At 48.2% G+C, this 53,365-nt stretch overlaps 2 protein-coding genes across 3 annotated transcripts; one reads left to right on the top strand and one right to left on the bottom strand.

Moving 5' to 3' along the window:
• The first annotated feature begins 11,113 nt into the window (after positions 1–11,113).
• Positions 11,114–38,768, top strand: hint3 (histidine triad nucleotide binding protein 3). Of its 2 annotated transcripts, none has more exons than XM_085997201.1 (5): positions 11,114–11,620; positions 32,281–32,398; positions 33,193–33,262; positions 36,992–37,118; positions 38,227–38,768. In XM_085997201.1, exons 1-5 carry the CDS (start codon positions 11,168–11,170, stop codon positions 38,287–38,289), a joined length of 831 nt encoding a protein of 276 aa, XP_085853327.1. In that variant the 5' UTR covers positions 11,114–11,167; the 3' UTR covers positions 38,290–38,768. The 2 variants fall into 2 exon arrangements, with proteins under 2 accessions (XP_085853327.1, XP_085853328.1); XM_085997202.1 differs by lacking the exon at positions 11,114–11,620 and adding an exon at positions 11,647–14,740.
• LOC147112693 (actin-binding Rho-activating protein) lies at positions 38,666–46,324 on the bottom strand. The gene has a single exon (XM_085997203.1). The coding sequence runs from the start codon at positions 46,018–46,020 to the stop codon at positions 45,553–45,555; it is 468 nt and encodes a 155-aa protein (XP_085853329.1). The 5' UTR covers positions 46,021–46,324; the 3' UTR covers positions 38,666–45,552.
• Between the last annotated feature and the right edge of the window lie 7,041 nt (positions 46,325–53,365).

The raw sequence follows: 53,365 nt of genomic DNA, 5'->3' as shown, positions 1-53,365 counted from the left end.
CAGGAGCAGGTGAGACGCGGCGTCTCTGTTCCGCGCTCGGCGGGGGGGCGCGGGGCTCGGCTGCCGGCCGTCTCTTAGAGCCGCGATCGGGCTCGGGCGGGGGGGGGCGGGGCTCGGCCGCCGGCCGTCTCTCAGAGCCGCAATTGGCCTTGGCCGGGGGGGGGGGGCGTGGCCTCGGCCGCCGGCCGTCTCTCAGAGCCGCAATCGGGCTCGGCCGGGGGGGGGCGGGGCTCGGCCGCCAGCCGTCTCTCAGAGCCGCAATCAGCCTCGGCCGGGGGGGGGGGGCGGGGGCTCGGCCGCCAGCCGTCTCTCTGAGCGGCAATCGGGCTCGGCCGGGGGGGGGGGGGGGGGCGGGGCTCGGCCGGCCGGCCGTCTCTCAGAGCCGCAATCGGGGCCTCGGCCGCCGGCCGTCTCTAAGAGCCGCAATCGGGCTCGGCCGGGGGGGCGCGGGGGCTCGGAGAGCGGGGGCTCTCGGCCGGGGGGGGCGGGGCTCGGAGAGCGGGGCTCTCGGCCGGGGGGGGGCGGGGCTCGGAGAGCGGGGCTCTCGGGCCTGGGCCCCCCTCGCCCCTTCCCCCCCTCTTCCCCCCCTCCCCGCCCCCCCCTTCTTGCCCCCCGCCCCCCCCCTTCTCCCCCCCCGCCCCTTCCCCCCTCCCTTCCCCCCCCGCCCCTTCCCTTCGCCCCCTCCCTTCCCCCCTCCGCCCCTTCCCCCAGCCCCTTCCCGCCTTCCCCCCCCCCTCCCTTCCCCCCGCCCTTTCCCCCCCTCCCCTTCCCCCCGCCCTCCCCCTTCCCCCCTCCCCCCTTCCCTTCCCCCCGCCCTCCCTTCCCCCCCGCCCCCCCACCCTCCCTTCCCCCCCTGCCCTCCCTTCCCCCCGCCCCCCTCTACCCCCGCCCTCCCTTCCCCCCCGCCCCCCCCGCCCTCCCTCCCCCCACCCCCCCCCAGTCGCTCTCTCTCTCTCTCTCTTCCAACAACAACATGCCCTCAAAAAAGCCTCGGCACTGCCGGGCACTTCAGCTAGTCTATATCTATATATATAAATCGGTCGATCTGTCTGTCTGTCTGTCATTCTGTCTGTCATCGCCTGTGCGTCTGTCGGGCTATGCGCTCGAAAGTTACAGGGCGTACCTACGCGCGCGTTACCTCCAAAGAAAGCTTACGCTTCCGAGACGGTTTTAAGCGTATTTACGTTTCGGCCAGGCTAAAATCGCGCCCCGCCCGTAGCCCAAAAACCTTCAACATTCCGCTCATTGGCATCTCATTATCCGCTCATTAGCGACAGAGTGACCTCGAGCTCGACCAATCGTACGCTGGGTTGCTGGCGTGTGCCGCCGGGTCAATCGGTGCGTGTGTGGCCGGGCCTTATCGTTCTGAACCGAGGTGAGTAGCCGCCATCTTGCTTCCATTCTTTTTCCTGCTTTCTGCGTCTTTCTTTTCAAATATACATTTCCAGCAAAATAAAATTCAATTTATTAAATTCTTTTAAAATAAATCATTCATTTGTAAATATTTTATCTAACCTGAACATTCTTTTTCCTACCTTTGCCCGTTTTTTTCTTAGGCTCAAAGCCTGCGCCTTTCTTGCCCAGCCAGGCCCGAGCTAGGTGATTGCGCTTCTGCTAAGCTCCTCACCCACCCCCCACACCCCCGCCGTGTCACGTTACCCAGGGCAACGGCGTCAGCCACGAGGGTCAGGGTGCGCGCGCAGCAGGAGCAGGTGAGACGCGGCATCTCTGTTCCGCGCTCGGGCGGTGGGGGGCAGGGCTCGGCTGCCGGCCGTCTCTCAGAGCCGCAATCGGGCTCGGCGGTGGGGGGGGTGGGGCTCGGCCGCCGGCCGTCTCTCAGAGCCGCAATCGGCCTCGGCCGGGGGTGCGTGGCTCGGCCGCCCGGCCGTCTCTCAGAGCCGCAATCGGGCTCGGCCGGGGGGGGGGCGGGGCTCGGCCGCCGGCCATCTCTCAGAGCCGCAATCGGCCTCGGCCGGGGGGGGCGGGGCTCGGCCGCCGGCCGTCTCTCAGAGCCGCAATCGGGCTCGGCCGCCGGCCGTCTCTCAGAGCCGCAATCGGCCTCGGCCGGGGGGGGGGCGGGGCTCGGCCGCCGGCCGTCTCTCAGAGCCGCAATCGGGCTCGGCCGCCGGCCGTCTCTCAGAGCCGCAATCGGGCTCGGCCGGGGGGGGCGCGGGGCTTGGAGAGCGGGGCTCTCGGCGGGGGGGGCGGGGCTCGGAGAGCGGGGCTCTCGGCCGGGGGGGCGGGGCTCGGAGAGCGGGGCTCTCGGCCTGGGCCCCCCCCGCCCCTTCCCCCCCCACCCCCTTCCCCTTCCCGCCCCCCCTTCTTGCCCCCCCGCCCCCCCTTCTCGCCCCCCCTTCTCCCCCCCGCCCCTTTCCCCGCCCCTTCCCTTCCCCCCTCCCTTCCCCCCCGCCCTTCCCCCCGCCTCCCCCCCTTCCCCCCCGCCCCTTCCCCCCCTCCCTTCCCCCCCTTCCCCTTCTCCCCGCCCTCCCCTTCCCCCCCGCCCTCCCTTCCCCCCGCCCTCCCTCCCTTCCCCTCCCGCTCTCTTCCCCCACCCGCTCTCTCTTCCCCCCACCCGCTCTCTCTCTTCCCCCCAGTCACTCTCTCTCTACCCCCCAGTCGCTCTCTCTCTTCCCCCCCAGTCGCGCTCTCTCTCTCTCTCTTCTCCCCGCCCCCCCCCCCACCAGTCGCGCGCTCTCTCTCTCTCTCTCTCTTTCTCTCTCTTCCAACAACAACATGCCCTCGAAAAAGCCTCGGCACCGCCGGGCACTCCAGCTAGTATATATATATACAGAATAGAGGGGATAGAGACATGGAAAGATTTGCAAAAGTGGAAAAGCGTGCAAAGAAATAGAGAACCCAACAAGAGAATGTACGAGAGGCATAGGGGGTGGATTTTCTCACTGGAGGTGAGTTTTGGCTTGGGTGTGTCTGAAACTCGCCTCCGCAGATAGTTTTCAAAAAATGGAGATTTTCCCATGATTGGCCACTTGATTTCAGAGGTGTGGGATGCCTTGCTCAATTAGTGTTTTGGGACTGAAACTCGCCTCTGTTGACAGCACTTTTCCAGTCTGATTTATGGCTTCTTGCTCCCTTGGCTCGCTCCACAGCATTTCTGCTTCTCCTGCACCACCTCCAACATCTTTTGAGATTTGTATATCCAATTCCAAGGCTCTCAGATGAGGCACTGCAAATGTTGTTTGATGGGGTGAGAACTAGCATGGAGGTGCTCTTCCACTCATCTCGGAGGAAGAGGCCTGCCAAAGAAACCAAGGCTGTGTGGATACAGCTGACAAGGGGTATAAGCTGCAGATCTGTGTGTAGATTGGGAGACTGTTCTGTGTATTGATGAAATGCCATCCCTGTTGGAAAGCATTAACATGATTTTGATGCCAAAATGTTGGCGTTATCCTTAGGCAGCTCCACATTGCAGGCAACGCCACACTTGCGTTGTCAGGTTGGTGGCCTGAATGAAAGGAGGCCAGAGAGTCATGTCCATTGTCAATGAAGTCCTAGCATGGAGCCAAAGACATGTGCCAACTGGCCAACCTATACAAATCTGGCCATACGTTCATCCCTTGCATCCCTGGCAGTCATGTGCTTGTGTGCTGCCACTGCCGCTGGTCGATACACCGGCGCTCTGACCTCCTCCTGCTCCCCCTCCTCCTGCTGCTCCTCCTCCTGCTGCTCCTCCTCCTCCTCCTCCTCCTGCTCCTCCTCCTCCAGATCCTCCTCAGCTTCCTCCTCCTCCTCCTCCTCATCTGAGGTCCAAGGTGAAAGGAAATGAATGTTTCCCATTCTGCTTGCAGATGCCTCCTCTGGGGAAGCGCTCATTGTAAGCGGGGCGAGGGTCTTCACAGGAGGTCCCACAGTTGATGGAGTCAAGCTGTAGCACCTCCAACTTCGGAAGGCCTTCTAAAAGTGCTCAGAGACCTTTTAAAACCAGGTCTGGCACCTGCAAGTAATCCTTGCTGCAGTAAACGAAGCACGCCGAAATGATGGGAAATTCACGAGGGCCTCTCAAAATAGGCTTAGAGAAGTCCTTAACAAGCATTTGCAGATGTTAATTAACGCAATGGCCAGCTGGAGGCGGGAGCGTTTCCCGACCTCCAAAACCGGCACTGGCAAAATCCCACGGAGGCGGGTTGGAGTCGGGTTTCGAACCCGACTTCATTGATTCTAATTTTCCCGCCTTTCCCGACTCCAAACCCGCCTCCTCCGGCATCAGAAAATCGCCCCCATGGAGTGTGAAAGGGAAATTTAAAGAACGGAAGACAATCAGGTGGAAGGGGGACATGAAACAATACTAGAATGGAAGACAAGTAAAGAGAAAGTTACAGGAAGAAAGGGGCACCAAATTTCCCCACATTTTGTGTTCATGAGCAACACCACAGGAGTTCAAGGAAGAAAGTAAGACTTGTATTTATATAGCACCTTTCACGACCTCAAGATAAGAACATAAGAAGTAGGAGCAGGAGTAGGCCATAAGGCCCCTCAGGCCTGCTCCGCCATTCAATAGGATCATGGCTGATCCGAATCTAGACTCACGTCCACTTCCCTGCCCTCTCCCCGTAACCCCTAATTCCCTTATCTGCTGGGAAACTGTCTATCTCCATTTTAAATTTATTTAATGTTGCAGCTTCCGCAGCTCTCTGGGGTAGCAAATTCCATAGATATACTACCCTCTGAGTGAAGAAGTTTCTCCTCATCTCAAGTTTTGAAAGGGCAGCCCCTTATTCTAAGATTATGCCCCCTAGTTCTAGTCTCACCCATCAGTGGAAACATCCTCACCGCATCCACCCGATCAAGCCCCCTCACAATCTTATATGTTTCGATAAGATCGCCTCTCATTCTTCTGAACTCCAATGAGTAGAGTCCCAACCTACTCAACCTTTCCTCATACGTCAACCCCCTCATCTCCGGAATCAACCGAGTGAACCTTCTCTGAACCGCCTCGAGAGCAAGTATATCTTTTCTTAAATATGGAAACCAAAACTGCACGCAGTATTCCAGGTGTGGCCTCACCAATACCCTGTATAACTGCAGCAAGACTTCCCTGTTTTTATACTCCATCCCCCTCGCAATAAAAGCCAAGATTCCATTGGCTTTCCTGATCACCTGCTGCACCTGCATACTAATTTTTTGTGTTTCATGCACCAGGACTCCCAGATCCCTTTGTACTGTAGCACTTTGCAGTTTCTGTCCATTTAGATAATAACTTGCTCTTTGATTTTTTCTGCCAAAGTGCATAACCTCACACTTTCCAACATTATATTGCATCTGCCAAATCTCTGCCCACTCACTTAGCCTGTCTATGTCCTTTTGCGGGTTTTTTATGTCCTCCTCACTCACTGCTTTCCCTCCCATCTTTGTATCGTCGGCAAACTTGGATATGTTGCACTCGGTCCCTTCCTCCAAATCGTTAATATAGATTGTAAAGAGTTGGGGTCCCAGCACTGACCCCTGCGGAACACCACTAGTTACTGATTGCCAGCCCGAGAATGAACCATTTATCCCAACTCTTTCTTTTCTGTTAGATAGCCAATCTTCCACCCATGCCAGTATATTACCCCCAATCCCGTGATTTCTTATCTTGATCAGTAATCTTTTGTGTGGAACCTTGTCAAATGCCTTTTGGAAGTCCAAATACACTACATCCACTGGTTCCCCTTTATCCACCCTGTATGTTACATCCTCAAAGAATTCGAGCAAATTTGTCAAACATGACTTCCCCTTCATAAAACCATGCTGACTCTGTCCTATTAAATTATGTTTATCCAAATGCTCTGTTACTGTTTCCTTAATAATGGACTCCAACATTTTGCCAACCACAGATGTTAGGCTAACTGGTCTATAGTTTCCAGCTTTTTGTCTACTTCCCTTCTTAAATAAGGGTGTTACATTAGCAGTTTTCCAATCTGCCGGGACCTTTCCTGAGTCCAGGGAATTCTGGAAAATAATCACCAATGCATCCACAATCCCTACCGCCACTTCTCTCAAGATCCTAGGATGTAGGCCATCAGGTCCGGGGGATTTATCCGCCTTAATTCCCATTATTTTACTGAGTACCATCTCCTTAGTGATTTTAATCGTGTTTAGCTCCTCCCCCCCCCCCATTGCCCCCTGTTTGTCCAGTGTTGGGATATTTTTAGTGTCCTCTACTGTAAAGACTGATACAAAATATTTGTTCAGTGTCTTTGCCATCTCCATGTTCCCCACCACTAGTTTCCCGGTCCCATCCTCTAAGGGACCAATGTTCACTTTAGCCACCCTTTTTCTTTTTATATAGCTGTAGAAACTCTTGCTATCTGTTTTTATATTTTTTGCTAGTTTACTTTCATAATCTATCTTCCCTTTGTTAATTAATCTTTTAGTTATTGTTTGCTGGCTTTTAAATGCTTCCCAATCTGCTATCCTCCCACTAGATTTGGCTACTTTATATGCCCTTGTTTTCAGTCGGATACTATCCTTTATTACTTTACTAAGCCACGGATGGCTGTCTTTTCTTTTATTCCCCTTTTTCCTCAGTGGAATATATTTATCTTGAAAGATGTGAAATATCTCCTTGAATGTAGACCACTGCTCTTGTACCATCTTACACTTTAATCTGTTTTCCCAGTCCATTTTAGTCAATTCTACTCTCATACCTTCATAGTCTCCTTTATTTAAGCTCAGTACGCTGGTTTGAGATCCAACTCTCTCATGCTCAAACTGAATTTGGAATTCAACCATATTATGGTCACTCATTCCAAGGGGATCCTTTACTAGGACATTTTTTATTAATCCTGTCTCATTACACAGGACCAGATCTAAGATTGCCTGCCCCCTGGTTGGTTCAGTTACATACTGCTCAAGGAACCCGTCCCTAATACACTCTATGAACTCTTCCTCAAGGCTGCCATGCCCAATTTGATTAGCCCAGTCAATATGAAAGTTAAAATCCCCCATGATTATAGCTGTTCCCTTATTACAAGCCCCAACTATTTCCCGATTTATACTCCGACCAACAGAGTTGCAACTGTTAGGAGGCCTATAGACTATGCCCACAAGTGACTTTTTCCCCTTATTATTCCTTATCTCCACCCAAACTATTTCACTATCCTGATCCTTTGACCCAATATCATTTCTGACTATTGCAGTGATTCCATCCTTGATTAACATAGCAACCCCACCTCCCTTTCCTTCCTGTCTGTCCTTCCTAATTGTCAAATACCCTTGTATGTTTAGTTCCCAGTCATGATTATCTTGCAGCCATGTTTCCGTAATGGCCACCAGATCATACCCATGTGTAGTTATTTGTACCGTCAACTCGTCAATTTTGTTACGAATGCTGCGTGCATTCAGATAAAGAACTTTCAAATATGTTTTCTGACAATTTATTCCTGCTTTTACCCCTTTTACTACTTTACCTTTATCATATACATCCTGTCCCTTCCTGACACGCTCTGGTTTTTAATTCCCCCACTGCTACCTTGCTCTATTGCCTTCTCCGCTGTCATTTTTATTTTTCGCTCTCTTACAACCTCCCCCCCACTAATTAGTTTAAAGCCCTCTCTACAGCCCTAGTTATTCGATTCGCCAGGACTCTAGTCCCAGCATTGGCCAAGTGACGTCCGTCCCAACAGAACAGCTCTCTCCTGTCCCAGTACTGATGCCAGTGTCCCAGGAAGCAAAACCCATTTCTCCCACACCAGTCTTTGAGCCACGCATTTAACTCTCTAATTTTATTTACCCTAGCCAAATTTGCATGTGGTTCAGGTAGTAATCCAGAGATTATTACCCTTGTGGTTCTGCTTTTTAATTTGGCCCCTAGCTGCTCAAACTCCCTCAGCAGAACCTCCTTCCTTGTCCTATCTATGTCGTTGGTACCAACATGGACCACGACAACTGGATCCTCCCCCTCCCACTCTAAGTTTCTCTCCAGCCCAGAGGAGATGTCCTTAACCCTGGCACCGGGCAGGCAACACGGCCTTCGGGACTCTCGCTCTCGGCTGCAAAGAACACTATCTATCCCCCTAACGATACTATCCCCTACCGCTACAACATTTCTTTTATCTCCCCCCACTTGAATGGCCCCCCGCTCCACGGTGCTGTGGCCGGGTTGCTCATCCCCCCCGCAGACCCCGTTCCCATCCTCACAGGGAGTAAGAGCCTCAAGCCTGTTGGACAAGGGCTGCGGCTCCTCCAACACTACCTCCTGGATCCCCGTACCTGCCTCACTTCTAGTCACACCATCCTGACCCTGGCCACGGACTACATCTGAATTAATTAATCTAATTGGTGTGACTACCTCCTGATACACAGAGTCCAGGTCACTCTCCCCCTCCCTGATGTGTCTCAGTGTTTGAAGCTCGGACTCCAGCTCTTCAACACGGAGCCGGAATTCCTCGAGCAGCCAACACTTACTGCAAATGTGATCACCGTGAGCATCAATGGTGTCCACCAGCTCCCACATATTGCAGCAGCAACACATCACCTGATCTCCCATTCTATGTAATTAATTAAATTTATTAATATTCTTAAATACCCTCTGCCCCGATTCTAGATGATGAATATCGCACCTTAGAAACTATAAACCACAGAGTTTAAGCTTAAAAAGAGAGAAATACTCACCAACCAATCACTTACCCGCTTTCTGGTGACGTCACACTTGGATTACTTTTTACCTCTCTCCTTCCCTCTGAGTTCCAAGATTGGAGATTGGCCTTACCTGGGTCTCGGGAGCCTTTATACAGCCGCTCAGCCCGCGATTCCCGCCGATTCTCGCACTGAGGCCTTACCTGGGTCTCAGGAGCCTTTATACAGCCGCTCAGCCCGCGATTCCCGCCGATTCGCGCACTGAGGCCTTACCTGGTCTCTGGGGCCTTTATACAGCCGCTCAGCCCGCGATTCCCACCGATTCTCGCACTGAGGCCTTACCTGGGTCTTGGGAGCCTTTATAGAGCTGCTCAGCCCGCGATTCCCACTGATTCTCGCACTGAGGCCTTACCTGGGTCTTGGGAGCCTTTATAGAGCCGCTCAGCCCGCGATTCCCACTGATTCTCGCACTGAGGCCTTACCTGGGTCTTGGGAGCCTTTATAGAGCCGCTCAGCCCGCGATTCCCACTGATTCTCGCACTGAGGCCTTACCTGGGTCTCGGGAGCCTTTATACAGCCGCTCAGCCCGCGATTCCCGCCGATTCTCGCACTGAGCTTTACAACCAATGAAGTACTTTTGAAGGTTAAGGGGTGATCTGATTGAAGTTTTCAGGATATTAAGGGGAATAGATAGGGTAGATAGAGAGAAGCTATTTCTGCTGGTTGTGGATTCTAGGACTAGGGGGCATAGTCTAAAAATTAAGAGCCAGACCTTTCAGGAGTGAAATTAGGAAACACTTCTACACACAAAGGGTGGTAGAAGTTTGGAACTCTCTTCTGCAAATGGCAATTGATGCTAGATCAATTGTTAACTTTAAATCGGAGATTGATAGCTTTTTGTTAACCAAAGGTATTAAGGGATATGGGCCAGAGGCAGGTATATGGAGTTAGATCGCAGATCAGCCATGATCTCATTGACTGGCGGAGCAGGCTCGAGGGGCTGAATGGCCTACTCCTGTTCCTAAGTGTAGAAAGTGCGGCAGCCAATTTGCACACAGCAAAGTCCCACAAACAGCAATGTGATAATGACCAGGTAATTTGTTTTTAGATGTTGGTTGATGGATAAATATTGGCCAGGAAACCGCAGAGATCACGCCTGCTCTTCTGCGAAATGGTGCTGAAGTAGCCAAATTACTATTATACCTTAGTTTGTATGTTAGCCATAGGCATAATTTAGTTTTAATGTTAGAATATGTATAATACAGCACCAATGTACAAGGTGGAGATAATGGGTTAAACGATATAGAGGTCTGTATTTCCTTTATTCAGCTAATGGTTTAAACATGATTAAATGACTTCAAGGCTGAGAGATTAAACTGCAGAAGGAAGATTAGGGAGGAGTTGGTTGTCCAGGCGAGGCAACACATATGCAGGTAACGCACCTAAGAACTGGCTGATAGTAAATCACAACAACAGGGCTCCAGTCTTCAAAGTCTAATTAGGATGTGCTTGCTTTGCAGAGGGTAACCCGAGACGAGGCCGAATGCCTGGGCCTCGCACCCTTTAACGAAGTCTGCTATCTTAAGAAAACATTCAACAAGCAAAACCAGCTGGCTATGGGCAAAATGGCTGGTTGTAAAGTAATAAAGATGAGGCCCATAGTCAGGAGGTGACAGGACTAACTGATAACAGAAATGTGGGATTGTAAGCGCAAGAAGATGAAATGTCATGGTTTATAATTGCCACTTAGCTATAACTCTGTATATGCTGATAAGCTTTATCCCCGCCCCTAGGGAGGGGAGTTTGATTTTTGTATAACTGTGATTGTTGCTAGGGAATCGGTGGAGTCGGATCTGAGAAGGGTCTCAGAAGGTTCTCCCCAGGCCTGTGAATAAAGACCGTTTTGAACCATCCTTCACTCGAAGTCTGTCATCTGTACCAAAGCTAAGCGTCGACTTTGTATATCACTTAGTCCGCTCTGAGGGGGAAAGGGTTAAGTGTCGACCTAAACATAACAGCAGGTCCACTTTTCAGGTTACAACAGGTGCCATGGGATCTTCTACGTCTACCTGAGAGCAATGTTCCCTCTAATTTTTTTTTTCATGTGTGGTCCCTTTAAATTTGCTGCGTAGCCGCTGTGTGCGGTATCGTTTCCAGTGGCAACAGCTGGTGAGCAGCCTGCGCGGAACCTCCTGATCGATGCGAGGCCGCGCACCATAGGGGCGACGTTGCCCCAGCGGGCATAACGTCTCATCCGAAAGACCGCACCTCCGACAGTGCAGCTCTCCCTCAGCACTGCACCGAGTGACAGCCGAGGTTTCTGCACTCAGATCTCTGGAGTGGGACTTGAACCCACGACCTTCTGACTCATAGTCGAGAGCAATGTGTTGTGATTATAGTTTTTAACTGCATGTGTTATTGAAGTTATAGTTTTACAAAAAAAATACTATAAGCACTGTCTGATAGAAAGCGCTATAGGGCAGATTTTGACTTTGTGCGATAGTGTAAAACAGGTGATAGCGAATCAGCAGCCCGTTTTACATTTCACCCGATTTTTATTTCCATGGAAGTCTCTGGGTGTGATTGGTGATCGATGCGCTCTGAGTGTGATTGGTATGGTGATCGATGCTCTCTGGGTGTGATTGGTACGGTTGGCATGGCGGCGCTGGTAATTGGAGAGTCCGAGGCCCCGGGGCAATACACAGCCGTGGATGAGGCGGTGGTCCCGGGCCCGGGGAGAGCAGAGCCCGAGTCGGAGAGCCCGGCCCCGGGGAGAGCAGAGCCCGAGTCGGAGAGCCCGGGCCCGGGGGGAGCAGAGCCCGAGTCGGAGAGCCCGGCCCCGGGGAGAGCAGAGCCCGAGTCGGAGAGCCCGGGCCCGGGGGGAGCAGAGCCCGAGACGGAGAGCCCGGGCCCGGGGGGAGCAGAGCCCGAGTCGGAGAGCCCGGCCCCGGGGGCGGCGATTGCGGAGTTCGAGGGCGGGATCGACAAGAAATGCATCTTCTGTAAAATCGTGAACAAAGAGGAGCCGGTGGAGCTGCTGCACTGGGTGAGGGGCCGGGCCGGGCTGTGTGAATCACAGAATCATAGAAATTTACAGCACAGGAAGAGGCCATTTGGCCCATTGTGTCCGCGCCGGCCGACAAAGAGCCATGGGAGCTGCCATGATGCTTTCATCCTGTGATAGTCCAAGCTCCCTGACATCTTCCGACCTGCAAGCAGACTTGTGGAGTGGCTGTTGGGAGACAAGGAATACCCACTTAGAAATGGAATCATAGAAGTTTATGGCACAGAAGGAGGCCATTCGGCCCATCGTTTCTGTGCCAACTATCCAGCCTAATCCCACTTTCCAGCTCTTGGTCCGTAGCCTTGGATGTTACAGCATGGATATGCACTTGACGTGCTGCAACCTAAGTACTTTTTAAATGTGATGAGTGTCTCTGCCTCTACCACCCTTTCAGACAGTGAGTTCCAGACCCCCAATGCCCTCTGGGTGAAACAAGTTCTCCTCTACTCCCCTCTAATCCTTTACTTTAAATCTATGCCCCCTGGTTATTGACCTCTTTGCTAAAGAAAATAGATCCTTCTTATCCACTCTATCTAGGCCCCTCATAATTTTAAACACCTCAATTAAGTCTGGCTTCCTCTGTTCCAAAGAAAACAACTGCAGCCTATCCAATCTTTCCTCATTGCTAAAATTCTCCAGTCCTGGCAACATCCTAGTAAATCTCCTCTGTAGCCTCTCTAGTGCAATCACATCTTTCCTGTAATGTGGTGATCAGAACTGTACGCAGTATTCTAGCTGTGGCCTAGTGTTTTATACAGTTCAAGCATAACCTCCCTGGCTCTTATATTCTATGCCTCCACTAATAAAGGCAAGTATCCCATATGCCTTCTTAACCACCTTATCTACTTGTCCTGCTACCTTCAGGGACCTGTGGACATGCACTCCAAGGTCCCTCTGTTCCACTACACTTCTCGGTTTCCTACCATTTATTGTGTATTCCCTTGCCTTGTTAGCCCTCCCCAAATGCAATACCTCACACTTCTCCAGATTGAATTCCATTTGCCACTGTTCTGCCCACCTGACCAGTTCATTGATATATTCCTGCAGTCTACAGCTTTCTTCATTATCAACCACACAGCTGATTTTAGTATCATCTGCAAACTTCTTAATCATACCCCCTACATTCAAGTCTAAATCATTGATATATATACCATAAAAAGCAAGGGACCTAGTACTGAGCCCTGCGGAACCCTACAGGAAACAGCCTTCCAGTCACAAAAACACCCATCAACCATTACCCTTTGCTTCCTGCCTCTGAGCCAATTTTGGATCCAACTTGCCACTTTGCCCTGGATCCCATGGGCTCTCACTTTCGTGACCAGTCTGCCATGTGGGACCTTATCAGAAGCCTTGCTAAAATCCATATACACTACATCAAACGCACTGTCCTCATCGACCCTCCTTGTTACCTCCTCAAAAAATTCAATCAAGTTAGTCAGACATGACCTTCCCTGAACAAATCTATGCTGACTGTCCTTGATTAATCCATGTCTTTTTAAATGAAGATTTATCCTCTGTCTCAAAACTTTTTCCAATAATTTTCCCACACCGAGGTTAGGCTGACTGGTCTGTAATTACTCGGTCTATCCCTTTCTCCCTTTTTAAACAAAGGTACAGTGTTAGCAGTCCTCTGGCACCATACCTATAGCCAGAGAGGATTGGAAAATGATGGTCAGAGCCTCTGCTATTTCCTCTTTTGCTTCTCTTAACAGCCTGGGATACATTTCATCCGGGCCTGGGGATTTATCCACTTTCAAAGCTGCTAAGCCCCTTAATACTTCCCCTCTCACTATGTTTATTTAATCTAATATTTCACACTCCTCCTCCCTGATTGCAATGTCTACATCGCCCCTCTCTTTTGTAAAAACAGACGCAAAGTATTCATTAAGAGCCATACCCATGTCTTCTGCCTCCACACACACATTGGCCCCGATTTTCGGGCAGCTGTCGGGCGGCTTTTCATGCGGCCGTGGTCCAAAAATCGCGGAAAAAGCAGGTCGGGACCTTCCCCCGCCCCGTCCGACTTTCGGACCGCCGTTTCCACGCGCCCCGCTTCAGTCCCGCCCGCCGCTGGCGGGACTGCTCGTCGGCACACTAATCACCAATGATCACCTTGTTAAGGACGATTTTCCCGTGCCGTTGTGACTTTGGGGCTTTCCCCACCTGAAACCCGCCTGCGGGGAACCCCGCCGATGAGAGCTGGCATGAAAACAGCTGGCTTGCTTGCAGCAGCAGGTCGCTGAGGGCTGAAGATATTTAAAGAGGCAGCATTTGCAGGCTGCAGGACCTTGTTGATCAAGGCTTGGGGGAACTATTTGAAGCCTTAGGAGCAGCTGCAGAAAGTTGGAGCCTCACACACTTCAGTGTGAGCTCCTGGGAAGCCCCTCTCACCACCCTAACTCAGGACCTCCTCAACCGAGGCATCTGCTAGAAGCATGGGAGGCCTTTGGCACCTTCCCTTCCTGGCATTAGAGGATCTTCAACAGCAGAGGTGGCAGCAGCAGAACCAGGAACAGCAGGATGATTACCAGGAGCACCAGGCTGCTGCTCACTCACCTGAAGCTGCACAAGCCAGAAGGGGCCAGCGCTTGGAAGTGGCTTGAGAGCACCTTGCTGCACTTTAGGGGGCCAGTGGGACCCGTTTCTGCACTGGCAGTCCTACTCAGAAGGACTTCCATGAAGATCTGGTTTCTCTGTTCAACAGATGGCCAACGCTCCTCAAGAGATGTCATTCTCTTATGAGCACTCACCATGTTTTCCGTATGCTGGCAAGTTATCTCCTCCATGGAGGTTGCCAACCTTTCCATGGTGCTGCGTTCATGCACCAATGACTCTACAAAGGCTCTGCTCATGGTCGCTATGGACTCCTCCATTCGCTCCACACTCGCAGCGACCCTGGAGACAAAACCTGCCAGAGACTCCTGCATCTGTGCATGGAGATCCATCACCTCTTCTCTTGCAGATGGACCCAGAGGCAGAGGGTCGAGATGCAGCGCAGCTGAGCTGAGCTGGCAGAGCCCTGCGCCCTCCGACGAGGACTCTCCACTGCTGTCCCTGTCTCCAGAATCTGCTGAGGCTCACTTGTCAGCTGTGAAACACCAGGTGACAACACTACTCTATGTCCCAAAGGTCCCCCCGAGGTGTGAGTGTCTGCGCTACATAAGAACATAAGAAATAGGAGCAGGAGTAGGCCAATCGGCCCCTCGAGCCTGCTCCGCCATTCAATAAGATCATGGCTGATCTGATCCTAACCGCCAATCTACTATCACAGAACCATCTCCTGAATCTAACAGAATTAGACACATGAAATAGGAGCAGGATCAGGCTACACGGCCCCCGGGCCTGCTCCGCTACCCACAGGGCCATGACCGATCCGAACCTAGACTCATGTCCACATTCCTGCCCACTCCCCGTAACCCTTAATTCCCTTTACTTCTAGGAAACTGTCTATTTCTGTTTTAAATTTATGTAATGATGTAGCTTCTACAGCTTTTTGGGGCAGCATATTCCATGAACCTACCACCCTCTGAGTGAAGTAGTTCCTCCTCATCTCAGTTTTGAAAGAGCAGCCCCTTATTCTAAGACTATGCCCCCTAGTTCTAGTTTCACCCATCATCGGGAACATCCTCCCCGCATCCACCCAATCCAACCCCTTCACAATCTTATATGTTTCAATAAGATCGCCTCTCATTCTTCTGAACTCCAATGAGTAGAGTCCCAATCTACTCAACCTCTCCTCATATGTCCATCCCCTCATCCCCGGGATTAACCGAGTGAACCTTCTTTGTACTGACTCGAGAGCAAGTATGTCTTTTCTTAAGTATGGACACCAAAACTGTACGCAGTATTCCAGGTGCGGTCTCACCAATACCTTGTACAACTGAAGCAATACCTCCCTATTTTTATATTTTATCCCCCTAGCAATGAAAGCCAACATTCCATTGGCCTCCTTAATCACTTGCTGCACCTGCATACTAACCTTTTGAGTTTCGTGCACCAGGACCCCCAGATCCCTTTGTACTTCAGTACTTTCCAGTTTCTTGCCATTAAGATAATAACTTGCTCTACGATTTTTCCTGCCAAAGTGCATAACCTCACACTTTCCAGTATTGTATTCCATCTGCCAAATCTCTGCCCACTTACTTAGCCTGTCGATGTCCCCTTGCAGGTTTTTTATGTCCTCCTCACTCACTACTTTCCCTCCCATCTTAGTATCATCTGCAAACTTTGATATGTTACACTCGGTCCCCTCCTCCAAATCGTTAATACAGATTGTAAAGAGTTGGGGACCCAGCACTGACCCCTGCGGAACACCACTAGTTACTGATTGCCAGTCTGAGAATGAACCATTTATCCCAACTCTCTGCCTTCTGTTAGATAGCCAATCCTCTATCCATGCCAGAATATTACCCCCAATCCTGTGATTTTTTTATCTTAAGCAATAATCTTTTGTGTGGCACCCTGTCAAATGCCTTTTGGAAGTCTAAATACACTACGTCCACTGGTTGCCCTTTATCCACCCTATACGTTACTTCCTCAAAGAACTCCAGCAAATTTGTCAAACATGACTTCCCCTTCATAAAACCATGCTGACTTTGTCCTATTAAATTATGATTATCCAAATGTCCTGTTACTGTCTCCTTAATAATGGACTCTAAAATTTTACCTACCACAGATGTTAGGCTAACCGGTCTATAGTTTCCAGCCTTCTGTCTACTGCCCTTTTTAAATAAGGGTGTTACATTAGCAGTTTTCCAGTCTGCCGGGACCTTTGCCGAGTCCAGGGAGTTTTGGAAAATTATTACCAATGCATCCACAATCCCTACCGCCACTTCCCTCAAGACCCTAGGATGTAAGCCATCAGGTCCAGGTGATTTATCCGCCTTGAGTCCCATTATTTTACCGAGTATCACTTCCTTAGTGATTTTGATCGTGTTTAGCTCCTCCCCCCCCCCTTTAGCCCCCTGTTTGTCCAGTGTTGGGATATTCTTAGTGTCTTAAAGACTGATATAAAATATTCATTCAGTGTTTTTGCCATCTCCATATTTCCCACCATTAATTTCCCGGTCTCATCCTCTAAGGGACCAACATTTACTTTAGCCACCCTTTTTCTTTTTATGTAACTATAAAAACTCTTACTATCTGTTTTTATATTTTTTGCTAATTTACTTTCATAATCTACCTTCCCTTTCTTAATCAATCTTTTTGTTATTTTTTTGCTGTCTTTTAAAGTTTTCCCAATCCTCTATCCTCCCACTAGATTTGGCTACCTTATATGCCCTTGTTTTTAGTCGAATACTATCCTTAATTTCTTTACTTAGCCACGGATGGCTGTCTTTTCTTTTACACCCTTTTCTTCTCAGTGGAATATATATTTTTTGGAAGTTGTAAAATAACTCCTTAAATGTACACCACTGATCATGTATCGTCTTACCCTTTAATCAATTTTCCCAATCCACTCTACTCAATTCCGCTCTCATACCTTCATAGTCTCCTTTATTCAAGCTTAGCACGCTTGTTTGAGATCCAACCTTCTCACCCTCTAATTGAATATGGAATTCAACCATGTTATGGTCACTCATTCCAAGGGGATTCTTTACTAGGACATTTTTAATTAATCCTGTCTCGTTACACAGGACCAGATCTAAGGTTGCTTGCCCCCTGGTCGGTTCAGTTACATACTGCTCAAGAAACCCATCCCTAATACACTCAACGAACTCATCCTCAAGGCAGCCCTGCCCATGATTTGTCCAATTAATATGATAGTTAAAATCCCCCATAATTATAGATGTTCCCTTATTACAAGCCTCAACTATTTCCTGATTGATACTCCGTCCAACAGAGTTGCCACTGTTCGGAGGCCTATAGACTACGCCCACTAGTTTTTTTCCCCTTATTATTCCTTACCTCCACCCAAACTGTTTCATTATCCTGATCTTTTGACCCAATATCATTTCTCTGTATAACAGTGATTCCTTCCTTTATTAACATAGCCACCCCACCTCCCCTTCCTGCCTGTCCTTCCTGATCGTTAAATAACCTGGTATGTTTAATTCCCAGGCATTGTCACCCTGCAGCCATGTTTCTGTAATGGCCACAAGATCATACCCATATGTAGTTATTTGTGCCATTAACTCGTCTATTTTGTTACGAATGCTACGTGCATTCAGATAGAGAACTTTCAAATATGTTTTGTGACACTTAGTTCCTGCTTTTGCCCTTTTTATTACTTTACCTTTTACTCCATACCTTCTGCCCCTTCCTGACACACTCTGGTTTTTAATTTCCCCACTGCTACCTAAGTCTATGACCTTCTCTGTTGTCATTTTTATTATTTGCTCTCTAGGAACCTCCCCCCCACTAGTTAGTTTAAAGCCCTCTCTACAGCCCTAGTTATATGATCCGCCAGGACTCTAGTCCCAGCAGTGGCCAAGTGAAGCCCGTCCCAACGGAACAACTCCCTCCTGCCCCAGTACTGGTGCCAGTGTCCCAGGAAGCAAAACCCATTTCTCCCACACCAGTCTTTGAGCCACGCATTTAACTCTCTAATTTTATTTGTCCTAGCCAAATTCGCTCGTGGCTCAGGTAATAATCCAGAGATTATTACCCTTGTGGTTCTGCTTTTTAATTTGGCCCCTAGCTGCTCAAACTCCCTCAGCAGAACCTCCTTACTTGTCCTATCTATGTCGTTGGTACCAACATGGACCACGACAACTGGATCCGCCCCCTCCCACTCCAAGTTTCTCTCCAGTCCAGGAGGAGATGTCCTTAACCCTGGCACCGGGCAGGCAACACAGCCTTCGGGACTCTCGCTCTCGGCTGCAAAGAACTCTATCTATCCCCCTAACGATACTATCCCCTACCACTACAACATTTCTTTTAACTCCCCCCACTTGAATGGCCCCCTGCTCCACGGTGCTGTGGTCAGGTTGCTCATCCTCCCCGCAGTCCCTGTTCCCATCCTCACAGGGAGTAAGAGCCTCGAATCTGTTGGACACGTGCAAGGGCTGCGGCTCCTCCAACACTACCTCCTGGATCCCCGTACCTGCCTCACTTCTAGTCACACCATCCTGACCCTGGCCACGGACTACATCTGAATTAATTAATCTAATTGGTGTGAATACCTCGTGATACACAGAGTCCAGGTAACTCTCCCCCTCCCTGATGTGTCTCAGTGTTTGAAGCTCGGACTCCAGCTCTTCAACACTGAGCTGGAGTTCCTCGAGCAGCCAACACTTACTGCAAATGTGATCACCGTGAGCATCAATGGTGTCCACCAGCTCCCACATATTGCAGCAGCAACACATCACCTGATCTCCCATTCTATGTAATTAATTAAATTTATTAATATTCTTAAATACCCTCTGACCCGATTCTAGATGGTGAATATCACACCTTAGAAACTATAAACCAAAGAGATTTAAGCTTAAAAAGGGATAAATACTTACCAACCAATCACTTACCCGCTTTCTGGTGACGTCACACTTGGATCACTTTTTACCTCTCTCCTTCCCTCCGAGTTCCCAGACTGGAGATTGGTAGGCCTTGCCTGGTCTCTGGGACTTTTATAGCCCCGCTGCTGCCGCTGAAACACCCGCTGACGAACTGAGGCGTTACCTGGGTCTCTGGGACTTTTATAGCCCCGCTGCTGCCGCTCGAGATTCCCGCCGACGCACTGGTGCTGCGTGTGCTTACTTCTGCTGACGCTGCACCCTCAGAGGTTGGAGCTTCCTCTGAGGAGTCTGGCTGCACAGCCTCTTCCTCCTCCACAGTGAGGACGGGGGCTCTGGATGGTACTGTGGGGGAGTAAAGGAAGGAGTTACAGATGTAATGCCAAGGTTCCTCTGGTGACTCCCAGCGAGTTGGCATCTGCTGACACCTGCATCCATGCAGCATTGGTCTCAGTGGGAGGCCTCTTCCTCCCTGACCTAAGGAAGAGGACCTCCCTGTGGGCCCTAACCCCATCCAATAATGCCTGCAGTGAAGCCTCGTCGAATTTGAAGGCAGCTCGGGGTCTGGCACTGGCCACAGCTGCTGCAGGCTCCTCTGCCATCCTGTATGGTTCATTTGGAAGCCGTCAGAGGATGCAGTGCTTGCCATGGACCTTGAAAGCACCACGAATTATGACATCATACTGTGGGGATTTCTGACTCGATTTAGACAATTAGCAAGACTTCCCACATGCTGGGAATTAATTGGCCAATTGAGGGAAAGTTGCGTGGGGCTGGCTGACACTTTTTTGCGTGTGTCAGAAACCCCACATTCGGGGAAATCCGACCATTCCCCACACAAGCCAAAAATCGGGGCCATTATCTTTATGGTCTCTTTCTTTAGTTATCCTCTTGCTCTTAATGTATTTATAAAACATCTTTGAGTTTTCCTTGATTTTACTTGCCAACATTTTTTCATGCTCTCTCTTTGCTTTCTTAATTTCCCCCCTGCACTTTCTATACTCTTCTAGAGTTTCTGCAGTATTGATCCCTCGGTATCTATCATAAGCCTCCCTTTTTTTCTTTATCCTACCCTGTATGTCCCTTGACATTCGGGGACTCTAGATTTGTTAGTCCCACCCTTTTTCTTTAAGGGAACATACTTGCTCTGACCCTCAGGATCTCCTCCTTGAATGCCTCCCACTGCTCCGACACTGATTTACTTTTAAGTAGCTGTTTCCAGTCCACTTTGGCTAAATCCCATCTTAGCTTAGCAAAATTGGCTTTTCCCCAATTGAGAACTTTTATTCCTGGTCTGTTTTGTCCTTTTCCATAACTACCCTAAATCTAACTGAATTATGATCACTAGCACCAAAATGCTCTCCCACCGATACCCCTTCCCCCTGCCCAGCCTCATTCCCTAAAACTAATTCCAGAACCGCCCCCTCCCTTGTTGGGCTTGTTACATACTGGCTAAAAAAGTTCTCCTGAATGCATTTTAGGAATTCTGCATTCTCTATACCTTTCACACTAATTTTATCCCAGTTTGTATTAGGTAGTTGAAATCCCCTACTATTAGTGCCCTATAGTTTTTGCACTTCTCAGAAATTTGTCTATATATTTGCTCTTCTGTCTCCCTCTGACTGTTTGGGTCCCAGCAGTGTAATTGCCCCTTTTTTGTTCATCAATTCAACCCATATGGCCTCATTTGATGATTCCTCCAACATATCATCCCTCCTCACAGCTGTAATAGTTTCTTTAATCAGTACTGCGACGCTCCTCCTTTATTACCCCCCTCTCTATCCCGTCTGAAAACCCTGTAACCAGGAATATTGAGCTGCCATACCTGCCCTTTTAGCCATGTCTTAGTAATAGCTATAATATCATACTCCCAAGTGTCTATCTATGCTCTCAGTTCATCTGCCTTATTCCCTATACCCCTTGCATTGAAGTATATACCATTTAGCACTGCCAAACTCCCTTGATGTCAATTTTCTAGCCCTTGCTTCCTCTGTCTTCCAAATTCACTTTCTACTTTTCTGCTTTCTAATTTCAGCTTTGCTTCTTTCCCTTCTGAATCTATTCTCAGGCGTCCCCCCCAGCACTAGCAAACCCGAGGATATTGGCCCCAGCTCTGTTGAGGTGCAACTCATCTGGCTTGTACAGGTCCCACCTCCCCCAGAAATGGTCCCAATGCCTCAGGAATCTAAAGCCCTCCCACCTGCACCATCTGTTCAGCCATGCATTCATCTGCTCTATCCTCCTATTTCTGTACTCACTAGCACATGGCACCGGGAGTAATCCGGAGATTACAACCTTTTGAAGTCCTGCTTTTTAACCTCTTTCCTAGCTCCCTAAACTCTGCCTGCAGGGCCTCATCCCTCTTTCTACCTATGTCATTGGTACTGATATGGACCATGACCTCTGGCTGTTCACCCTCTCCCCCTCAGAATGCCCTGCAGCCGCTCAGTGACATCCTTGACCCTGGCACCAGGGAGGCAACATACCATCCTGGAGTCACATCTGTGGCTGCAGAAACGCCTGTCTGCTCCCCTAACTATCGAATCCCCTACCACTATTGCTCTTCCATTCTTCTTCCTCCTCCCCCGTGCAGTTGAGCCACCTGTGGTGCCGTGGACTTGACTCTGGCTGCACTCCCCAGAGGAACCATCGCCCCCACCAGTACTCAGAACAGATTACTGTTTGGAGAGCGAGATGCACTTAGGGGTCTCCTGCACTACCTGCCTGGTCTTCTCCTTCTGTCTGGCGGTCACCCATTCCCTCTCTGCCTGCACACTCTTAAGCTGCGGGGTGACCACCTCTAGAAACATGCTATCCACGAAGTTCTCAGCCTCGCAGATGCAATGCAGTGACTCCAGCTGCCGCTCAAGCTCTGAAACCCGGAGCTCGAGTTGATGTAACTGGCGACACTTCCTGCACATGTGGTCGTCCAGGCCACGAGAAGCGTCCAGGACTTCCCACATGGCATAGGATGTGCACTCCACGGGACTGAGCTGCCCTGCCATGCTTCTAGTTATTAGATTAATTAAGGTTTTAGTATACCCCTCTGCCCTTAAAGACTAAAAGACAACGGACAAAAAAAACAGTGATACTCACTGGCTCTGAATCTGAATAGCAAAGAAAAACGATCTTTACCAACCAATCAGTTACCAGCTATCCTGTGACGTCACTCCTTGTGCTGTTTTTTCTTTCGCTGCTGCCGGTGAGTCTGGGCCTCGCTCTCTCTCCCGCTCCTTATACTCCTCACTGTCCTCGCTCAGGCTCCACCCAGGGCCGCCCTCGCCGCTGCCGGTGAGTCTGGGCCTCGCTCTCTCTCCCGCTCCTTATACTCCTCACTGTCCTTGCTCAGGCTCCACCCAGGGCCGCTCTCGCTGCTGCCGGTGAGTCTGGGCCTCGCTCTCTCTCCCGCTCCTTATACTCCTCACTGTCCTTGCTCAGGCTCCACCCAGGGCCGCTCTCGCTGCTGCCACTGCCGCTGCCAGTGTGTCTCCCGGGGCCCGGCCCGGGCTGTGTGAGTGTCTCCCGGGGCCCAGGCTGTGTGAGTGTCTCCCTGGGCCCGGGCTGTGTGATTGTCTCCCGGGGCCCGGGCCGGGCTGCGTGAGTGTCTCCCGGGGCCCGGGCCGGGCTGCGCGAGTGTCTCCCGGGGCCCGGGCCGGGCTGCGCGAGTGTCTCCCGGGGCCCGGGCCGGGCTGCGCGAGTGTCTCCCGGGGCCCGGGCCGGGCTGCGCGAGTGTCTCCCGGGGCCCGGGCCGGGCTGCGCGAGTGTCTCCCGGGGCCCGGGCCGGGCTGCGCGAGTGTCTCCCGGGGCCCGGGCCGGGCTGCGCGAGTGTCTCCCGGGGCCCGGGCCGGGCTGCGCGAGTGTCTCCCGGGGCCCGGGCCGGGCTGCGCGAGTGTCTCCCGGGGCCCGGGCCGGGCTGCGCGAGTGTCTCCCGGGGCCCGGGCCGGGCTGCGCGAGTGTCGCCCGGGCCGGGCTGCGCGAGTGTCGCCCGGGCCGGGCTGCGCGAGTGTCTCCCGGGGCCCGGGCCGGGCTGCGCGAGTGTCTCCCGGGGCCCGGGCCGGGCTGCGCGAGTGTCTCCTGGGGCCCGGGCCGGGCTGCGTGAGTGTCTCCCGGGGCCCGGGCCGGGCGAGTGTCTCCCGGGGCCCGGGCCGGGCTGCGTGAGTGTCTCCCGGGGCCCGGGCCGGGCTGCGTGAGTGTCTCCCGGGGCCCGGGCCGGGCTGCGTGAGTGTCTCCCGGGCCGGGCTGTGTGAGTGTCTCCCGGGGCCCGGGCCGGGCTGTGTGAGTGTCTCCCGGGGCCCGAGCCGGGCTGTGTGATTGTCTCCCAGGGCCTGGGCTGTGTGAATGTCATAGAGTTTTACAGCACAGAAAGAGGCCCTTCGGCCCATCGTGTCTGCGCCGCCCATCCATCCCTGTCCAGTCTAATCCCATTTTCCAGCATTTGGTCCATAGCCTTGTATGCAATGGCATTTCAAGTGCTCATCCAAATGCTCCTTGAATGTTGTGAGGGTTCCTGCCTCTACCATCCTTTTAGGCATTGAGTTCCACATTCCAACCACCCTCTGGGTGAAAAAGTTCCTCCTCAAATCCCCTCTAAATCTCCTGCCCCTTACCCTGAATCTATGCCCCCTTGTTATTGACCCCCCTACTAAGGGGAAAAGTTCCTCTTTGTCTACCCTATCTATGCCCCTCATCATTTTGTACACCTCAATCAGGTCCCCCCTCAGCCTTCTTTGCTCCAAGGAAAACAACCCCAGCCTGTTTAGTCTTTCTTCATAGCTGAGGCGCTCCATCCCAGGTAACATCCTGGTGAATCTTCTCTGCACCCTCTCCAAAGCAATCACATCCTTCCTATAGTGAGGCGACCAGAACTGCACACAGTACTCCAGCTGTGGCCTCACCAGCGTTTTGTACAGCTCCATCATAACCTCCCTGCTCTTATATTCTATGCCTCGGCTAATGAAGGCAAGTATCCCATATGCCTTTTTAACCACCTTATCTACCTGTTCCGCTGCCTTCAGGGATCTATGTACATGTACACCAAGGTCCCTCTGACCCTCTGTACTTCCTAGGGTCCTACCACTCATTGTGTATTCCCTTGCCTTATTTGTCCGTCCAAAATGCATCACCTCGCACTTTTCAGGGTTAAATTCCATTTGCCACTTTTCCGCCCATCTGACCAACCCGTTTATATCGTCCTGTAGCCTGAGGCTTTCCTCCTCGCAATTTACCACCCCACCAATTTTCGTGTCATCTGCGAACTTACTGATCATACCTTTTACATTCTCATCCAAATCATTTATGTGGATCACAAACAACAAGGGACCCAGCACTGATCCCTGAGGTACCCCACTGGACACAGGCTTCCAGTCACAAAAGCAACCTTCGACCATCACCCTCTGCCTCCTGCCACTCAGCCAGTTTAGGATCCAACGCGCCAAGGCACCCTGGATCCCATGGGCTCTTACCTTCTTGACCAGTCTCCTATGCGGGACTTTGTCAAAAGCTTTACTGAAGTCCATGTAAACCACATCCACAGCATTTCCCTCATCCACCCCCCTAGTCACCCCCTCGAAAAATTCAATCAGATTTGTCAGACATGATTTACCCTTGACAAAGCCATGCTGACTATCCCCGATTAATCCTTGCCTCTCCAAGTGGAGACTAATTTTGTCCCTCAGAATTTTTTCCAATAATTTCCCTACCACAGATGTTAGGCTCACTGGCCTGTAATTCCCTGGTTTATCCCTGCTACCCTTCTTGTATAATGGTACTACATTAGCTGTTCTCCAGTCCTCTGGTACACCCCCTGTGGCCAGAGAGGTTCTGAAAATTTGTGTCAGAGCCCCTGCAATCTCCTCCTTTGCCTCCCACAGCAGCCTGGGATACATCTCGTCCGGGCCTGGGGATTTATCCACTTTTTGGCCTGCTAAAACCGCTAGCACCTCCTCCCTCTCGATGCTAATATGTTCAAGTATGTCACAGTCCCCTTGCCCGATTTCTATGTCTGCATCGTCTTTCTCCATAGTGAACACAGATGCAAAAAATGTCTCCCGGGGTCGAGCCGGGCTGTGTGAGTGTCTCCCGGGGCCCGGGCTGTGTGAGTGTCTCCCGGGGCCCGGGCTGTGTGAGTGTCTCCTGGGGTCGAGCCGGGCTGTGTGAGTGTCTGCCGGGGCCCGGGCTGTGTGAGTGTCTCCCAGGGTCGAGCCGGGCTGTGTGAGTGTCTCCCAGCGTCGAGCCGGGCTGTGTGAGTGTCTCCCGGGGCCCGGGCTGTGTGAGTGTCTCCCGGGGAACCGAAGGGAGGAGTGAAAGCACAGTCGAAGAGAAAGGTTATAAAGAGGTTTTTGAAATTGAAGAGGGATTTAGTGATTGAGTGCTGGAGGATGGGGCATTTTGGCTAAAAGAACAACTACCAATGATGGAGCAGAGAAAGAGGGGAGCAAGGAAGTGGTATGTGTGGGAATGCATGGGTGATGCGCTATCAATTACTCATAAAAGACTGAGAGTTAAGAGAGTAACTAAAGGCTTTTATTAACAAAAGAATGAAGGTCTGCCTCGAGTGGTCGACCGGTCCAGAAATACAAAGGGCTGGGGAGCAGTCACCTTTATACTAGGACTTGTGGGAGGAGTCAGCCGAGGCATGTCCAGGCATGTACACAGTGGAATACAAACAGTGGTTTACCACATTCACCTCTTGTTTAAAATTGAGTCCGGCGGGGTGAGGTGTATTAACAGTTAGTGTATTGGAGTCTCTCTGGAGGTCTTGTCTGCCGCTGTGATCGGCGTGGCGACGGCAGGGGTAGTGGAGCTTCCGGCGTCGAGTCCTGCGTAGGCTGTGGCACAGGCGTGTCGTCCTCGTAGATGTCGGGCGGGTCGCGGGGCCCAGGCCTGCCGTCTGCTGGGGCTGGATATCGGGTCGTGGGGGGGGGGTGGTAGTGAGTAGTGGGTTACTGCGGCCCCCGAGGGTGCAAGGTCTCTTATGGAGACTGTGTCCTCCCGCCCGTCCGGGTATGCAATGTAAGCATACTGGGGGTTGGCGTGGAGGAGGTCGACCCTCTCGACCAGGGGGTCCGTTTTATGGGTCCTCACGTGTCTTCTCAGTACGACCGGCCCTGGGGACGTCAGCCATGGCGGTAGCGATGTCCCCGATGCGGACTTCCTTGGGAAGACAAACATTTTCTCATGAGGGGTGGCGTTAGTGGCAGTGCAGAGCAGTGACCGAATAGAGTGGAGCGCGTCGGGGAGCACATCCTGCCAGCGGGAGGTTGGAAGGCCCCTAGACTTTAAGGCTAGCAGGGCGGCCTTCCAAACTGATGCATTTTCTCTTGCCACCTGTCCGTTCCCCCGGGGGTTGTAACTGGTGGTCCTGCTTGTGGCAATACCCCTAGTTAGCAGGTACTGACGGAGTTCGTCGCTCATAAACGATGAGCCCCGGTCGCTATGGATATAGCTGGGGAAACCGAACAGGGTGAAGAGGTCGTTCAGACATTTAATGACCGTGGCACTGGTCATGTCCGGGCAAGGGATGGCGAACGGGAAACGGGAGCACTCATCAATAATATTGAGGAAGTACACATTGCGGTCGGAGGAGGGGAGAGGCCCTTTAAAATCAACGCTCAGGGGCGAGTGGCTTTTATCAGGTGGGCCCTGTCTGGTCTATAAAAGTGCGGTTTGCACTCAGCACAGACTTGGCAGTTCCTGGTCATGGTCCTGACCACCTCAATAGAGTAAGGCAGGTTGCGGGCCTTGATGAAGTGGAAGAACCTGGTGACCCCCGGGTGGCAGAGGTCATTGTGGAGGGCCCGCAGTCTATCGATCTGCGTGCTGGCGCAGGTGCCATGCGATAGCGCATCCGGGGGTTCATTGAGCTTCCCGGGCCGGTACAAGATCTCGTAATTGTAGGTGGAAAGTTCGATTCTCCACCTCAAGATCTTGTCATTTTTGATTTTGCCCCTCTGCTTGTTGTTAAACATGAAAGCAACTGAACGCTGGTCAGTGAGCAGGGTAAATCGTTTTCCGGCCAGGTAGTGCCTCCAATGACGCACAGCCTCCACAATCGCCTGGGCCTCCTTCTCAACAGCGGAGTGTCTGGTCTCCGGGCCTTGGAGGGTTCGTGAAAAGAAGGCCACGGGTCTCCCCGCCTGATTGAGGGTAGCGGCCAGGGCAAAGTCGGACGCGTCGCTTTCCACCTGGAAGGGAATGGATTCGTCCACTGCGTGCATGGTGGCTTTGGTAATGTCCTCCTTGATACGGTGGAAGGCTAAGCGGGCCTCTGCCGTCAAGGGAAAAGAGGTGGACTTGATCAGCGGACGGGCCTTGTCCGCATAGTAGGGGACCCACTGGGCGTAATAGGAGAAAAACCCTAGGCACCTCTTCAGGGCCTTGAGGCAGTGGGGCAGTGGGAGTTCCATAAGGGGACGCATCCGGTCGGGGTCGGGGCCGATGACTCAGTGTTCCACAACACAGCCAAGGATGGCGAGGCGGTTTGTGCGGAATATGCACTTCTCCTTGTTATATGTCAGGTTCAGGAGTTGGGCGGTGCGGAGGAATTTTTCGAGGTTTGCGTCATGGTCCTGCAAGTCACGGCCGCAGATGGTCACATTGTCCAGATATGGGAAAGTGGCCTGCAACGCATTTTGATCTACCATCCGGTCCATCTCCCTTTGGAAGACGGAGACCCCGTTGGTGACGCCAAAGGGAACCCTAAGTGATAGAGGCGGCCGTTTGCCTCAAAGGCAGTATACTGGCGGTCCTCAGGGCGGATAGGGAGCTGGTGGTACGCTGATTTCAGGTCAATGGTCGAGAAGACGCGGTACTGCGCGATCTGGTTGACCATATCAGCTATGCGGGGGAGTGGGTAGGCGTCCAGCAGGGTGTAGCGATTTATTGTCTGGCTGTAGTCGATGACCAGGCGCTGCTTCTCGCCGGTCTTAACGACCACAACCTGGGCTCGCCAGGGGCTGGTGCTGCCCTCAGTAATCCCTTCCTTCAGGAGCCGCTCCACTTCGGTTTTAATGAAAACCCTGTCCCCGGCACTGTATCGCCTGCTCTTTGTGGCGATGGGCTTACAGTCGGTGGTGAGGTTAGCAAACAGTTGGCGGGGGGGGGGTGACTCTGAGTGTGGAGAGGTTGCACCTGGTGCGCGGCGGGCAATTTGGAAGCTGCTGGCTGCGGACTGTGAGTGGGGGTAGGGGTCCACCGTACGCCATCGTAACACTTTTAAGGTGGCACTGAAAATCTAACCCCAGCAGGACGGCAGCGCAGAGGTCGGGCAGGACCAGAAGTTTAAAATGATCGTACACAGTCCCGTCTACTACGAGTGTCACCACGCAGTAGCCGCCGATGTCCGCCGACTGGGACTCGGAGGCCATAGAAATCCGCTGGTGCGCAGGCAGGACTGGGAGAGAGCAACGCCGCACCCTGTCGGGGTGGATGAAGCTCTCCGTGCTCCCAGAGTCAAAAAGGCAGATTGTATCGTGGCCATTTACCTTAATGTCCATTGTGGAACTGGCCAGCTGGTACGGTCTCGCTTGGTCCAGTGTAACGGATGCCAGCGTAGGGGTCGGTGTGTCGCTGCGGGTATCAGATGAGGCGGTGTTGGGGGCCTGCTGCGTTCCGGCTGTCGTCCAAGATGGCGGCGTCCATGATCCCCATGTGGCTGGAGGCGTCCAAAATGGCTGCTGTACCGGTGGTTCGCACATGGCCGGGGAGGCCCAAGATGGCGGCCCGCATGGCCCACACGCGGCGCTGCTGGGGTTCGGGATGGCTTTGGCCCTGCAGACGCTAGCGTAGTGTCCCTTCTTCCCGCAGCCCGAGCAGATCGCGTTTTTCGCCGGGCAGCGCGCTCTGGGGTGTTTTGCCTGGCCACAGAAGTAGCATTTCTGGCCTTGGGGCACTGCTGTCTGGCCTTGGGACACTGCTGCGGTAGTTGGGCCGTTGCTGCGGTGTGGCTGGGGTGGCACGGCGCTATGAGGCGGTCCTACCGTGTCCCAGGCTGTCATTCCCCGCGGCGTCCACGGTGCAGAGGAGTAGGCATCCATGCCCTGGTAGGCTGCATCCAACGATAGTGCGAGTTCAGAGGCCTTGTTGAGGTCGAGGTCACTCTGCTCCAACAGTCGCTGTCGGGTGTAATTGGATCTGTGGCCCGCTACAAAAGCGTCCTGGATAAGTTCCTCTGTGTACACGGCGGCCTTTACATCCTTACAACCACAGGCCCGGCCAAGCACAGACAGTGCCTGAAGGTATTCCACAGTCGATTCCCCAGGTTGTTGTTTACGACTCCCCAGAAGGTGCCTGGCGTACACTTCGTTCACTGGGCGCGTGTACTGGTCCTTGAGGAGCTCGATAGCGTCCGCGTACGAGGTCGCGTCTTGGATGACCGAGTACACTCGGTGGTTCACTTTGGAGGTCAGGACATCCAGTTTGTCCTCGTCCGATTTGATTGCTGCGGAGGCGGTCAGGAATTTTTCGAAACACCTAAGCCAGTGAGTAAACTTGGTGGATGAGTCCGCCTCCCGATGATCTAAGTCCAGGCATGCTGGTGTGAGGATCTTCTCCATTATAAAAATTTTGTTAATAAAATTGATGCGCTATCAATTACTCATAAAAGACTGAGAGTTAAGAGAGTAACTAAAGGCTTTTATTAACAAAAGAATGAAGGTCTGCCTCGAGTGGTCGACCGGTCCAGAAATACAAAGGGCTGGGGAGCAGTCACCTTTATACTAGGACTTGTGGGAGGAGTCAGCCGAGGCATGTCCAGGCATGTACACAGTGGAATACAAACAGTGGTTTACCACATTGGGTGAAGGAGATTGCAGAAGTAGGGTGTGTCAAGCTATGGAGAGATTTATTACTGCATTCACACCAATCGCAGCATCATAGTGAAGCAAATTTGCTTTGCACCAATGCTGCAGCTATAGTGTAAATGCAACCGAAATCCAGAATTGGGGCCCAACCTGACACTGGAATGAAGTGGAGTGAGACTCCTTGAAGAAGGGATTCTTATTCTGCCTCGCTTTGGTGTCAGTTTGGGCTTTAACACCTGATTTACACTGCACAACTTTAGTGTTGGTGCAAAGTTGATACCCTCAAGCATCGATGCTAAATTTGTAGTGAACATGCACCCTTACATGTGAGAACGGTTACACATTCCTCAATCTGCTGGATCCAGGGAGCTAGTGGAGCTTGGCAAGCACGGGGGTTAATGTGAGTGCAGGACTTTGAGCAGGAGAAGAATACAAGCCATGGTGTTTTTTTGGACAACAAGATATATGTTGGAAAAAATCAAGCATTGAGGTAACAAAACCATGGATAATGGTCTTGATCTTGACAGTGGAGAGTGGGACAGATGCGGTAATGTTTCAGAGAATAATAGGTATTTTATTTAGAGCTTCCAAATGGGCTCATGAATAAATTGGCCACCTTGTGTGATAGAGTATACAGGCTAGTAAGGTCCTGGATTTAATCACGATCTGTGCAAAGTTAACTAATCTCATCTGAGGGGAGAGGGTGCTACCGTTGATTTCAGTGCCCTTGGCTAGGGAGAGAGGGGAAAAAAAATCAACCTGGGTGTGCAGTCCTGATTGCTGTCCAATGAGCCCTGCTGAAATGTGCATGTCTGTGAATGAATGTTGGGAGGAGAAGGGTTCAGGTTTAGCTGTGATGTCCCCACCCCATCAGCTGATTAGCCTACTCATTGTCCAGGTACACGAAGAAAGATTACTTGAATGAGGTACCTTTACTTTCTGTCCTGTGGTTTCGTGATACTTTTTGACTCGACACCTATTAGGCTGGATGGTCTCTTTCTGTGTTTCAATTTCTATGTAAAGGTACCTGAGGGTATCTAGAACTGAAGCAACTGCGCTTCAGTTTGTGCCGGCACTTTCAGCAGATAAGGGAAGAGAGAATTGGAGAGGGAAACATTTTTTAAAAACATGTTATTTTTGCAATAAACTAAAATGTCGGTTATTTGGGATATGTGGAAATAATACTGATGTTCTCGCTGGAGTTAAAGGTCACAAATGGATTTCATTGTGTCATTTGGACATTCTGCCTATTGGGCTAAGCAATAGCGACATTGGTGATATCTATGGAAGAGTTTGCAAGATGGACTTATTCCAGGGTCTTAGGATAGAGGATGACTTTTTTTAAAGTAATTCTGCTAATGTCTAATTGTGTGACCAGCCTTATATTGCAACATCCAACAAGATCAGCAAATTTAATATATTGCTTCTTCTACCACAAATTTAACAATTATTAGTTGTAGCATAGTATATATTTTAACCTGTTGTGTTAAATGAATTTACAGTTGAGAAATTAAAAATAATTGTGAATGAAATTTCTGTCCTGGTCAGATCAGTGTTCCATACATGACCACACTTTATGTCTCTAAATTGCCATATTGGCCCAGAAATTCGGGTCTCCACGGGTGAGTACGCGCTGGGTACTCGCCCGTAGACCCGATGGAAGTGCCGGTTTCCTGCATGCGCGGGAAACCGGCACTTCCGTTCCTCTGAAAGCGGGTTCAGAGGTCGAACGCGTGCTCGGGGGAGTCTGCGCATGCGCTTTGAACTTGCGTTTTTTGTACCGGTTTTTCCGTGAGGGTAAGTCTTTAGAATTAGTAAGGCATGCTTTTTACAAGGTAAGTGGTCAATTAATTAAAATTATAACATTTTTTCCACAGGTTTATTATTTTTAAATACTTTAAAGCAAAGTAAGTTTATTTTTAGCCCCGTTAGAATATAAAATTATTTTTTTCAAAAATTTAAATTATTGTTTAAAATAGCTATTTAATGTAATTTATAGTTTATTTAAAAAATGTGATTTAAAAAAAAAAAAAATTATTTGAAGGTTTACTGCTATTTTGGGGCCGTAGTATTTATAAGTTTTGACAGCTCTTCTTGTCAAGACTTATGAATGGGCATTTCCCTGCTCCGATTGGCTGCCCATGGCCCACGTGATCCCAGGGGACGCATCGAACTAACTACGCCCCTGGGACACGCAAGCACTGCGCGCCGGCAGCTGGACCAGGCCCCGGATCGGAATTCCACGGGGCCCTACAGCTTAACTGCCGGCGCGCAAGGTAAGTGCAGGTCGGGGGCTTGCACCCACAGGAAGCCCCCGACCCGAATTTCTGGGCCAATATTATTAAAATAGTCAAAATGATAACATTTAAAACACTGCATTTTTTTTGTTCAGGATGAGCAGTTTGCTTGTTTTAGGGACATCCGACCTGGTGCACCCCATCATTATCTTGTAGTGCCAAGAAAACACATTGTAAATTGCAAATCTCTGAAGAAGGAGCACATATCAATAGGTGAGATTGTATTTAGCTTCATTTTTTAAATATTAGAGGGCTTGTGATGTTTAAAATGATATTACAGCACTTTAATGCATCCTCTTTCAATTGAACACTACTTGTAAAAACTTTGAAAATGCATTTCATGAACAATGTTCAAAAAGACAACAATATCATACCAGCAGCAGAGAAGATAACTTTTATTTACACATGCTAAAAGACAACTACTTTCTAGTTAGAATTGTGAACAAACTACAGGTGCTATTCTACTTGTCTTCAGTGTCCACTTTCAGTACTTTAAATCATAGATAGCATACCCGGTTATTTGTGGATGATGTTGCACTATCTTGGTTGGGGTAATATCAAGGGGGTTTATTGAATTAATTCCCATTTGATTTCTTGAGCATTTCTTTGGTTAGTTTGTAATATTCTGCCCTGTTATACTGCCATGATTGCTGTCTACTCTGTACTAGCAATTCAGATGGAACAGGTGGTTGGTGCACTGCCAGTTTAACCCTTGTCCTAATGTTGCCAGCACTGGTAAATTCCATTACATATGTGCCACTTACTAGTGTCCAAATAGTAGGAGTGAGACATGGCAAGAAGCCTCATTGTGTTACCACCTACATATTACCAGAATGTCATAGAAAGGTAGCTGGCAGTTAAAATGGGAGAGGACTGTGTTCTAGAGAATGCAAACTCAGTTGTAGTTTTGCACTACCTATTCCTGTTTTACATGTTGGTCTTGACGTATATGACTTATGGCTAAGATGATATTTTTTTAATTTGTAAAATTTTGTTTTAATGAATAGTTCAAAAGATGGTTAATATTGGAAAAAATGTACTACAGCAAAAAGGTGTTGATGACCTGGCTGATGTGAGGTATGTACAGTACTGCAGAAAACTAACTGGTTGTATGGTAACTGAATACTATTCTGAAGAAATGACATTTGTTGGTTTGATACGGAACGGTAGCATAGTGGTAATGTCACTGGGCTAATAATCCAGAGGTTCAGACTAATGATCCAGAGACATGAGTTCAAATCCCACCACGGCAGTTGGGGAATTTAAATTCAGTTAATTAAATAAACCTGGAATAATTACTAGTATCAGTAATGGTAACCATGAAACTACTGGATTGTCATAAAAACCCATCTGGTTCATTAATGTCCTTTACGTTCTTATCTGCCGTCCTTACCTGGTCTGGCCTATATGTGACTCCAGACCCACAGCAATGTGGTTGACTCTTAACTGCCCTCCGAAATGGCCTAGCAAGTCACTCAGTTGTAACTAACCGCTACGAAACAAAATAAGAATGAAACCGGATGGACCACCCGGCATTGACCTCAGCACCGGCTACGGATACAGCAATGGCACACCCAGCCCAGTCAACCCTGCAAAGTCCTCATCACCAACATCTGGGGACTTGTGCCAAAATTGGGAGAGCTGTCCCACAGACTAGTCAAGCAACAGTCTGACATAGTCATACTCACAGAATCATACCTTTCAGCCAATGTCCCGAACTCCTCCATCACCATCCCTGGGTATGTCTTGTCCCACCGGCAGGACAGACCCACCAGGGGTGGTGGCACAGTGGTATACAGTCGGGAAGGAGTGGTCCTGGGAGTCCCCAACATTGACTCTGGACCCCATGAAGTCTCATGGCTTCAGGCCAAGCATGGGCAAGGAAACCTCCTGCTGATTACCACCTACATCCCTCCCTCAGCTGATGAATCAGCACTCCTCCATGTTGAACACCACTTGGAAGAAGCACTGAGAGTAGCAAGGGCACAGAAATGGGATAGATTCAGAACATATCTAGCAGCTCAAAACTGGGCATCCATGAGGCGCTGTGGGCCATCAGCAGCAGCAGAATTGTATTCCACTGCAATCTGTAACCTCATGGCCTGGCATATCCCTCACTCTACCATTACCACCAAGCCAGGGGACCAACCCTGGTTCAACAACGAGTGTAGAAGAGCATGCCAGGAGCAGCACCAGGCATACCTAAAAATGAGGTGCCAACTTGGGGAAGCTGCAACACAGGACTACATGCATGCTAAAAAGCAGAAGCAGCATGCTACAGTCAGGGCTAAGCGAACCCACAATCAACGGATCAGATCAAAGCTCTGCAGTCCTGCCACATCCAATCGTGAACGGTGGTGGAGCATTAAACAACTAACAGGAGGAGGAGGCTCCAAGAATATCCCCATCCTCAATGATGGTGGAGTCCAGCACGTGAGTGCAAAAGACAAGGCTGAAGCGTTTGCAACCAACTTCAGCCAGAAGTGCCAAGTGGATGATCCATATCGGCCTACTCCCGAGGTCCCCACCATCACAGAAGCCAGTCTTCAGCCAATTCGATTCACTCCACGTGATATCAAGAAACGGCTGAGCGCACTGGATACAGCAAAGACTATGGGCCTCGACAACATCCCGGCTATCGTGCTGAAGACTTGTGCTCCAGAACTAGCCGCGCCTCTAGCCAAGCTGTTCCAGTACAGCTACAACACTGGCATCTATCTGACAATGTGGAAAACTGCCCAGGTATGTCCTGTCCACAAAAAGCAGGACAAATCCAACCCAGCCAATTACCGCCCCATCAGTCTGCTCTCAATCATCGGCAAAGTGATGGAAGGTGTCATTGACAGTGCTATCAAGCGGCACTTACTCACCAATAACCTGCTCACTGATGCCCAGTTTGGGTTCCGTCAAGACCACTCGGCTCCAGACCTCATTACAGCCTTGGTCCAAACATGGACAAAGGAGCTGAATTCCAGAGGTGAGGTGAGAGTGACTGCCCTTGATATCAAGGCAGCATTTGATCGAGTCTGGCATCCAGGAGCCCAATAAAACTGAAGTCAGTGGGAATCGGGAATAGCGCTCCACTGGCTGGAGTCATACCTAGCACAAAGGAAGATGGTTGTGGTGGTTGAGGGTCAATCATCACAGCCCCAGGACATCGCTGCAGGAGTTCCTCAGGGCAGTGTCCTAGGCCCAACCATTTTCAGCTGCTTCATCAATGACCTTCCCTCCAACATAAGGTCAGAAATGGGGATGTTCGCTGATGACTGCACAGTGTTCAGCGCCATTCACAACTCCTCAGATAATGAAGCAGTCCATGCCCGCATGGAACAAGACATGGATGACGTTCAGGCTTGGGCTGATAAGTGGCAGGTAACATTCGCGCCACAGAAGTGCCAGGCAATGACTATCTCCAACACGCGAGAGTCTAACCACCTCCACTTGACATTCAATGGCATTACCATCGCCGAATCCCCCACCATCAACATCCTGGGGGGTCACCATTAACCAGAGACTTAACTGGACCAGCCACATAAATACTGTGGCAACAAGAGCAGGTCAGAGGCTGGGTATTCTGCGGCGAGTGTCTCACCTTCTGACTCCCAAAGCCTTTCCACCATCTACAAGGCACAAGTAAGGAGTGTGATGGAATACTCTCCATTTGCCTGGATGAGTGCAGCTCCAACAACACTCAAGAAGCTTGACACCATCCAGGACAAAGCAGCCTGCTTGATTGGCACCCCATCCACCACCTTAAACATTCATTCCCTCCACCACCGGCATACCGTGGCTGCAGTACCATCTACAAGATGCACTGCAGCATCTCCCAAACCAGAGACTTCTTCCACCTAGAAGGACGTGGGCAGCAGCAGCATGGGAACACCACCACCTCCAAGTCACACACCATCCTGACTTAAAAGTATATCACCGATCCTTCATCGTCGCTGGGTCAAAATTCTGGAATTCCCTACATAACAGCACTGTGAGAGTACCATCACCACACAGACTGCAGCGGTTCAAGAAGGCGGCTCACCACCACCACCTCAAGGGAAACTAGGGATGGGCAATAAATGCTGGCCTTGCCAGCGACGCCCAGATCCCATAAACGAATTTTTTAAAAACTGCCTGTAGACTTTTCAGTAGTTTTCTAGAAAGGCATGTATAACATTCAGACCAATTAAAACTGACAAACTATGATCTAACATTGTCATAAACTTTAAGTGAATTGACAGCGTTCTGTGAAATTTATTCGTGGTTCACCTTTTAGAATGTTATTTCAATTTGGATTGTAGCTGAGCAGAGTATCGTGCTTGAATTTAAATTTAATCTAGCATTGCATTGCCAAAGGAAGCTGGCACACAGTTACAGTGAGGGTTATTTTCTGAGTACCCACTGGTGGCAGACATTGTGCTGCAATGTTCTAATATGTGTTGGTGACGGGGGAGTTTCCCATGGCCAGCACCTACTGAAAATTATCCTCACTGGCTAAACATCATGGAACGAACGCCAGGTATTCATAACAGTACAAAATTAAAAGGACATGCAAAGCACATTACACGTATTCATTTTCAATTTTACTGTAAATATATTGGTACATCTCTTCTAACTTGCTTGGGTTGAATTATTTTCACAAGTTTAATGCTGTACTTACAAATTACATTGAAGCTATTAAATAAAAAACTTATGAATAAATTTAACACTTTCATTTATCTGACCGAATTCATTTGTTTTTTGCAGATTTTTTGCGATTATTGTGATCATACACTATGTTTAGTATAGTTACTGAGTTGTTGGATTTGTTTACAGGCTGGGCTTTCACTGGCCCCCATTCTGCACAATAACTCATTTGCACTTGCATGTACTGGCTCCAGCCAGTCAGATGGGATTTATATCGAGAATGGTTTACAGAGCCAACTCCTATTGGTTCATTACAGTAAGTACTTTGTTTCTATTGCTGAATAAGGTTGTGATAGGTGAAAATGTGAACCAATTTGCATTAGCTCCTCTATGGTTCAGTTTAAATATGTGCTGCTCAATATGTTACTGAGCAATACAGGTTCAATCCTTGGTCTGTCCTGTAATGGTGTTGGAGGCACTGGAATTGGTTTCAGTACCCCTGGGCTAGGATGAGGATAAGTCGGACAGATTCCTGTTCTCAATTGCTATCGAGTGATCCCTACTGAAAAGTATACTTGTGGGAGCTGCTACACTTCAGGCTTTCTCCCAATTCTTTGATGTTTACCTACGTTCCTAAGAGATGAAATTTGCAACTTTGTGCCACGTAAAGGAAATGGCATGCCACGGGTTTAAATTGCCCTTTTATTGTGATCTTTTGCATTGAAGATTACATGGGTTGCTCTCCTGTCTACTCAAAGATTAAAAACACCACACTGTTAGGCCATAGTGTTTAGACCAGATTAATTGTTGATTTGATTTACAAAGAATATAATTGCACAAAAGCAAGAGTGTTTGATTTATACAATACTTTTAAACTATCCTGAAAATAATCATAATATCTTGCAACACAGAAGGAGGCTATTCGGCCCGTCGTGCCTGTGCCGGCTCTTTCAAAGAGCTGTCTAATTTAGTCCCAGACCCCAGCTTTTTCCCCGTAATCCTGCAAATTAGTCCTCTTCAAATACATAATGTCTCCTTCAGAACCTTTTAACTGAATCTTTGAATGTAGCATGGATGCTTCAGCATATCACAGGGACATCCGGTAATAACAGAATTGAGTTTGGCTGTAATGTCCCTCGTGAGTGAATAGCCTGCCAACACTCAACGCCTAGGATCACACATGAAGAATGTGCATTTGGATGATGTTCTGGGGGGTGGTCAGCACCTGTTGAAGTAACGTTTGCATGAACCAACACTTTCATGAGTGGGGATGGGGAAACAAGCTTTTATTCATTCTTTTGGCTGGTATCAGAATATTAAGGTTGCCTTACTGGGTAGAATTACCAAATTATTTGCAAATACTAACATTTTTTGCGCACATTGTACCTGGCTTACTACAATATGGACTTTTTCCCCTCCCAAAGGTTGAACATTTGATTGAAAAGCTAAAGTCTCTTCCAGATGATTGCAGTGGTGGAAGCAGTTGAATCCCAGTGCATATAGTTCCAGAAGGTGACTCTATTTCAAGACTGTTGCTGATCTTTAACCTGATCCAGCTTTTGATTTAATCAACAAGAATGAATTTGTGCCCATAACTGAAAAATGCCATTTAATGGGTTCCTGAATACTCCTATTATATAAAATCCATAATCTTTGATTTAATATAGAGATCTGTAACTATTTCCTAGACTGTTTAACCGAGACTGCAAAATTTGCATGCAAGGAAGTTAGACAATGGTTTATTAAACCTGCCAGCATGCAGTTAGCAGCACACCAATCAGTACAGTTAGCTGCAATCTAAAATTGGAAAGATTGAAGAACTTTAATTACATAGTGTTCTTATATAGTATTTCAGACCAAATCTTACATATGAAATATTTAATTGCAACAACATTAATGTAAAACATTTTTACTAAGTTTTGCTGTAAATATGTTTCATGTGCATCAATAAAATATTTATCTTGTATATGGAAGATTGTAATTAGTATGGTAGGCTCTTAGGATATTCATAAAGACATTTTAACAATTATATTCCTGGCTGAACTGTTCTCAACTTATGAAACTGGGAGAACAGACCAGTTTGTTTCTGCATGTAATATTACAATGTATTCTTGCAGATGCTAAGTTAAAAATGAGTCACTACTGTGTCATCATCTTGTGTTAATTACCAAATTGTTCTAATTTATAGATCTTATGGATTCCATTAACTTGAATATTAATAAAATAGAAACATTATACAATTGTAATGTACACTTACTGAATAACATCCATGCCATGGCTTATAAGTGCATTGTATATCAATTTGAATTGCTGGTGGTTCGATACGCCACGGCCACCGTATGCTTTTATTATGCGGCATTCTCTGACCTACTCTGTCTGCAGTCTCTAACTATATTAACAAGTTGAGATCTGCTTTTCAGCTCAGATCTATAAAATTTTGACACCTCTTGAAATGCTGGAAATTACAATTTTGCTGTTCTTAGTGTCCCAAACAGTGGCATCCTACAACTCATACATATAACCAATGCCATTAGCTGAACCTATGAACAGAATCAAGGGCCAAAATCCATATCTACCATTGAACGTATATTGGACCACCAATATCTGGCATAATTTTCATTGCACCCTTTACTATGATAGTTGCAACCTGTTTTTTGTTTTAGTAAACTGGGGGTTATGTAATCTGTATCACCTAAATCAAAATTTTAAGCCACGGACAGCATTGGAATATTCAGATAACATAAGGAAAAAAGCACTTGAGCAGTCAGCCAGCTTTGAAACAAGACACTGAGGTAGGTGTAGGCCTGGGGCCTGGAACTGAAAACTAAAATGCAGGAGGTACTTTTTTGCAGTTATAAGTTGCCAGTTCAGATCTCAAGGGTGTCCTATTGTTACACCCCTGGGTTACACTATCATATACAGGTATTTAGATATTGGGTAGAACGGAGACACTGCTGAATGCAAGATGCTCAGACTGCTTGTGGGAGCGACCAACACCAGTGTACTCGAGATTATCTAAGGTAGACGAGAAACTGAAGAGTATCTTCTGGCATTGTGATCCTCGCATGTAGGAATTCAAATGTAAAATTTAACATTTTACTGACACAGGATTACTGGAACATGAGCTTGCATGTATACATGTGACTTGCTTGTTGGTACCAAAGTAAAACTGTGTCTTTCTCTGCTATCGGCAACCATCAAGGTCAAACTTGTGAGACCTCACTCCTTGTTGCATTGTCTCTGGATGCACATTATTAGCATACCATCCAATATACAAAAAATGTGTTTTGTGATAATGAAGGATCAGGAGCTTTTCACATTTGTATTACTTGCGTATTATGCTGTTTTACTGATTTTATTTCAGTAGCGGTTTCTAATAATTTAACTCTTTATTCAACACTTTAACATAATACATAATCAGTTTAAAAACAAGTGGGTCAGGTGTTGACCAAGTTTTGTTCACCCATCCCCCTGTGCTTTCTGATCTACATTGGCTCCTGGACCAGCATCGCTTCGATTTTAAAATTCTCATCTTTTGTTTTCAAATTTCTCCATGGCCTTACCCCTCCCCTAGCTCTGTAATCTCCTCCAACCCTGCAGCCCTCCGGGATCTCTGCGCTTCTCGAATTCTGGCCTGCGCATCCCCGATTTTCATTGCTCCGCCATTGATGGCCGTGCCTTCAGCTGCCTAGGCCCCAAGCTCTGGCATTCCCTCCTTAAACCTCTCCGCCAAGCTTTTGGTCACCTGTCCTAATATCTCTTTATGTGGCTCGGTGTCAAATTTTGTTTGATAATGCTCCTGTGAAGCGCCTTGGGACATTTTACTACTTTAAAGATAAATGCAAGTTGTTGTGTTTCTTTTTAATTAGGATAAATAAATACAATAGGAGGTAACCAATGGCAGGTACTGTTTTGCAGAGTTTTACTGTTAGTTTCTGATTGTAACTCTTTTTGTAATTGTTCAGCTTTGTAAATAAGTTGTTACAGCTTATTAACAAATGAATCAGAAAAATATTTGCAGGATAAGGAGAATAAATGCCAAGTGAGTAGGGACAGGTATAAGATACAAGTGAGGATAACTAAAGCCACTATTAGAAATGCCAAAAAAAGGTATTGGGAGGGAAAAAAATATTTTAGATAGGTTTAGTATCAATGGTAAAGTTTTTTCAGTTATGTCAGAACCCAGAAAATGATTAAAGGACCATATAGGTGAGGTATTCAGCATGACAAGCTATGTTTGAGGACCAAGATATGGCTGAAGTGCTAAACAGATATTTTGCATCTGTTTTCACTATTCAAAATGATGCTAAAGTGCAACTAGTGCTAGATAGATAGTTGCTGAAATATAAATACAGAAATTGTCTTAGCTAGGATTAAAGCACTTAAGGAAGATTGGATGCCATTTACCTCAGACTGCTGAAGGAGATGGGAGACGTATTATGCGAGTTACTGACTCATATTTACTAACTCTTAAGACTACTAACCGATTGGAGGGAGGCTCATCTCAGAGGAGGGGGGAAAAAAAAAAATCGGACTCATGAATTATAGGCCTGTTACTTTGACATCGGTTGCTGGAAAAATACTGGAAGACATAATGGCCCAGAAATTCGGGTCTCCACGGGTGAGTACGCACGGGGTACTCACCCGTAGGCCCGATGGAAGTGTCAGTTTCGTGCATGCACTGCGCATGCGCGGGAAACCGGAACTTCCGTTCCCTTAAAGGAAGGGGTTCAGAAGTCAAACGCGTACGCCGGAGAGGCAGTGCGTGCGCATGGAACTTACTTTTTTTTGCAGGTTTCTCTGGGAGGGTAAGTCTCCAGGAGTTACACATATAAAAAGCAGGCGCAAAGCCTGCTTTTAACAAGGTAAGTGGTGAATTAAAATTAAAACATTTTTTCCACAGGTTTGTTATTTTTAAATACTTTAAAGAAAGGTAAGTTTATTTTTAGCCCCGTTAGAAAATGTAATTTTTTCCCCAAAAATTTAAATTGTTTAAAATAGTTATTTTATGTAATTTATAGTTATTTTAAAAATGTGATTTTTAAAAAAAAATTAAGTTTCAGTGATGTTTTGGGGCTTATAGTATTTATAGTTTTGACAGCTCTTCCTGTCAATTTTATGAATGGGCATTTCCCTGCTACCATTGGCTCTCCATGGCCCACGTGATCCCAGGGGACACATCGAACTAACTGCGCCCCTGGGATACATAAGCACTGCCCGCCGGCAGTTGGAGGAGGCCCAAGAACGGAATACCACGCAGACCCACAGCTCAACGGCCGGTGCGCTAGGTAAGTGCAGGTCGGAGACTTGCACCCGCGGGAAGCCTCCGACCCAAATTTCTGGGCCATAATGGCCCTGAATTTGCGGTCGGAGGCTTCCCGTGAGCGGATGATCCTTGACCGATCGCAAGAGCCGGGTTTTAGCGCATGCCTAAACCCAGAACATGCATGGCCCTTACGGGCATGTACGCACCCGGAGGGGCCGCAAGTTACGGCCCAATAATGGATGTGATTTATGATCAGCAAGAGGGATCGGTAATTAGTAGAGAATGCCAGCTTGTAATTTTTAGTGTAAGCATTAATGATCTGGCGCGGAGTATTGGCTTATAATTTTACAAACTAATCTACCATTTGTAGGGTCCATGCAGATGTTAATCAATGAACTTAATTAATGTAAAAACTCTGCTAAAATCTCATCAGAAATCAAATTGGCATATTGTGAACCTGTTCTCGATTAATTTCATTAACCAAATGTAAAGCTGAGCTGTTCTTTGAACACGGTCTGTGAGATGTTACCGTTTGACTTGCAATTCTCCTTCAAAAGTAATACATAATAGGAACAAGTAACTTGTCTTATTTCGAGCTCGGCACGATGTTGAGCTCTTTTTCCGCCACCTTCGTCTCCGTGCCCACTTCTCTGGCCAGGAGTCTTCCCCCCCGCACAACTGACCCTTTCTCCCGCTTGCAGAATTCCCGTTCTACCTGGACCCCTCCCTCTGGCCTCTTACCCTCTCTAGATCTTTTCATCGCTAACTGCTGCCATGACATCGGCCGTCTCCATTTCTCTGCTCCCCTCACTCAATCCAACCTACCTCCCTCTGAACTTGCAGCACTCCATTCTCTTAGATCCAACCCTGACATTGTCATTAAACCCGCTGACAAGGGTGGTGCCATTGTTGTTTGGTGCACTGACCTCTACCTAGCGGAAGCTGAACGCCAACTCTCCGACACCTCCTCCTACCTCCACCTGGACCATGACCCCACTACCGAACATCAAACTACCATTTCCAAGCCTGTCACTGACCTCATCTCCTCTGGAGATCTTCCCCCCCTCCCCTGCTGCCACCAACCTCATAGTTCCCCAACCCCGCACAGCCTGCTTCTACCTCCTTCCCAAGATCCACAAACAGGACTGCCCTGGTAGACCCATCGTTTCAGCCTGTTCTTGCCCCACGGAACTTATCTCTTCCTATCTTGACTCTTATCTTTTATCCCCTTGTCCAGTCTCTTCCCACCTACATCCGCGACTCTTTGGACGCCCTCCGCCACTTTAACAGTTTCCTGGCCCCAACCGCTTCCTTTTCACCATGGACGTACAATCCCTCTACACCTCCATCCCCCACCCTGATGGCCTGAGGGCGCTCCGCTTCTTCCTTGAACAGAGGCCCGACCAGTCCCCATCCACCACTACCCTCCTCCGCCTGGCTGAACTTGTTCTCACATTGAACAACTTCTCCTTTAACTCCACTCATTTCCTCCAAATCAAAGGTGTTGCCATGGGTACCCGCATGGGTCCTAGCTATGCCTGCCTTTTCGTGGGCTATGCGGAACAATCTTTGTTCCAGTCCTACTCGGGTCCCCTCCCTCAGCTCTTTTTCCGATACATTGATGACTGTATCGGTGCCGTTTCCTGCTCTTGTCCCGAACTTGACAATTTCATTCACTTTGCCTCCAATTTCCACCCTTCCCTCACCTTCACATGGTCCATCTCTGACTCTTCCCTTCCTCGACTTCTCAGTCTCCATCTCTGGGGATAGGTTATCGACCAATATTCACTACAAGCCCACTGACTCCCACAGCTACCTGGACTACACTTCCTCCCACCCCGCTTCCTGTAAGGACTCTATTCCATTCTTCCAGTTTCTCCGTCGTATCTGCTCCGACGATGCCACCTTCCACACCAGTGCTTCAGACATGTCTTCCTTTTTCCGCAACCGAGGATTCCCCTCTACCGTGATTGACACTGCCCTCGACCGTGTCAGTTCTATCTCCCGCACTTCTGCCCTCACCCCTGCCCCTCCCTCCCGCAACCACGATAGGGTTCCCCTTGTCCTCACCTTTCACCCCACCAGCCTCCACATTCAACGGATCATCCTCCGGCATTTCCGCTACCTCCAAAGTGATCCCACCACCAAACGTATCTTCCCCTCCCCTTTCAGCATTCCGCAGGGACCGCTCCCTCTGAGACACCCTAGTCCACTCCTCTATCACCCCAAACAGCCCTTCCCCTTCGCCTGGCACCTTCCCGTGCAAGCGGAGGAGATGTAACATCTGCCCCTATACCTCTTCCCTTCCCACTGTCTAGGGCCCCAAACACCCCTTCCAGGTGAAACAGCGATTTACTTGTACTTCTCGCAATCTAGTATACCATATTCACTGCTCACGATGCGGTCTCCTCTACATTGGGGAGACCAAACGCAGATTGGGTGACTGCTTTGCGGAACACCTCCGTTCAGTCCGTAAGGGTGACCCCGAGCTTCCGGTCGCCTGTCATTTTAATTCAACGCTCCATTCCCACTCGGACCTCACCGTCCTTGGCCTCTTGTATTGTTCCACGGAAGCTCCACGTAAACTCGAGGAACAGCACCTCCTCTTCCGATTAGGCACTCTGCAGCCTTCCGGACTCAATATCGAGTTCAACAATTTCAGATCATAACCTCGGCCCCTATTTCATTTTTTCTTGTAATTTTTCCACTCCTTTCCTTTTGTTTCGCTCTCACACCTGGCAGCTATCCCTTGCCCTGCCAGTACACTTTACACCCAATCTCAGCCTATTACCATCTCGTCTAGCTTCTAACACCTTTTATTGTCTCTTTTTTACTTCTTTTGTTTCTTTGATTCTTTTGTCCGATCGCAGCCCTGCCTCCGATCTATCTTTTCCTTCCAGTTTTGAAGAAGGGTTCGACCCCAAACGTCAACTCAAATTTCTGTCCACGGATGTTGCCTAACCTGCTGGGTTTTTCCAGCATTTTCTGTTGTTATTTCGGATTTCCAACATCCGCAGTATTTTGCTATCGTAACTTGTCTTATTATTCGCTTATCTTAACCTTCCTGCTCCAAAGCCAGCCTGGTTCTGTAAGCTTCACCTCAGTGTTTGAAGTCGCAGAATAAAGTGGTCTAGGTTCGTTCCCAATTAAAGGAATTGCATGAAAATACCTCAGTGCTTGGCGCACCATGTAGTTAAAGCTGAGCTCGCAGATACTGATTCTGGAGGAGTTGCCGAAATTTAATTTTCAGTTACTGTGTAAACAGCATCTTCCTACCCGCACCATACTCTGACATGTTGCTTGGAAAGATACTAACTTTTTTTTAGTTTGCAGCTTTGTATTTACTACAACTGCAATAAAGTACTTGTTTCTCTTACTATAAATCCTGTACACTTCAAAACATATATTCAAAATAAGCGCAGCTTCACTAACCACGACGATAGTGCAACTTCACAATTTCCTACAAACTAACTGAAATCTATCTTCACTCCAGTAGTGTGATGAGAGCGCGATCGTCCCTTCCTTGCCAAAGCATTTCCCCATCAAAGTGAACCAGACCGTGTTTCCTCGCTCGCAGCAGGATCCCCACCACTTTATTGGAAATTGTCACATAGGCATCGAACAGTCTTCCAAAAGTTACACAAATGTTTCCATCCGGCCCGGCTTCTCCATTCCTTCTAATAATACAAAGCAATTCTTCGACTTCTTTCCCGACCAGGGTATGTGCATCTTTACCCCTCTGGTCCGTTTTCGATCCCTCTTTCGGATGCCCGTATTGCTCTGCCCCTCTGTGCAGCCGTAAAGTCACCGCAGGAGAGCCACTGAAAGGATTGCGGCGCTGGTAGTCCCTGTGATCATCGGCCCATTTCTGCCACCTCTGCTGCAGCCTTGCTGTTCCGTGCTGTCCTGTCCCCCCCGGCACCTCCTTGTGATTGCCTCCACTTTCTTCCATTTCTTTCCCAATATATTAGGATCCTCTAATCCTGGACAGTCATCGCAGCCATTCTTTCCCCAGAATAATCAGCAGCTGGAAACTAGGATTCGTTTTTTTTTAATCACCTGCACATCATCTTTCAGTTAGTTGTGTTGATCAGTTTCGGGCTCGTCTTGCCTAACCTCCCTTATAAAACCCGAATATTGGTGGTTTTATTCTGCAAACCCCCGGGCTGCAGCCTGGGCGCCGCGGGGTCGCTGTCACCGAATCGGCAGCTGGTAGTTCAGTGTGGGTCATTATGATCGACAGTTTAATCAACCAATGGAAGAGCGCGTTCCGGACCGTTCCATCAGCGCACCAATGGGGAAGAGTAAGGGGTGGGAGCGCCGTCTGCTCATTGGACAATGTTTCTCGTTGCAGCCAGTCGATGTTTCTCTCCTAGTAATACTGATGAGGGTTTGAGCATCCTTGCAGCTATTGGCGATTTAAGATGGATCATTAGACCACACGAGAAAGGGTAAATAGAGTATTACAGTGCAAATCTGATTTTTTTCCAAAAACAAGTTTTAAAACATGCGCCGTCAGTCATATAATACAGTTGTTATAGTAGAAAAGCAAAATACTGTGGATGCTGGAAATCTGAAATAAAAACAGAAAATGCTGGAAATACTCAGCAGGTCAGGCATTTTGACCTGCTGAGCATTTGCAGCATTTTCTGTTGTTATAGTCGACATCGTTCCACTTAACTGCTACTGTGGAAAAACAATGGCCCAGAAATTCGGGTCGGGGGCTTCTCGCGGGTGCAAGCCCCCGACCTGCACTTACCTTGCGCGCCGGCCGTTGAGCTGTGGGCCCCCGTGGAATTGCGATCCTGGGCCTCCTCCAACTGCTGGCGCGCAGTGCTTGCGTATCCCAGGGGCGTAGTTAGTTTGATGCGTCCCCTGGGATCACGTGGGCCATGGAGAGCCAATGGTAGCAGGGAATGCTTCATTCATAAGTTTGACAGGAAGACCTGTCAAACTTATAAATACTATAAGCCCCAAAGCATCACTAAATCTTCAAAAAAAAATTTTAAATCACATTTTTTAAATAAGCTATAAATTACATGAAATAACTATTTTAAACAATAATTTAAATTTTGAAAAAAATAATTTTATTTTCTAACGGGGCTAAAATAAACTTACCTTTCTTTAAAGTATTTAAAAATAATAAACCTGTGGAAAAAATGTTTTATTTTTAATTAATTCACCACTTACCTTGTAAAAAGCAGGCCTTGTGACTGCTTTTTACATGTCTAACTTCTGGAGACTTACCCTCCCAGGAAAACCTGCAAAAAAACGTAAGTTCGATGCGCACGCATAGCCTCTCCTGCACACGCATTCCACCTCTGAACCCCTTCTTTCAGGGGAACAGAAGTGCCGGTTTCCCGTGCATGCGCAGTGCATGCAGGAAACCGGCACTTCCATTGGGCTTACGGGTGAGTACCCTGTGCGTACTCACCCATGGAGACCAGAATTTCTGGCCAATAGCTTGGAATTTGCAGTCAGTGGCCAAGCGAGGATGATTGCTGCTGACCTCAAAGAAAGCTTCCTACCAAAGATCTTGTGATCTCTGTGGCAAAAATTTTAGCTTTCTTAACCTTAATTTGATTGTAATGCTGTCAAAAGGGGATCCCCAGTGTCGAACAGCAGTGATGTCATCAAGCTGCCTAAGCAGCAGCAAACCAGGATATAAAAGGCACTGATTCAATTCACTTTTATTTTTTTTACAGAGGGCAAAATACATGGGGTTAAGGTAGAAGCTGAAATATCATAAACAAACTTTAAAAAAAATAAAAAAATATTTTTTATTATTTAAAAAATCTAGTAATTTTTATCATGACGAAGAAATTTGACATTTCACAAATATAAAATTAGTTTTTCAGGGTTCAGCAAGTCAATGTGCCATTAAAACCCTGTTACACCTATTCCAACAAACTTTTTATGGGTGTTTAATAGCGATATTAGATTGGAAAAGCTTAAGTTTTCATCAGTTCAACTGATTTCACTGATTGCCTGCTATGGGGAGTTCCACAGCGCAGCCTGTGGTGGAGCAGGGAATGATTGATCGCAACTTCAGGATTCCCGCGTTTATATCTGTGCATGCACTAAATCTGAAGTTACAGTCAGTTTCAGAGGGGTAATGATGCTGAACGCTGACAGTTTTGCCGTCATTACCGTCGCAAAATCTGGGTCCATAAGCAATAAGGTAACCTCTTGTAATTAACTTTTATATTACCACAGGGATACTTTTTCTTATATGTCTAGCGAGAATAAGGAACTGAAAGAAATTAGTATTAGTAAAAAAATAGCACTGGAGAAATTAATGGGACTGAAAGCTGATAAATCCCCATGACCTGATGGCCTACATCCTAGGGTTTTAAAAGAGGTGGCTATAGAGATAGGGGGATGCATTGGTTGTCACCTTCCAAAATTCTATAGATTCTAGAACGGTTCCCACGGATTGGAAGGTAGCAAATGTAACCTCATTATTTAAGAAAGGAGGGAGAGAGAAAATGGGGAACTACAGACCAGTTAGCCTGACATCAGTAGTAGGGAAAATGCTAGAATCTATTAATAAAGACATGGTAACAGGGCACTTAGAAAATAATAATAGGATTGGGCAGAGTCAACACAGATTTATGAAAGTGAAATCATGTTTGCCGAATCTGTTAAAGTTTTTTGAGGTTGTAACTAGCAGAATAGATAAGGGGGAACCAGTGGATGTGGTGTATTTGGATTTTCAGAAGGCATTCGATAAGGTGCCACACAATAGGTTATTAAACAAAATTGGGGCTCATGGGATTGGGGTTAATATACTAGCATGGATTGAGGATTGGTTAACAGACAGAAAACAGAGAGTAGGAATAAACTGCTCATTTTTGGGTTGGCTGCTGTAACAAGTGGAGTACCGCAAGGATCAGTGCTTGGTCCTCTGCTATTTACAATCTATGACCTAGAAATTAAGAGTAAAGATGTCTTACTGCAATTATGTAGGGCCCTGTGAGATCACACTGGGAATATTGTGTACGGTTTTGGTCTCCTTACCTAAGGAAGGATATACTTGCCTTACATCCCAGACTGATCCCTGGGATGGGGAGATTGTCCTACGAGGAGAGATTGAGTAGGACTAGGCCTATATTCTCTAGAGTTTAGAATAATGAGAGGTGATCTCATTGAAACATACAACATTTTGCCATTGGAGAGGGGAGGAATCTAGGTGTGAAATATTGAGTTGTTATATAAGTACTGTATGAATAAAAATAGAAATCCAAACTTTAAAAAACTTCTACAACATTTCCCATAACAACACAAAACAATTAAATTATGTTATGCTATCCCAAATTGTGGATGAAATATTCACTATTTAGTCTATTTCCTTTTGGGTTAGCTCTCTAGGAGTTAATTCACAGCACAGCAGTGCTCGGAGATTTAGATTATATTCAGAGACGTTTGAACCAGTGTGTAGCAGACAATGAAAGTTAGTTTGAACATTTTGATGATCATTCTTACCTATTCTGGTTGAGATGACTTGATTCATTAGAGGTTAGCAGGGGTAGTTGCTAGGGTAATCTGGTAAGATTCTTCTACCTGGGGTCAGAATTGACATAAAGGACTGCAAAACCCCTTTTCAGGGTCAATCAGATCTAACAAAAGCAGCAAAAATGCAGATCTTGGCTTGACCTGGGAATTACAGTATAGCAGGTCAGTTTTCCCAGGTAATAGCTGACCTGAAAGGAACATAAGGTACATGAAATCCACGTATGGAGTGACTGACACCACTAAATCTGAAAAGGTATGTACTGCATTTCCCAAATTTGTAACATGCACTAACAACTGAATTAAGACTAACTGGCTTGTGATTTCCTAGTTTATATCTGTATCCTTTTTGAAGGGGTGTCATATTTAAACTAATTTTGCAGGGGGAGGGGCACCAGAATGTAGCAGCAGAGAGGAGAGACAAAGTGCATAGAAAACTAGAGGACAAACAGCAACAGTAAAGAATAGCGTAGAAAGAGCAGGGATTAGATGGAGGCAAAAAGCAAAGCCCACTAGCATGGTGTTTGAATCATGTGTGTTAATGCGAGGAGTGTTACAAGTAAGGTTGATGAGTTACAAGTTGCCGCATGAGGTTATGATATGGTGGCTATAACGGAGACCTGGCTTAAACATGGGCAGGAATAGGAATTAAACATTCCTGGCTACAATGTATTCAGGAGGGATAGGGAAGGAAAAAAAGATGGGGGGTGTGGCAGTATTGATCAAGGATAATATTACAGTTCTACAGAGGGACGATATACTAGAGGGTTCAAAGACTGAATCTATTTGGTTCGAGTTAAGGGAACAGAAAAGGAGCTGTTACATTGCCGGGTGTTTACTGTAGACCCTCAAATAGCGAGAAGGAGATAGAGGAGCATATCTGTAGGCAATTTTCAGAGAAATTAAAAATAATAGAGCAGCAATAGTAAGGGTCTTCAATTCAATATAGACTGGGAAATAAAAACAAGTAAAGGGCAAGGAGGGTGAAGAATTCCTAAAATGTGTACAGGATAACTTCCTTAATATGTTTCGAGTCCAATGAGGAAGGAAGAAGTGCTGATCTAGTTCTGGGGAAAGAAGTAGGGCAAGTGGAGTGTGTTGCAGTGGGAGAACATCTGGGTAATAGTGATCATAATATAATTAGGTTTAAAGTCATTATGGAAATAGACAAAAAAAATCGAAGGTGAAAATACCCAAAAGGAAGAGAGCCAATTTCAGTGATTTGAGAAGGGATTGGAAGCAAAGATTGATTAGGAAGACAGTAAATGAGCAATGGCAGGCCTTCAAAGGTTGAGATATTTTGGGTAAAACCAAGCATATTTCCATAAGAAGGAAAGATGGGGCAACCAAAGCTAGAGCTCCTGGATGATAAAGGAGTAGAGGCTAAAATAAAACAGAAAATGGAGGTTTATTGTCATAAACAGACTACAGTAGAAAACCAGTAGGAAGAATAGAGTACAGCAGAAAATTGAAAAAAGATACAAGAAGGGCAAAGAGAGATTATGAGAAAAGATTAGTGTGTAACATAAAGGGAAACCACAATCTTTTCATAAACATATAAAAAGTAAAAGGATAGTTAAAGGAATGGCAGGGCCGATTAGGAGCAAAAAAGGAAATCTTGTGGCAGCAGAGGACATGATTGACATACTGAATGAGAACTTTGCATTTGTCTTCACAAAAGAAGAAGTTAATTTAGTATAGTGTATTCGCTGCTCATGATGCGGTCTCCTCTACATTGGGGAAACCAAACGCAAATTGGGTGACCGCTTTGCGGAACACCTCCGTTCAGTCCATAAGGATGACCCCGAGCTTCCGGTCGCTTGTCACTTTAATTCTTTGCTCCACTCCCACTCTGACTTCTCTGTTGTCTGCCTCTTGCACTGTTCCAATGCAGCTCAACGTAAGCTTAAGGAACAGCACCTCATCTTTCTATTAGGCACTTTACAGCCTTCTGGACTCAACATTGAGTTTAACAATTTCAGACTATAACTCCTGCCCCCATTTTTTCAGGCGGCAGCTGTTGATGATTCTGCCATCCCCATTTGCCAACATTTAATCTCTCCTGCCTTCCATCCTAGCACAGACCATTCCTTTAGTTCCTTGCCCCACTTCCTCTGCACCTGCTTAAAACCTGTTACATCCCTAACTTTTTCAGTTCTGACGAAGGGCCACAGACCTGAAACTTTGGCCAGGTCATTCTACAGAAATAGTGGCATTCCTGTCTCTCACCTTTGCAGCAAGCAAAATACTTTAAATGAACTTAATGATCACATGTAATATATATTTTTGATAAATATACACTGTTCTTTTAATAATAAAACATATTTGAGTCATGTAATGAGCAATGCTTGTTTTTTTATAATTTATATAAAATACCAAGTGCAAGCAATTTGCTTGTCACTCAGATCATGTATGGAAGTTTAGAGACATATCTTGAGTTTAAAAATATATTTTTCTCCTACTTTAAATGTCATTAAGTAACACAAATGTCACATTTATGGAATGGAAACCTAAAAAAACTAAATTACCAACTAAATATTATAAATAATATAACGTTAATAGCGTAACCCCATGTTATGTCATTGGTGTTACTGCTTCACAAAACACACTATTTGAAAAAATGCAATGACTTTTGGAAGTACTTCCTGGTTCAAGAGGTCATTGGAGGAAGTGCGATCAACAGGCACATGGTGAGTCTGCTGTCTCTCTTCATCTATCTATATCTATATATAATATTACTTTATTATATATAAACGGATCGTTCTGTCTGTCTGTCTGTCTGTCTATCTATCTGTCTGTCCTCACGTGTGCGTCTGTCCGGCTATGCGCTCGAAAGTTATAGAGCGTACCTACGCGTGCATTACGTCAAAAGAAAGCTTACCGTTCCGAAACGGTCGTAAGCGTATTTACGTTTCGGCCGGACAAAATCGCGCCCGTATTATCCAAAAAAACGTTCAACATTCCGCTCATTAGCATCTCATATCCGCTCATTAGCGATAGAGTGATGTCGAGGTCGACCAATTGTACGCCGGGTTGCTGGCCCGTGCGGCCGGGCCCTCCTTACGGTCGAGTGACGGGACGATGACCAATCCTACGCTTCGGTCACCTGATGGTCGACCAATCGGTGCGTGTGTGGGCGGGCCTTATCTGTTCTGAACCGAGGTGAGTCGCCGCCATCTTGATTCCAACTTTTCCTTTCTTTTTCCCGCTTTCTGCGTCTTTAAAAAAAAAAGTTGCTTTTAAAACACATATTCATTTTTTAAAAAGTTAATTACTTTCTAAATCTTTTATCTAACCGCATTAATTTCCTACCTTTCCCCGTTTTTCCAGGTAGGCCTCGAAGCCTCGCCTCTCCTCCGCACCCACGCCCCAGCTAGGCACCTCCCGGCCCCTGTCAACAAGCGGCCCCGATCGCTGCCATCTTTGTGAAGGCTGGAGGGGCGGGCCTCAGCCGAGCACCGCTACCGCCGCCATCTTAGTAAAGGCTGGTGCGGCGGTGGTGTCACGGCGCTCCGCGGAGCAGGTGCGCGGCGGCGTCTAACTCTTCCCCCCCCCCGCCACCCCGAGTCTGTCTCTCTCTCTTCCCCGCGCCTCCTGAATGCGCGGGGGAAGAGGCCCGAGGCAACCGTGGCCGCTTTCGGAGACTTCAACTCCGTGACAGGTGAGGAACGGTCTTTGTTCACGCAATCGGCTACTCAGGCCCAGGCCCGGAGATCGGGAGGCGGAGAGGGAGGAGGGTTACCAAGGCAACCGGCGCTCGGGCGGGTGGGCGGGGTCTCTCTGCA

Source organism: Somniosus microcephalus, chromosome 9, assembly GCF_052327205.1.
Source record: "Somniosus microcephalus isolate GS21.2 chromosome 9, FLI_Smic_1.0, whole genome shotgun sequence".
NCBI classification, from domain to species: Eukaryota; Metazoa; Chordata; class Chondrichthyes; order Squaliformes; family Somniosidae; genus Somniosus; species Somniosus microcephalus.
This window is presented reverse-complemented; position numbering and strand designations above follow the sequence as displayed.

What these genes read in the sequence shown, in the direction of transcription:
- hint3 (XM_085997201.1), top strand. Translation starts at nt 11,168, where the DNA reads ATGCGCTCTGAGTGTGATTGGTATGGTGATCGATGCTCTCTGGGTGTG. An exon ending in GAAGGAGCACATATCAATAG is followed by an intron (nt 32,399 to 33,192) that starts GTGAGATTGTAT and finishes TTTAATGAATAG; the next exon opens with TTCAAAAGATGGTTAATATT. An exon ending in ACTCCTATTGGTTCATTACA is followed by an intron (nt 37,119 to 38,226) that starts GTAAGTACTTTG and finishes CCCCTCCCAAAG; the next exon opens with GTTGAACATTTGATTGAAAA.
- LOC147112693 (XM_085997203.1), bottom strand. Translation starts at nt 46,020, where the DNA reads ATGGAAGAAAGTGGAGGCAATCACAAGGAGGTGCCGGGGGGGACAGGA.